Source organism: Hyperolius riggenbachi, chromosome 6 (assembly GCF_040937935.1).
Source record: "Hyperolius riggenbachi isolate aHypRig1 chromosome 6, aHypRig1.pri, whole genome shotgun sequence".
NCBI lineage: Eukaryota > Metazoa > Chordata > Amphibia > Anura > Hyperoliidae > Hyperolius > Hyperolius riggenbachi.
This window is the reverse complement of record NC_090651.1, coordinates 337,454,527-337,526,615: the sequence shown is the minus strand read 5'-3', so window position 1 is coordinate 337,526,615 and position 72,089 is coordinate 337,454,527. Positions and strand designations below refer to the sequence as shown.

At 46.2% G+C, this 72,089-nt stretch overlaps 1 protein-coding gene across 1 annotated transcript; it reads left to right on the top strand.

Moving 5' to 3' along the window:
- Window positions 1–20,369: 20,369 nt before the first annotated feature.
- On the top strand, window positions 20,370–54,640 carry LOC137522948 (phospholipase A2 inhibitor gamma subunit B-like). The gene is made up of 5 exons (XM_068243106.1): window positions 20,370–20,460; window positions 34,172–34,300; window positions 41,003–41,152; window positions 50,725–50,865; window positions 54,341–54,640. Exons 1-5 carry the CDS (start codon window positions 20,406–20,408, stop codon window positions 54,529–54,531), a joined length of 666 nt encoding a protein of 221 aa, XP_068099207.1. The 5' UTR covers window positions 20,370–20,405; the 3' UTR covers window positions 54,532–54,640.
- The last annotated feature ends 17,449 nt before the right edge of the window (window positions 54,641–72,089 follow it).

The following is a 72,089-nucleotide window of genomic DNA, read 5'->3' as shown; positions in this document are numbered from 1 at the left end:
GATGTGGCGATAACAATGTAAAGTTAATGGAGACACAGACCTCCCAGGCAGCTGCAGTAGAGCGGAACCCGAAAAAATGTATCAACTCGGCAGCTTCCTGTGTTTCCGCAAGCCCACCGCCTGCCTAGTTAAGGGAATCTCCGCACTGCTATCGCAACTGTGCACTTTTTTGTGAATTACCACACAGAAGTGTAAAATACTGGCAGCAGTGTTGGAGGGAATGGAGACAAAGATTGTGAACCACAGACTAGTGGTGGCAAAGGTGTGAAGAGAAGTAAATGTCGGAAATATGACGACTCCTATCTAAACTTTGGTTTTACTTCAGTGGAGATCCATCCGGAAGAGCGTCCACAGTGTGTAGTATGTCTCAAAGTTTTGTCTCCAGAGAGCATGATTCCTAGCAAACTGAAATGTCACTTGGAAACAAATCATCCTAATGTGGCTAATAAATCTTCTGAATTTTTTGCAAGAAGATTAAGTGACATACAAGAACAAAAGAAAACATTTTTGAAACAAGCCTCAATACCAAAAAATGCCTTGCTAGCCTCATACAAGGTAGCATATTTAGTGGCAAAGTGTAAAAAGCCCCACACCATTGCAGAGGATCTGATCTTACCAGCTGCTATGGAGATGGTCACACTTATGGCTGGAGAATCTACAGGAAAACTGCTTTCCAAAATACCTTTATCCAACAGTACTATTAGTCGGAGAATTGAATGCATGGCCGAAGATGTCAATGATCAAATTACTGAAAAGATGAAGGGAAAGGAATTTGGATTACAGCTTGATGAGGCAACTGACAGCCACAAAGATGCTCATTTGATCTGCTATGCAAGATTTATTGATGGAGACAAAATCATGGAAGACCTCCTGTTTTGTAAAAGTATTACGGCAGGTATAAAGGGACAAGACTTGTTCAATATTCTGGACACTTTTATGAGTGACAACAACCTGGACTGGACAAAGTGTGTTGGAGTTTGCACGGATGGAGGTCGTTCTATGTCTGGCTGTTATGGAGGCTTACAGGCACTTGTAAGAAATAAAGCTCCTGATGCACTCTGGACCCACTGTGTTTTCCACAGAGAAGTACTTGCCTCAAAGCAACTCAGTCCTCCACTTAACATAGTAATGGAAAATGTCTTGAAAGTTGTAAATTACATTAAAACTCGACCCCAGAAAGCACGTTTTTTCAAAAAAATGTGTGAGGATATGGGATCTGAGCATACATCCTTATTGTACTACTGTAGCTCACGATGGCTCTCTCGTGGCAATGTACTGTCTCATGTTTTTGAATTGCGTCAAGAACTCTACTCCTATCTTGAAGAAGAAGATCATGAGTGTGGCAGACACTTCTTAGATACAGGTTTCTTGGCAAAATTAGCATACTTGTGTGATGTCTTCCAAAAATTGAATGTTTTAAATCTTTCCCTGCAGGGAAAGAACACACACATTCTGAAACTTTCTGAGAAGATATCAGCCTTTAAAAAAAATTAATACTTTGGAGGAGGAAATTAGAAGAAAATGATTGGAAGGACTGTTTCCCATTGATGCATGATTTCATTACATCCAATGACCTATCCTTGGACCATGAACTGAAATGTGTTTTTGAATACCACCTTACACAGCTCAGTAACTGGTTTGAAAAATACTTCCCAGAAGTTTGTAATGGATATGCATGGGTCCAAGACCCATTTCGGAATGAGATTCCATCAAATTTTACTTCTGCCGAACAAGAAAGTTTCATTGAATTGTCCTGTGACATACATTTAAAAGCCAAATTTTCTCACATGGACCTAACTGATTTTTGGATAACAATTGCTAATGAATATCCCCTACTGAGTGCTAAAGCCAAGCACATTTTAATTCCATTTGCAACCTCATATCTATGCGAGGCTGGTTTTTCAGCAGTTGCTGTGATTAAGAGCAAGTATCGTTCAAAACTTGATGTGGAAAAGGAAATGAGGCTGGCTGTATCAAATCTGATTCCAAGGTTTGAAAAGTTGTGCAGTGCCCAACAGGCTCATACTTCTCATTAGGTAAACTAAAGTGGTTTGTTAACATGTCTACCTCTTTGTCTGACAGCCCTTGTTAACATTGTATGTTTTCTATTTATTGTCCAATGCTGTGTAATAGTAATATGTCCGCACTTTATAAATACAATAAATACAATAATTTTACCAAATCGAATTATGTGCAATTTTTATATATATATACTTACTTTTCAAGCCACTGTAACTTATACTAGAACAAATACTAACTGGTGTTAGGTGATAACAGCATTTCGGTATTTGGTTTTGTCAAAGGGTGCCTTGAAAAAATTTCAAAGTCACCAAGGGTGCCCTCACCCGGAAAAGTTTGAGAACCACTGCCTTAGGGCCTGTACACACTGAAAAACGCAGGCAAAAACGCAAGCGCATGCGTTTTTAAAGTGCCTGTAGTTTTAAAAACGCATGCGCTTTTGCCTGCGTTTTTTGTGCGTTTGCGTTTTTCTTGTAATTGCTGATTGGCTAAAGAATCCTTTGTTTTTTTTCTAGTTTACATTTCAACAGGAATCAGGACATTGCAGAGTCTTCTGGGATACTGACTTCTGAAAAAACGCAGGCAAAAACGCAAGCGCATGCGTTTTTAATGCGTTTTTCATGCGCTGCGCTTAAAAAAGCGCAGCAGGCACTGCGTTTGCGTTTTTTTAAAAACGCATCGCACCAGTGTGTACAAGTCATCACGATTTTCATTCTTTTTCAAAAGACCTTGCGTTTTTAAAAACGCATGCGTTTTTAAAAACGCAACGCAAGCGCAGCAGTGTGTACAGGCCCTTAGTGTATTTTGAGCAGTACTTAGGGTCGTTGTCTTGTTGAAAGATCCAGCCCCGGCGCAGCTTTAGCTTTGTCAATGATTCCTGGACATTGGTCTCCAGAATCTGCTGATACTGTGTGGAATCCTTGCGTCCCTCCACTTTGACAAGATTCCCAGCCCCACAGCATGATGTAATCACCACCATATTTTACTGTAGGTAGCAAGTGTTTATCTTGAAATGCTGTGTTCTTTTTTTTCAATGCATAACGGGGCGTTGTTATGCCCAAATAACCCAAAACACTTTTAGTTTCAGCTGTCCACAGCACCTTATTCCAAAATGAAACTGGCTTGTCCAAATGTGCTTTTGTCATGATCGCTGCTGCAGCAGGTATTGCTGGAAGTAGTAGTGCTGCAGCTCAGGCAGTTCTGATCTCTTTCCATGCAAGCTGCATAGCTTTGTCTGCCTTTCCCTGCTGTCAGCTTGTGACTGATTATCATTCACCTGTGTGGGAATCTGCATGTCTGCTCCCATTGGATGACCTCAGTATAAAGATCTGCTTCCTGCAGGACTCCTCGGGTTTTCATAGCTTCAGTTTAAGCCTGTCTTGCTGTCGCTTCAGCCCCCGATCGTGTTTCTTGTTCTAAAGATACTTTGCTGGTCTTTGCATCATATATTGGTTCATTGCCAATATATATGCATACCAGCACGTTTATTATTTTCCTTGTATTCGTGTTACGTTGATACATCAGTGTCGCTGATGTATACGTACACGAACTGTTCATATCCTGTGTTCAGTTAGTCAGTTTTCCAGCACGTTTTGGTAGTTTGCGCGTATCGTGATCACCCGTGCTGAGCTAGTATCCTGCTCCTGGTCCTGTTTGTGGATTGCGTTCATCTCTGCGAGGAGATAACGAATCCTTCTGAATTCTGTCCTGTTACCGTTTGTAGATTGCGTTCATCTCTGCGAAGAGATAGCGAATCCTTCTGAGTCCTGTTCCCTGTATTGCTCCAGTGCTAGTCAGTGTTCCTGCTTATGTCATATATCGGTTCATTGCCGATATATACATATGTTAGTCAGACGTTACAAATAGTTTCATTGATAGCTGTAATTGTAATACGCTAGGAAAACATACTTATTGTATATTTATCTGTGTTACGTTCATCTATCTTGATCCTGCTATTTCCTGACTATCCTGTCCTGTCTTTGTGAGGCACGCCATCGCCGCTTCGCATTGGCTGCCTCATTCCAGTCTGTCTTGTTGTGGACGCTTGCTGTCACTAAGTAGCGGCTAGCTAGCAAGCGTTCATTCTGTCTACCTGTCCTGATCTCCTCAGTTCTGGTTTATGCGCTCAGCGCTACTTTGCGCTGAGACGTTATAGCGAAAGCATTGTTTGTGGCTGTCGGATCTGCACCGGCTCTGTGCGCCACAATCTCCTTTTGGAGTCAGTCCTCCCCTCCACTATACTAGGGATAGCCTGTTTCCTTGTGCTAGTGTGTGTACCTCCTCCACGTCAGCTCATGCTTTGCATGCTGACTGTGGAGAATACACCACCAAGCCTTACAGCTTTAGTATACCTCAAGCGCCTCTGTTTGTACTGTGGGCAGAGAAAAGGCTTTCTCTGCATACAGCATCTCCTTGCGTAAAGTCAGCCGAATGGTTGAACCATGCACAGTGACTCCATCTGCAGTAAGATGATGTTGTAGGTCTTTGGTGTTGGTCTGTCAGTTGACTCTGACTGTTCGTCGCTTCTGTTTATCCCAGATTTTTCTTGGTCTGCCACTTCGAGCCTTAACTTGAACTGAGCTTGTGGTCTTTCATTTTCTCAATATGTTCCTAACTGTGGAAACAGACAGCTGAAATCTCTGAGAAAACTTTCTGTATCCTTCCCCTAAGCCTAAATCATAATGGTGAACAAACTTTGTCTTCAGGTCATTTGAGAGTTGTTTTGAGACCCCCATGTTGCTACTCATTTAAAAGATGAGGGAAAATTACAATTGACCCCCTTAATGTAACGATCGGTGAAGCACAGAGAGGATCTGATTACCATGATCTGCAGTATCACGGGGAATACAGACGTATACCAGATTATAAGTGATCTGCAGTATCACCGATAATCCAATATACTCGCTAACCTCTGTTCACCTGAGTAGAGTGTAGTGTTTTGGTGTAACAGTAACACTTAGAGGACAGGGCCTCAGTACAGCAAGGCGTACTGTACAGATTCCTTCCGCAAACCTGAGCTCTCCAAGACGGGAGGAGTCAGGCTGCCAGCAGGAAGGATATACTGAAAGTAACCCTCTGGCGGAAGGGTCACTAACAGAACGAGGAACCGCCTCCAACAGTAAGGTCAGTTCTCGAGGTCGGACAAGCCAGGTCGTACACACACGGACAGATAAAGTACAAGATCAGGAGGCAAAGGCGGAGTCAAAGTACAGGCAGGGTTCGGCAACGGGGTATCAGATATATCGGGGTACAAAATCAGGAGGCAGAAGCAGAGTCTAGGAACGAGCCGAGGTTCGGCAACAGAGTATCAGAATTATCGAGGTACAAGATCAGAGTTCAGGAGAATGGTCAAGCAGGCAATAGGTCATAACAGATAATCACAATCAAACTAGTACTTTAGCTATCAACAGAATCTAGCTAAGTGTAGGATTACAGCTGCAGCTGGTTCCGGCACACTTGCGGATCTGACTACGGATCTGGGTGCTCCCACATATGTGATCGCAACGCCAGACAAAGAGCAAGTGAACAGCCAGCAGTATATATACACAGGTGTCCCCCCAGCACCTCGCTAAGTGGTGGACCAATGAGGAGTGGAGCTGGAGTCAGCTGACCAGCCGGGTCAGCTGACTCCTTCCTGCGTGACATAAATGTTCTGCCTAAGTGCGCGCGCGCGCGTCACTCTGCAATCTGAGGGACTACGAGTCCCAGCCACAGCAGCCCCGCTCTGCGGCATCTCCGCAGCGGGGGTATGCGCACTAACCGCCGCGTCCAACGCGGCGGTTTTTCCGCGCTCCGCAAGAATCTGCACGGGGCAGCCGCCTCATGCTGGGAGGAGGCGGCTGCCTCTCCGTGTGTGTGGCTGCTATGCGCGGAAAGAGCCGCCGGCCGCTGGCTCATGGCGGCGGCTCTTCCGCGTTTTCTCACACTTAAATACTCTTTCTTATAATTGGATTAATCTGTGTATGTAGGTCAGGGGTCACCGAGCTTACCAAGCCAATTTGAGTAACAATAGTTAGTTTATAAAGGTTTTGGAATCAATAAAATGACAACACTGCCCAAATATCTGCACCTGCCTGTAAATCCAATAAACGGAATTTCATTTCTTAAATATCACTGTGTGTGTCTCCTATATGATATATTTAACTGACATTTTTTATTGTAACAACCAACGATTTATACAGGAAAATCATGCCGATTAACAATGTTGCCCAAACTTTTGCATCCCACTGTTTATACAGTAAATGAACAAGTATAGTACATAAAATCAGGGCACAAAATGTCAATCATAGGACAATGCAGCAGAGTGCGCAAACAAGGTCATGTGCACATCGTTCACCACACCCCTCGCCCAGTTAAATACTCCCTGCTGGACGGGACTTAACGTCACTGGTATTCTCTGGTTACCTGATGTATTTCCGTTCTGTCCTGTGCTGCACCACCGCAGCCTACATGTTTATTTTCTACGTCATGTTTATTTCCGACTTAATTTACTTCAGCTGCTGCATCAGCACAGAAGTCCGATTTGTGATCCGCTGTTGACTTTGCGGCAGCTTGGCGGTGGAGCGTGCCAGTGGCGTAGCTAAGGAGCTGTGGGCCCCGATGCAAGTTTTACAATGGGGCCCCCCAAGCATTCTATACATAACAATTGATACGGCGCACCAAAACCTGCAATGGCAACTACAGTGTCAGAGGTGCAAGAAGGGGATGGGGAGCAGCTTGTTAATGATTACCACTATTCAAAGTATCTATAGAAGTGATTATTACCAGCACAGGAACAATAGAGAGCTAATATTGTAGTTGAGGGAGGGCCATTCGGGGCCCCTCTGGCCCAAGGGCCCCGATGCGGTCGCTACCTCTGCACCCCCTATTGCTACGCCCCTGGAGCGTGCACTTGCAGTACGGTAAGTGAGCTAGGCCCCATGCAATATTGCAAGATAGGTTTGCAAGGCAAGTATAAATGGGGCCTTAGGGTTGGGTTTGTTTTATTTTGGGGGAAAATGTGCTTAGTTTCCTTTAAATGACCCCTCCAGCGAAAAAAAGTAAGCAGGTAACGGGTTTTGGTCTAGTCCATCTATTCATGGGGGATTCTCAGGGTTTCTTTGTATTCAAAAGCATTTCATGAATGGCAGTAACTGCTAAAATAGTAAGAAAACAGCCAGCCTCCCTACTCACTTGCACGCTATTTTGGCAGTTAGACTTAGCAACTGCCATTCATGAAATGCTTTTGAAAACAAAGCTCTGAGAATCTCCTATAAAGAGATGGACTAGTCCGAAACCTGAGTGAGTAGATGAGGCAGGGTTAATTAGAACACCGCTCTCTGCCCAGCGTTTCAACAGGCTCACAAGCGTCCTAATGGACGCGTAGCAAGCCTCGCTATGGAGCAGGAAGTGCTCCATAGCGAGGCTTGCAACGCGTCCAATAGACACTTGTGAGCTTGTTGAAATGCTGGGTGGAGAGTGGCGTTCTGGGCACTGGCGTAACAATAGGGGATGCGACCCCTGCCGTCGCGGGTTGGGGGGCCCGGGGCCCCCCTAAGGGCCCACTCAGGGACTTTTGGGGACAGGAGGGCTCGCAGCCTAAGAGGAGAGTGTGGAAGATTGGTGGGGAGGGGGGAAATCCCCCCCCTCCCTCACCTCGGGCTCTCCTCTCAGCGCTCCCCCTCCTGCAATCAATCATTGGTGGCAGCGGGCAGTGGCAGCGGGCAGCAGCAGCGGCGGTGGCGACGGCAGGCTGAATACATTACCTCTTTCTCGCTGGAGGTGTAACAATTGGTGTCAGCACACAGAGAGAATCTGATTATTGATGATCTGCAGAATCATCAACAATACAGATGTATACCTGATTATGGATGATCTGCAGAATCACCAATAATACAAGTATGACTAACCTCTGGACACCTATAGAAGTGTTAGTGTTTGGTGTAACTGTAGGCTATCTCCCGTGAGGTGGGAGACTCAGGCAGCTCGGCCAGTGACCACCTGAGGGGCAGGTGGCCCACGGCTGTGCAGGAACTATCTCCTAGATAGAGAGAACCTGGCAACCAGTGATACAGTATACTTGGTGATAAGACTGTACTGCAGCTAGGGGACTCCAGAGGAGTAGAGGCCACTGGCTGCTTAGCAGGCCGGACTCTCTGAGGAGCAGGAGTCCAAGTAGCTAACTGACACTTGGTGGAATAGTGTCACATCTGAGACAGACTGACTGAACACTCAAGGGATGAGTGACAGCCTGGAGGGTCGGGCAGGCCAGGTCGGCAACACACGAGCAGATAAGAAACAGAGACAGAAGGCTGATTCGGTAACCAGGTACAGGCAGGGTTTGGCAACAGGTAGGCAGATATGCAGAGGTACCGAATCAGAAAGCAAGAGAGAGGTCTACAGAGCAAATGGTCATAACAGGTATAAAGCAAAATCCGGAACTGGTCTAAAGTATAACACAGTAATGACACAATGATCCTAATCTTGGGTGTGAGGTCCTTGGTCTCAACACCCCGGAACTGGTCTAAAGTATAACACAGTAATGACACAGTGATCCTAATCTTGGGTGTGAGGTCCTTGGTCTCAACACCCCGGAACTGGTCTAAGATATAACAGTAGCGTAATCTGGCTAAGGGTGAATTCCCAGGTCCACCTGGTTCTAACACACTGTGGGATCTGACTGAGGTCTGAGTGCTCACACGTAAGTATTTGCAACGGCAGACAACCAGAGACTGACCAGCAAGATCTATATATACTGCAGCGCACCTCAGCGCCGCCCTGCGCCACTCAGCCAATCAGTAACTGCGCTGGGATCAGCTGATCGACCTGATCAGCTGATCCCTCTCCTACTGGCATAAAGGGCCTGCCATCTAGCACGCGCGCGCGTAGCTTTCCATCTGTGTGCACTAGAAGGCCCTGACAAACCAGACGCATGCTGCTGTGCGGAAACCGCCATTCTGAACGCGGAGACAGCCGCCCCGCTGTCAGACCGTGCAGCGGCATCTCCGCAATTCATTACAGGAGGTCTTCCGTTCTCTAAGAGCAACTTCCTGTTTACACAGGAAGTTGCATGAAGAGATCGGAAGACCTCCAGCGAGAAGGAGGTAATGTATTCAGCCTGCCGCCGCCACCGCCGCTGCTGCTGCCACCAATGATTAATTTGCAGGAGGGGGAGCGCTGAGAGGAGAGCCCAGGTGAGGGGGTGGGGGGGAATTTCCCCCCTCCCCACCGATCTGCCACACTCTCCTCTTAGGCTGCGAGCCCTCCTGCCCCCAAAAGTCCCTGAGCGGGCCCTGGGGGGGGGGGGGTGTTGCAGGGGGGCCTGGGGATTTCTAGGTACGCCCCTGGTTCTGGGTAATTAACCCTGCCGCATCTACCCGCTCAGCTGGAGCAATTAGAGCTAATTTGAATCACGAGTAACCATGGTGGTTACTCTTGTTTATTCCGTGAGAAGCAAGCCTACTCACACAATGCTGTGCTCCTGTGGATATCAGGTGAGATGTCCTTCTCCATGGATATAAGAAATGATCTGTCCTTAGAAGGCATTGGACCTTGATGCTATCTTTTGGTTCATCCTAATTCTTGTAACATTAGTCACTGTGGACATGCCAGATTAACATGTGACATTTCCAAGCCCAGTGTCATCATTGGGGGTTATCTTCTCAGAGGAGGGCAATTCAGTGATAGCTCAGCTAGATAACCAGTACATGCAAGAAATCTGCCAGGCCTGAGGGAGGATTCCTGTATGTCTCTGTAACGATCGGTGAAGCACAGAGAGAATCTGATTACCGGTGATCTGCAGTATCACTGGGAATACAGATATATACCAGATTATATGTGATCTGCAGTATCACCGATAATCCGATATACAAACTAACCTCTGTTCACCTGAGTAGAGTGTAGTGCTTGGTGCAACAGTAACAGTAGAGGTCCAGGCCTCAGTGCAGCAAGGAGTACTGCACAGATTCCTTCCGCAGACCTGAGCTCTCCAAGACGGGAGGAGTCAGACTGACAGTAGGAAGGATATTCTGAAAGTAACCCTCAGGATGAAGGGTCACTAACAGTGCGAGGAACCGCCTCCAACAGCAAGGTCGGTTCTCGAGGTCGGACAAGCCAGGTCGTACACACACGGACAGATAAAGTACAAGATCAGGAGGCAAAGGCAGAGTCAAGGTACAGGCAGAGTTTCGGCAACGGGGTATCAGATAGATCGAGGTACAAAATCAGGAGGCAGGAACAGAGTCTAGAAATGAGCCGGGGTTCGGCAACAGAGTATCAGACATATCGAAGTACAAGATCAGAGTTCAGGAGAGTGGTCAGGCAGATAATAGGTCCTAACAGATAATCACAATCAAATTAGTACTTTAGCTATCAACAGAATCTAGCTAAGTGTAGGATTACAGCTCCAGCTGGTCCCGGCACACTTGCGGATCTAACTACGGATCTGGGTGCTCCCACATATGTGATCGCAATGCCAGACAAAGAGCAAGTGAGCAGCCAGCAGTATATATGCACGGAGGCCTCTCCAGCACCTCCCTAAGTGCTGGACCAATCAGGAGAGGAACCAGGGTCAGCTGACCAACCGCCAGAAAATCTCACCTAGCATTTAAGCACTCAGGTGTCCAGGCTTGCTTCATGCTAAATACACCTGATGCAATTTCTGAGATGTCCGATCTTTCTATCTGACATGCCCGGTGTGCTTCTGTTCGATAATGGGATTGATTTTTCTGAAGTTATCGTGGGAAAATTGATCCAGTTATACAGGTCCTTCTCAAAAAAATTAGCATATTGTGATAAAGTTCACTATTTTCTGTAATGTACTGATAAACATTAGACTTTCATATATTTTAGATTCATTACACACAACTGAAGTAGTTCAAGCCTTTTATTGTTTTAATCCTGATGATTTTGGCATACAGCTCATGAAAACCCAAAATTCCTATCTCAAAAAAATTAGCATATTTCATCCGACCAATAAAAGAAAAGTGTTTATAAAAACAAAAAAAGTCAACCTTCAAATAATTATGTTCAGTTATGCACTCAATACTTGGTCGGGAATCCTTTTGCAGAAATGACTGCTTCAAAATGGCGTGGCATGGAGGCAATCAGCCTGTGGCACTGCTCAGGTGTTATGGAGGCCCAGGATGCTTCAATAGCGGCCTTAAAGAGACTCTGTAACAACAAAAACCTCCCCTGTGGGGTACTCACCTCGGGTGGGGGAAGCCTCCGGATCCTAATGAGGCTTCCCACGCCGTCCTCTGTCCCACGGGGGTCTCGCCGCAGCCCTCCGAACAGCCGGCGACTGTGCCGACTGTCAGTTCAATATTTACCTTTGCTGGCTCCAGCGGGGGCGCTGTGGCGACTTTCGGCACGGAAATAGACGGAAATACCCGATCTCCGTCGGGTCCGCTCTACTGCGCAGGCGCCGGAAACTTGCGCCGGCGCAGTAGAGCAGACCCGACGGCGATCGGGTATTTCCGCCTACTTCGGCGCCGAGAGGCATCAGAGCGCCTGCGCAGGAGCCAGGAAGGTAAATATTGCGTCACCGCTGCACGGAGGGCTACAGCGAGACCCCCGAGGGACGCAGGACGGCGTGGGAAGCCTCATTAGGATCCTGAGGCTTCCCCCACCCGAGGTGAGTACCCCCCAGGGGCCGTTTTGTCGTTACAGTTCCTCTTTAAGGCTCATCCAGAGTGTTGGGTCTTGCGTCTCTCAACTTTCTCTTCACAATATCCCACAGATTCTCTATGGGGTTCAGGTCAGGAGAGTTGGCAGGCCAATTGAGCACAGTAATACCATGGTCAGTAAACCATTTACCAGTGTTTTTGGCACTGTGAGCAGGTGCCAGGTCGTGCTGAAAAATGAAATCTTCATCTCCATAAAGTTTTTCAGCAGATGGAAGCATGAAGTGCTCCAAAATCTCATGATAGCTATCTGCATTGACCCTGCCCTTGATAAAACACAGTGGACCAATACCAGCAGCTGACATGGTACCCCAGACCATCTCTGACTGTGGGTACTTGACACTGGACTTTAGGCATTTTGGCATTTCCCTCCAGACTCTGGCACCTTGATTTCTGAATGACATGCAAACGTTGCTTTCATCCGAAAACAGTACTTTGGACCACTGAGCAACAGTCCAGTGCTGCTTCTCTGTAGCCCAGGTCAGGCTCTTCTGCCACTGTTTCTGGTTCAAAAGTGGCTTGACCTGGGGAATGCGGCACCTGTAGCCCATTTCCTGCACACACTTGTACACGGTGGCTCTGGATGTTTCTACTCCAGACTCAGTCCACTGCTTCTGCAAGTCCCCCAAGGTCTGGAATCGGTCCTTCTCCATAATCTTCCTCAGGGTCCAGTCACCTCTACTCATGGTGCAGCGTTTTCTGCCACACTTTTTCCTTCCCACAGACTTCCCACTGAGGTGTCTTGATTAACGATGATCGGAAAGAGCAAATTCCGTTCCGCCAGAATTCACGGTTTCCGCCAGCGCTGATTTCCGTTGCTATGAAAATTCCGCCGGATTTTTGCGAAATTCCGCGGAATTCTGGATTCCGGCAGAAAAATTAAAATAATTGCAAATGGACCCTTTTTATGCTATATTGTAGCCCATAGACCCTATTGACTGTTCCCTTAACCCTTTTTCTCCTTCTTCCTCCCTGAGGGAGGAGGGTCTCATCTTCCAGGGAATTGTAGGATTTCAGAAGGCAGCTTACATATCTTGGCTGGGAATTGAAGCCAGGTTTAGTGCTCGGTAGGTAGCTCTCTTCACCACTATACCACCACCAACACTACATGCTGAAGCCAGCCTAGCATGTACCATTATGATATATCCAAGAGAAAAATGAGCTTGCTTAGGGATTTGTAGGATGTCAAAAGCCAACTCACATACATTGGCCAGGCCCAGGGATTGAACCCAGGCCCACTGCTCTGTAGGCTGCTATCCTAACCATTATACCACCAACACAACACACTACAATGCTACATGCTGAAGCCAGCCTAGCATGTACCGCTGTGATATATCCAAGAGAAAAATGAGCTTGCTTAGGGATTTGTAGGATGTCAAAAGCCAACTCACATGCATTGGCCAGGCCCAGGGATTGAACCCAAGCCTACCGCTCTGTAGGCTGCTATCCTAACCATTATACCACCAACACAACACACTACAATGCTACATGCTGAAGCCAGCCTAGCATGTACCGCTGTGATATATCCAAGAGAAAAATGAGCTTGCTTAGGGAATTGTAGGATTTCAAAAGCCAGCTTACATACATTGGCTGGGAATCGAACCCAGGTCTAGTGCTTGGTAGGCTGCTATCCTAACCATTATACCACCAACACAACACACTGCAATGCTACATGCTGAAGCCAGCCTAGCATGTACCATTGTGATATATCTATGAGAAAAATGAGCTTGCTTAGGGAATTGTAGGATTTCAAAAGCCAGTTTACATACATTGACTGGGAATCAAACCCAGGCCTGCCGCTTGGTAGGCTGCTATCCTAACCATTATATCACCAACGCTACATGCTGAAACTTCTTGGAGCAGACTTACTTCCTTTCTACAAAAGACACACATACATCCCCATAAAATCATTCAACAGCAACTGCGTGTACAGTCTTTGTGGTACACAGTCTCTGTTGCACAATCAGTTAGTGTGTTTGGCTGTTATCTGCAAGGTTGGTGATTCAAGCCCACCCAGGCATGGCCTTGCCTTTTGTGTTCAACAGTTTTCCAAAGAGAACCCCAGATAGCCACGCATTTCATCTCTCTCTCTCTCTCTCTCTCATAGGGATGGTCACCGCTTTCTGGAGAGAGAGAGGGGGAGAGAGAGAGGGGGAGAGAGAGAGGGGGAGAGAGAGAGAGAGAGAGAGAGAGATCATTTTTCTCTTGAGTATGTCAGAATGGTACATGCTAGACTGGCTTCAGCATGCAGCATTGTAGTGTGTTGTGTTGGTGATATAATGGTTAGGATAGCAGCCTACAGAGCAGTAGGCCTGGGTTCAATGCCTGGCCAATGTATGTGAGTTGGCTTTTGACATCCTACAAATCCCTAAGCAAGCTCTTTTTTCTCTTGGATATATCATAATGGTACATGCTAGGCTGGCTTCAGGATGTAGTGTTGGTGGTGGTATAGTGGTGAAGAGCGCTACCTACCAAGCACTAGACCTGGGTTCAATTCCTGGTCAAGGTATGTAAGCTGGCTTTTGAAATCCTACAATTCCCTGGAAGATGAGACCCTCCTTCCTCCGGGAGGAGGGAGGAAGGGAGCTATTGAGTAGAAATACTTCTTATTAGGTAGAAATCAGTTAGGTGGGGAAAAAACATTTGAATTCCGTGGAATTTTATATTTTTTCGCGGAAATTCCGCCTTAGCGCTATAGCAATTACGTTCCATCGCATCGGAACCAGAATCACCAAATTCTGAAGCGCGGAATCCAGCGACCATCCCTAGCCTTGATACAGCACTCTGGGAACAGCCTATTCATTCAGAAATTTCTTTCTGTGTCTTACCCTCTTGCTTGAGGGTGTCAATGATGGCCTTCTGGACAGCAGTCAGGTCGGCAGTCTTACCCATGATTGCAGTTTTGAGTAATGAACCAGGCTGGGAGTTTTTAAAAGCCTCAGGAATCGTTTGCAGGTGTTAGAGTTAATTAGTTGATTCAGATGATTAGGTTAATAGCTCGTTTAGAGAACCTTTTCATAATATGCTAATTTTTTGAGATAGTAATTTTGGGTTTTCATGAGCTGTATGCCAAAATCATCAATATTAAAACAATAAAAGGCTTGACTAACTTCAGTTGTGTGTAATGAATCTAAAATGTATGAAAGTCTAATGTTTATCAGTACATTACAGAAAATAATGAACTTTATCACAATATGCTAATTTTTTGAGAAGGACCTATAGATCAAGAGCAGTTTGGACAAGTACACATGATACAACGACCCTGTTGTTCAGACATAAAATTGAATAGTGTGTGCCCAGCATAAGGCTCATACACACACTTGACTAAAGACAGCAAGTCAGCTGATAAGGACTGCCACAGCTGAGAATCAAGCGTGTGCACAGCAGCCGACTGCCAGTCTCCAAGCGATCCGCTCATCAAATAAACTCACCTGATCAGCGGCCAATTTTTTGAAGACTCCACTCCTTTGCCCACCGAGTGACATCAAACGCGCCCTTTGTCATCCCCCACATCCCCCCTCCCCCTCCCCGTATTGCTACAGTATGCATCGTCATCTACACAGAGTGGTGGACGAGAGACATCATGCAAAGGGTGTGATAAGAGGAGAGAACAATGCTCTTAGGCTAATCACACACCAGGACGTTGCGTTTAGGGGACGTTATAGGGCACATAACGTGCCCCTAACGCAACGCTAGTGTTGGGCGAACAGTGTTCGCCACTGTTCGGGTTCTGCAGAACATCACCCTGTTCGGGTGATGTTCGAGTTCGGCCGAACACCTGATGGTGTTCGGCCAAACCGTTCGGGTTCGCCCGAACTACTAAATGCCCGGCCGAACAGGGCCAAACAGGGCCCCTGTTCGGCCGAACAGGGCTCTGTTCGGCCGAATACCGCCCCCCTATGGGGTCGCAGGCATAAGGTGGGAGCATGCCCCGATCGCGGGGGGGGAGGGGGGTCGGAAATTCCCCCCACCCCCTCCGCTAGCACTCCCCCCTCTGCCCGCTTCCCCATAAAAAAGTTGGCGTAAAGTTAAATATTACCGGTGGTGGCTGCTGCAGTGGCTGGCTGGCAGTGGTGTGAATGAGGAGGAGGAGTCCGAGTATGACGCGTTGAGGCCAGGCAGCGGGCGGTTCAGCGGTAGTACCCTTGTGGTACTTTCGCCCTTTCTCTGACCTCACCTCCTCTACGTGATGACGCATACGAGGGTACGCGTCACGCGTACCATCGTATGCGTCATCACGTAGAGGACGTGAGGTCAGAGAAAGGGCGGAAGTACCACAAGGGTACTACCGCTGAACCGCCCGCTGCCTGGCCTCAATGCGTCATACTCGGACTCCTCCTCCTAGTCCTCACTCACACCACTGCCAGCCAGCCACTGCAGCAGCCACCACGGGTAATATTTAACTTTACGCCAACTTTTTTATGGGGAAGCGGGCAGAGGGGGGAGCGCTAGCGGAGGGGGTGGGGGGAATTTCCGACCCCCCCCCCCCCCCCCCGCGATCGGGGCATGCTCCCCCCTTATGCCTGCGACCCCATAGGGGGGCCGTATTGCGGCATGTTCGGGTCCCCATTGACTTGCATTGAGTTCGGGGTTCGGGCCGAACATGCCGAACATCTGGCCCATGTTCGGCCTGTTCGGCCCGAACCCGAACATCCAGGTGTTCGCCCATCACTACGCAACGCCTGGTGCTCTCTGGTGTGGACGTCGGAGTGAGCCGCGTTGTGCAGCTCACTCTGGCGTCCGTGATGCCGTGATGCGTACTCTTGGACGTATGCGGCATCACGTGGTCCCGTCCGGCCAATCGCCGCACAGAGCGGCCGCTCCAGGAAGTAAACACTGGACGTCACTGAGTGCAGTGAATATTAATTAGCCATGTGCCCGGCCGCTCTCCCCTCCTCCCCAACATGACTGAGCATGTGCAAACAGTCTAACGCGGCTTAGCCGTGTAGAACGCACAGTGTAACGCAACGTGGACAGTGTGAACAGCCCACTTGTGTTACATTGCTGTGCGTCGGGGGAGCGTTACAGGCTGCACTAACGTGCGCCTGTAACGTCCCTGTGTGCAAGAAGCCTCAGACAACACTGAGTCAAATTGATCCGCTGGACTGATCGCTGGCAGAGGTGTCGGAGGGCATTGGGGGCCACAGTACACATTCAAAATGTGTGTGATGTGTTTTATCTATTGTGTGTGTGAGGGGGGCATTGTGTAACTGTACATGGAATCTTTAATCCTTGCATACTACTCAAGAAAAGCATTTTTTTTCCAAGTAATACAACTGAAATGGCAAGAGTGAAGGAGCGATGATGGCCCATGGAATTGCAGTGCATTGAGTAGTGAGCAATTGAGGTTCAATCGATGCTCAACACAGATTTCCGTTTAAATCTACCAAGATTGAGTTTGCTGCTCACCGCAGCTCCGCTATCCCGGGATCCCCTCTATTGCAGATGCCAACTTCGCCAGGTCGGCATCTTCTGTGCCTGCATGCGGCCTCGTCGCTCCCAATCGGCCTGGAGCACCTGCGCACAATGCTCCAAGCCACGTGATCGCGATCGGTGCAACCAAGGGCTCACGCAGGAGAAGAAGATGCCGACCTGGCGAGAGTGGCATCGGCAACGGAGGGGATCCCGGGACAGCGGAGCTGCGGTTAAGGAACAGGTAGGCTGCCAGGGGATGGGGGAAGTCCCAGGTAAGTAGATCTTGTGTTTTTTTTCCCTTTTTGCTCCCCCAGGACCGCCTAACACCAATCGGCATCAACGCCTTGGAGCTAAAGACGGCACACGGAGGTCTATAGGATCGCTTCCAGGACGCTGGAAGCAATTTTTGAAATGCTGTTTTAACATTTTGGAAACGTGAGTGTGATATCACATTTTTTAAACTATTAAAAGTCTTTTATTGCGCTATGGAAGCGTATGTTTAGTTTTTAAGGGAGATATCTCTGCCGGGGAGTGGATTAAGGATTTGGCTGGTCCCAGATGCAACCACATGCGATAGTGCTGTTTGTGACTGAGCAGACACAGAGTTTGGTGAGTGCGATCTAAAGGGGCACCTGGGTGGCCCAAGCTAAATGAACCATTCACGGTGTGGTGGAGCGATTTTAAGGGTTGCACACTACCAGTGAGGTGGAGGTTTATATATAATTGGAAGATCTGCACCATCACTGTGTTTTTTACTGTTTGAGGAAACGTTCATCAACAAGCGGTGAGGGCGAATGGAGAAGCTGTGAGGAGGATTTATGGATTATGATACATGCGCTCTGAGCTGTTTGTGATTGAGCAGCACCTTTATCTGGTGAGCGGTTGGCATTATTATTTTAGGTGCTTTTATTAATCTCTATGAGATGAAGGTGAAGGTGCAATTGAGTTAAGGCATACTACGCTATTATGGCAATTTTTTGTGTTTATATCTCCCTGAGGTAATCACGAAACTGCAACGGAGCCTGGAATCACTAACTGGATTGGAACATTTTAATACTGCCTGACATCACAGATTGGTAGATTGAGAACAATCTTATGGAACCGTATTGAGCGCATACACTCTTTTGGTATTTCAACAATTTGTCAGGCTGTGCAATATTTACCTTTCCCTGTTCCAGCGGGGCGCTGTGGTGCAAGAGACTTGCGCCTGCGCAGAAGAGCAGACCCGAATAGGATCGGCTACTTCCGCCTATTTCCGAGCCGACAGCCGCTACTGCACTTGCGCTGGAGCCGGGAAGGTAAATATTTGCATCCCCGCTGTATAATGGGCTGCAGAGAGACCACCTTGGGACTGGGGAGGACGAGGGAAGCCTCGATAGGATCCAGAGGTTTCCCCCTACCGAGGGGAGTTCCCCCCAGAGGATTTTTTTAATGTTACAGATCCGCTTTAAGTGGTTAAAGGAACAATTTGTATCGATCGGACATTCTGCAAGATGTAGGGCTGATATGCTCAATAGGGTGCACGGCGGTAATGGCGTATAATATTGGGACGAGCGACGAATTCCAACCCCCTTCCCCCTGTGCCTTGTGCATGCATATAATGCCTATCAGTGTCCACTGCTGGCTCCACCCTCTGTCCACATATACGTGCCACATGTGGTTGCTGGCTATTTGTGGCGTGACAGTTAAAAATGGCGCACAGAGCCAGGGGGATTAAAAGGACACGGCATAGACTTACATTATATGACGCTATTTAGCATTATAAGTGTTAAAAAATGGCGCAGGCAGTGTTCAAAAATGCAGAAGGCAGAGGGGGTCTGGGGGAAGAGAGGCAGCGGGACACTGGAGGGCATAGGCATCGGTGGAGGATGTGTGTAATATGCATACATTACCTTGTCCTGGGCTGCCGATCGCTCCTTACCTCCGCTCCTTCACTTCCTAGTTTGTTTGCTGTAGTCCTGTTGCTGGCCAATCACCATGTGGTTTCAGTCTCCGCATGGTGATTGGCTGGCTTCAGGACTACAGCAAACAAATGGAAGAAGTGAAGGAGCGGAGGGAAGGAACGATCGCCGGCCCGGGACAAGGTAATATATGCCTATTACACACATCCTCCACCTATGCCCTCCAGTGTCCCGCTGCCTCTCTCCCCCAACACCCGCTGCCTATACTAGCAGCCCCCTGCATTTTTTCATGGCGCACCGCTCTGCAATAAATGTATCATAAAACGCTATTTATCGTTTTAATGTATTTACATTAAAGCGGTAAATAGCATTTTATTATACATTTATCGGCAGAACTGTGCGCCATTTTTCTCCCTGCGCCATTTTCAGATGGACCCATTTGTGGATGTGTGTGTGTGTGATGTCACACATGCACCCACGGTACGCCGGCAACCATATGGGATGCATGTATGTGGATGGAGTCGGCAGCAGACTGACAGGTAAAGTATAATGCATGGGGCACCGGGGACACATTATAGGGGACAGGGTCATGGTGGCGAGGCAGCGGATGCAGTTTGTCACAAGGCCGATTTCTGAGAGATTTCTTGCTGAATTTAAGGTCCGTTCACATCTAAAACCGCAAAACGCTGATGATTGCTGCCGGCATGTTGCGGCAGTGGTTTTCCCGCAATCAACGCGGAAAAATCACTGGACACTGCGGCGGTTTTGAAGCGATCGCGATTAGCGGTGCTATGCATGCTAATTGCGATCGCTAATCGTGAATCGCCAGCAAACTGCTGCATGTAACACGTTTGCGGTTAACGCTAACAGCAAACACGGCAGTGAGAACACTGCCATGTGTTACATGTCGTAGCGGTTTTTAAAAAACCGCTAGCGGTTTGCCTTGAGCAGGAATCGTGCGATTCCCGCTCAAGTAAGAATGGGCCCTTAATCAGGAATTGGCCTGCGGTATATGGTCAGGCAACAGATCTCTCTGATCAGTTTCGATTTGCCCATACATTGTACGATGTGTGGATACCTTTACCTTATGGTCACCTTAAATTTCTAAATTTTGTAAAAATACAAACCATGGAAAAAAAAAAAAAAAAAAAAAACACTTCTTTACAGGAATGCTAATGCTTCAGGAAAGCCTGAAAGAGACACAAAACTGAACAATGCTTGGTGACCTTCCCAGGTGAAACATTAGCCATGCATCATTAGTGACAGGAATTTCAAGGATCCACTTTCAGATTTTTATGAACCACACCCAGAAAGGACATCTGTGTGTATATATATCGGGGGTTTCACTTCATTTTCCCACACAAGACTCCACACAACTTCCACCAAGCTTGATAGACTGCAAGATTTCATGATGTTGTTTTCTTTTGGGACTCTCCTTGTGGTGTTTTCTTTAGCTGGATCTGGTAAGCATTGTTTTTTTTATTATTATTATTACTAGATCAAAGTGTGCCCTTTTAAAAACAGGTGCTAGGCCTTGGCTGTGACCTCCGTCCACAACGGCCGCGCTTACACGGCACGCTGCAACGCGGGCATCGCTGAACATGCGCAAATCCCCCCGTCCCACTCCCCTGCTCCCGTCCTCTGCTGTCCCAAGTACATGCATGCGCTTGGCCAAATGCAAGGACACAGGAGGACGCAGGGACACGGGTTATATTGTATAGAATCTTTATTATTATTACTGTATATGTATGTATTTTAGAAATCCTTAATGTAAAAACTGCCAAAATATCCCACATCAGCATATATCATTTTTACTGAACACTTTATTGTTGCTGATATTGTTGTTGTTTTAGTCACATCAGACTTGCTTTAGAAAAAAAAAAACAAAAAAAAAAACAAAGGCTTGTGTGAATAGAAAGTGGAAAGTAAATTCCATAACTAGAGCTGGATGGTGGTTTGCATAGATAGATGCAAACAATGTATGCATAGAATAGTAGTGTGTAAAATATATAACCCTCTCTGGGGTGTAACATCAGTGCCCCAGTTCCCCCAGCAAGATTCTTGTGGTGCCACCTGCACAGAACCCAGGGCCCCTTCCCCTTCATGCAGAGGAACATAGGGAATTGGGAGCCCATGCTGTCTCTGGTCTCCTCTTCTTGCCTAGAAGCCCTATGCTCTATTCTAACATCTTCCGCCTACTGATTACGGCATGCACTGGACGCAGGAGGACATCAGCATAGTGCGCAGAGCACACAGCAAGAAGAGGAGACCAGAAACGGCATGGGCTTGGAAAATGGAACAGGGCTACCTGCACTACTCTGAACTAATGCGGGGGGGAGGGGGGAGGAATCAGTGAACTAGAGGAGTAGGCAGCTAAAATGGCAGAAAGCAGGTCAAAATTATTCATGGGAAACAGTTTTGTTTGATGTGGAAGTTTTTTGTAACGTTAAGTGAAAATAGTCACGAGTCTCTCAGGTCTTTTAATGAGTAATCTAAGGCCTGGAATCCACTAGAGCATTTTTTTTGTTTGGAGGGCTTTAAATCGCAAACTATTTCCCTAAACGCTCTGCCAATGTAAATGGATGGGACAGATTCCACTAGAACGATTGCGATTAAGCAAATTGCAATCGCAGGACATGCAGCATTTTTGGGAGCGTTTCCATGAATTGTATTGGAGCAGGGAAATCACTCCCAAAATCGCTTGCAAAACGCCATCACAAATCGCTAGCGACTACGATAGCGTTTGACGTTTTCTAGTGGGTTCCAGCCAGGCCTAAAAGTATTTTTATGGAATTGATAGAGCAATGATACTGCGGCCAGTCCTTTATTGGAAATGTATCCTGAATTTGGGAAAATTAATAAGCTTATTCCTCGTGAGTTATATAGACGGGGGGGGGGGGGATGCATAATGGGGTAATACTTGCAGAGGCTTTTCAGAAGAGTAGAGCAGTTGTATTTGAAAAGCCCAGAGTTTGAGACACTCAATTCCAAGACCTCTTTGTAATTAGAAGTCTCTGCTTCAGAGTTTTATGCTGGGAATACATGGTGCGTTTCCGCGGCACGATTACGCTGCAAGATCGATTCTCCACGGGCGATTCTCTTATCTTCTGTTTGTTTTCCTTATCTTTTTCTATTGTCACCCATGCAGTATCGACTGCGGAATCAGTGGCGTAGCTAAGGAGCTATGGGCCCCCGGTGCAAGTTTTACATGGGGCCCCCTAACCCTAAGCACTCTGCGCATTACAATTGATATGGCATACCAAAACCTGCCAAGGACAACCACACTGTCAGAGTTGCAAGAAGGGGATGGGGAATAGTGTGTTAAGGATTACTACTATTAAAAGCATCTATAGAAGTGATTATTACCAGCACAGGACCAATAGAGAGCTAATACTGTGATAGAGGGTGGACCCTTCGGGGCCCCTCTGGCCCAAGGGCCCCGATGCGGTCGCTACCTCTGCAACCCCTATTGCTACGCCACTGTGCGGAATCGATCAGGCAGGTGATCAGACATGTCAGAAATGATCAATCGAGCTATCTAAATGGCTCAATCGAGTATTTCCAGCATTAGGTATTGGCTTCATTTTTTTTTGTATGTGGAGGACTGTGTACATTCACACGGCCGTTGACGAGCAGTTCAGCCACAAAGTCGTTTTAGCATTGAAAATTGCATTTTCGATTTTGAGAACATTTTCCCCAGCATACATTGTATTTGCACAATATGGCAAAGATTGGCAGAAACACAAAAGATTGTTATTTGTACTGCAAAAATGCAAAAATCCTTAGCTTTACCGTGAAAATCATTTATTTTTAGTGCACAAATTTGTGAAAATTGCAAAAATCCCACAATTATTACAAAAAGATTTTTTGATGGCATTTTCAGTCGAAAAGTCAAATTTAGCATTATTTTTGCAAAAAATGAATGCACAAGGAATATCAGCATTTTTCTCATCGCTGTTCAGTGCTTATTTTACTTAGACTCAGGCTCTATCCCATTACAAACCTTAAGGCTAGAAACCCACTAGGAGAGCTTTTCTGAGCGCTTTGTGATTTGAAAAGCTCTAGCTAATGTAATGCTATGGGTGTGATCCCACTTGAGTGATGTGATTTTATAAAAATCCCCCATAGCATTGCATTACCAAGAGCTTTTTCAAATCACTCACGCTTACAAAGCGCTCCCAGTGGGTTTCTGGCCTAACTGCCCATTCCCACTGGGGACTGCAAAATGCCAGCGATTAACGTCAGTGTTCTGCCTCTGCAATTTTTTTCCAATTTGTGCATATTTTTCATTGTACAGTTTCGCGGTTTTTGAGCAATCACAACTTGTAATTTTTTAGTATTGCAATCGTGATTGCTCTGAAATCATGGAAAAAAAATGCTGCATGCACCGCGTTTGCGTGTACCGCCATTGGCGAATTGCCAGCGATCGCGGCAGTGAGATCACTGCCATATACTTCTAGTTACGCTGGCGCTTTTAAAGGCGATAGCGATCGCCTGCGATTCAGTGATTCGTGGTAAACGCCCATGAATCAACCCAGTGTGAATGGGCCCTAACAGAGATGAGATGTTGTAATGTCTGATGATTGGTAGGGAGAAGCCCCCTCTGTCTAGTGGAGTCTAGAATCTAAAAATCCTGGGTTGTCTCTCACACTAAATACATACCTCCCAACTTTTTAAAATAAGAAAGAGGGACACTTAAAGGACTTACGAGGCGAATAAGCCAACAAAAGGTAAATACCTATGCTGCTTTATGACCCTTGGGGAACGCCATCCGCATCCCCCTTGTCCTCAGTTTCCCCACTAAAGATGGCCGCCAGGTCCGGCTGCGGCTGCGCAGCGCTATGTCCTCCCCCCCCCCCCCCGCTTCGACCTCTTTACCGGAAGTCTCGCGTGTCAAATAGAAACGCCGCGGAATGAAAGGGGGGATGCAGATGGCGTCCCCCAAGGGTCATAAGGCAGGATATGTATTTACCTTTTTTTTGCTTATTCGACTCGTAAGTCCTTTAAGCCACGCCCCCGATCACATCCCGCCACACCCCTAGTCATGCATACCATAAAGATTTCATAAGAAAAATATGTTGTTTTATAATTCAACCCATACTGGTCCTTTCTATCCTGGTTAATTTTCCTTCATATTAACATTTTAAAATGAGTAATATATCAAATTAAAGGATGGCAATAAAGTTTAGAGTCAATCAAATATATATATGGATAAAGTCCTGAAAGAGGGACAAATGAGGAGGAAAGAGGGACAGAGGGACAGGGCTCCCAAAGAGGGACAGTTGGGAGCTATGCTAAATACATTATAATAAACCACAATGGGTCAGGCAGAGATCACTGCTTTTAAATAAAATATCAAGTGATTTAAAGGAATTTACATTTTAAAGGAATAAAATAATTTATACAAAAGCACTTTGCTAGTTATACATAGTATCAGAGATCAGGGATCTGATAATGGATCATAGGGGGAACAAACCTTTCATAGTGATATTTGGGGTTTAAAGGAATTAGAATTCTAAAGCAGTTGTGTCACAGGAGCCCTAGTGGCTGACCGCACTTAGCCTTCTAAACGGTGCCAGCGCACAGATCGTGCGAACTCTGGTCGCAGTCAATGCGCAGGAACCGTTAAGAATTAGCCGCAGACACACCAGAAGGGAGCCTGTGAGATACGGGTGATTACAACTTCACCCACTGGTTCAGAGTAAACTGCCACCACCGCGGTTACCATGGGACCGTGGAGCCCACTAACTGACTGACTAGTCCTGCGAATAAAACGGTTAAACACACTGTATTCTGTCTAGCCAACAACAAACAAACAGTAGCGTATCTTCAGAGACCCGGGATCAGTTCTGTGTGTGCTGATAAGCAGGGTAGCGGACAGTGAATGACTTGGAGAAAGTCGTATATTCACGCAATATAAATAATTAATATATACAGACAATTATTAAAATCACAATTATTAAGACAGTAATAGCCAGTATAAAAATAAAAGAAGGGAGAAGAATACTTAGTTCCTGGAAAGATGTCCTTTTTGTGGGAAAAACAGAGTTCTGGGTTTCAATCAAAGTTCAGAGTTCAGACCAGGTGGATGCCAGCATATCAAGCTGGCACCTGATGAGTTCAAGATGTTTTCAGGGTGGAGGACACTGAGTTTGGCTCCTCTGCCATTCTTATGCCCCTGATTCAGTAGGAGGGAGTGAGGGCGGGGCCACACACCCCCTTAGAACATGAGATGAGTCCTCCCCTTGTCCTGGAGACCAGAAATCGTGCCTTAACCATATATGGGCTCTATCTCACAGAACCGTACAGGTCAGGGCAGATTTACTAATATTTTCAGGTCTGTCTCGATTTGCCCAGCGCCCTGATACCAGACATTAGGGGTGGGACCCCTGTGGTATCATCAGGGCACTTTCAAACTGCCTAACTGGCAGTCCTTACCTCAGAATGTTCTGAAACTTCCTCAGAACCAGCATCGGGACACATGCTACACTTCCCCCACGTTTGGCGAAGCTGCCATCTCAGGAACCCCAGAAATATGACAGATCTGGGAAGTTATGGATTATGCTATGAGACTCAGGTTTATTCAGGATGTGTTCTAGCTGCTAACAGCTGACTTCCCTTTGATCTTTACCAGTGAGCAAGGTGTCAAGACCTCCCGGAGATTTGTAGCCTGCCTGGCTGCACCTAGGCATCCTGATCACCCTTTGGTGAATTAACATCTACATGAGATCAGCTAGGTGTCACCTGGTTCCCAGAACAGAAAGGGAAATTGTGCCTTTCACAGGGAAGATGTTCAAGCTAATTAACACCTCCCCCCCCCCAGGCTTCCACTCAGCTAAGACAGATCCCCCAGCTGTTCCTAGGCAGAGGGATACTACACATCAAATCTTGGTTCTATTGATCTGAAGCGCAATCGATGCAGGGAATCGAGTGCGATCGTTCTTTTCTTCACGGGCGGTTCCAGGACGCGCCTGCGGCCCCGCAACCGTCCGTGACAAGTTGATAGGACACTTAATTGTATTTGTGACCAGTGCAGTATGACCAATTTATGTTTAGATTGATGTCTGTAAATACCAAAAAAAGCTTGCAAAATGGGTTTTCCAGGAAGGGTGTTTACATGTCAGCACAGCAATCCTTCTCACCCAGATTCCTGCTAGACACAGCTAAAGGGAGAGTGATTCTTATCATTCTCTGCCTCTCCCTCCCCCTCCTCCATGCCTGCAGTGTTTGATCAGCAAACAGACTTCATTGTGAAGAGTGATAAGGTGGCCATAATGCTAGGTAGATACACACCATACAATTTTCTGGCAGATTTACCTGCTAGATCGATTATTGTCAACATGTCGATCTGGATCTCAATTGATTTTCTGATAGATTTCCATCCACTTCTATTAAAATCGATCGAAATTCAGATTGGACATGTTGTAAATCGATCTGGCGGGTAAATCTTCCAGAAACTTGTATGGTGTGTACTTAGCATTAGGGATGCCCATTCAGATTCCGCGGAATTGAAATTTCCGCATTTCCATCAGACAGCCGCATTTGGAAAACCGAACTTGAAAATCTGAATTTCGCAGAAATCTGATTTACCACTTCTCTCCTCTGAAATGTTAGCCCAATCTAAGAACTCTGGGCCCGTTTCCACTAGCGCGAATTCGCATGCAGACAACGCATGCGGATTCGCATAGGCAATACAAGTGGATGGGACTGTATCCACTTGTCAGTTTTCATTTGCGTTTTTCTGTGCAGGATTTTTCTGCACGGTAGACCCCGCAGAATTCGCCTGCGTGTGGAATGCAGGCGAATCGCAGGCAATGTATTTAATAGGGAAATCGCTTGCATTTTCCCCATGCGTTTTTTGCCGCGAATTCACATGCAAATTCGCATAGGTACCAATGTAAATCCACACAGGCAGTGACATGGTTAAATTCGCATATATCCTCACCTATGCAAAATCGCGGCAAAAAACGCATGCGGAATCGATTTCGTCAGCGGTGGAATCCAGGCGATTCCGCACCGCAATAGTGGAAACGAGCCCAGAAACATTAGACCAATCAGAGAATGCAGGTTTTTCTGTGACCGACAGCCTACTGGGCCAATCAAAGTGCAGGAATCTCGTCCTTTGAGGCCACTGGACCTGCCAGGCTCAGGGCAGGTTCAGTGGAGCGCTCGTTAAGTTTAACTGTCTGCATAGTGTGCGCTGGAGATTATAACACTTGCTGCTGTCATTAAGCTGCGCTGCTGCTGTATTAACACAGCTTAGTGAATGAAACCCATGGTATTTTTTTTTCTTTTGTTTTCATTGGTTGGTGATTACATCCCAAATCTTTTCCGCCAAAAAGCCCTACAATTTGGACTGAAATATACTTTTAACTGTAGAGATTGGCACAAGCACCCTATTACCTGGTGAGGAGCTACAAATATAAGCTGTAGGCTGGATTCATGTCAGGAAGTGAAGGGACCGATGTCAGGAAGTGAAAAAACGAATTGTTGTGCAAAAAACTGCTAGCGCGCAGGTAAGAGCCGGGAGGTGCTGAAAAAAAATCACGCACAAAATTGCTAACCGATAGCGTCAGCGATTGCGATTTATGATGTGAACAAGGCCTAAGTGAGGCTCTCCAAAGCTCATTTGCTGTGGCCAAATACGAATTGCATGGAAGTGTATTGAAAAAAATATGCCTCCGCACATGCCCACCGCAATGCAAACCCGTTTATAATAGCTGCGGCGGCGCCATTGCTTTACACGACTTCCGGTCAACGCACGTCACCGAGGATGTTGACCCATAACGCGCTGATGCTTTTGTGTCAGATTGGATGCATCCCATAGACTTTCATTGCTTTAGCATTACCCTTAAAGGGTAACTCAATGCAATGAAAAAGCACCAGTGTGAAAGGGGCCTGAGGGTTGCTGAGCCTGAGTCTAGTGTTCCTCTACTATTTGCACTGCAGCCGTCTCTGAGATTTGCTAAATCACACTTTTTTTATTAGGAGCTTTTTTTTCCACTTTTCCTTGTTTCCAACTTTCCTTGGCAATGACCTAAGGCCTCTGGGGCGGGGCAGGAAAAAAGGGCACATGCGGCAAATGGACTAAGTGGCCGCTGTCAGGAACTGGCTTACGGCACACCTGCGTATACGGTTCCCGACTGCGGGTTTGAGCAGATCAAGCGGGGAGCAGCCTTATTCGAGCTACAAACAAGGCTGTGACCCCTCAAAAGCTCCTTACTGCCACCACCAGCGGTTTGCTAGACACGTCCACTCGGCTGTAGGGTGTTCAGCACGCAATCCGCATTTTCGTATTCGAGTCAGCTTTGCGCTTTAGGCCGAATACGGGAATGCCACGCACACACACGCACAGTTGCAATCTTACACTGTAGTGAAGCAAAACCACTAACAGTCATTCTGAACGATACTGTTAGCTACTCTGCTGTCGAGCTACTCGCACTGGCGTTTTCGTGCGTTGGGTCAGCTGCACGCTTTAGGCCAACGTATGACAAACGCCCCCACACACAATGCAGTTACAATCTCATACGGTAGGGTTACTCAAACGTACAATTAGGCATGGATTTATACATAGTTGCACTTCAATCTCTTCTAGGCTATGAGTGTTGGTTTAGTACAGCAGAAGTCAAACTTATTTAAATAACGATTTAATATTCCAGGAAAACATGGAACAACAATGCAGAACTTAATATATACAAAAGATGTACAAAAAAACAAAGTAAAAAAGTTACAAAGATAAAAGTTACAAAAATACACACAAGGATATTTGCATGAAATAAAAATGGGATATAACGTTACCGCGTAGGTTAGAACGTGGTTTGGCGGGAGTACGCCGTTCCGATTCGCTCGAGATCACTCTAGCTATGTGCTACCTCCAAGAGATGATTCTTTCTAGGCATCTGGCTCTGCTTTTTATACTGTGAGATACGCCCGGAGGCTGCAACTTCCTTGGGGAGGGGAGGAACTAGTTTTAAAAGTGTATTTTGCAGCAGATCAAAGGTGGAGACTTGACTGGTCTTGGCATACTAAGCAATTTCCTGGCCAGAGGCAGTTTCTTGCCCCAAGCCTAACGCAATTTCCCCGTTTATGACATTACGGTCTGCCGAGCCACTTGTCACATCTGGGCTAGGTGTGACATGTGAATTTCAAGGTTTTTCCTGTCTCAGTTTTCAGGTCATCAAAAAGGACTTTCCCCAGGCCTGGTTACCATTGATTAAGGCTTCCTCAACCTTCCAGCAGGCCTGTCATATGTAAATGTCAAACATTCCTGTCCACTTTGAACTAGGCAGACTCACTTAGTCGGATATTGTTTTGACCAACAGGCAGCCGTCTACATTAATACAAAAGATCAAAGCAATGCCCCACATTGGCAGGGTGGCAGACAAAAGGGAACCTAATTACCTGTTTCTGGCTGTCCAGAGGAACTGTATGCTAATGTCGGTCTATTGACACACACACTCAATCACATTAACCGTTTCCTGGGGCCAGGTGGCACCTTCAAGAGCCAGACTAGCTTTTAGCAGACATAGTAGACAGAAAAATGACAGAAATATGTTCCTGTATTCCCTTAACATCATCAGCACCCCTATATATCACCACAGGCGCCGTCATAGGCGCCAATACAAAAGAGCGGTCTTTGGACACCAGAGCGGAAATTTGGGCACCTAATATAGCAGGTATCGCGGGCGCCAAAATGCCGCTATCCTGCAGCACCTGATATTTTATCCCTAGTTATCTATTTGAGAAAAGGTAAATATTTCTAGTGGTACAGGGGATATTGGCTACTTCTTGGGTAAAAATGAATTGCTCTACGACCACCTTACGCTGATGGACGGTCGCAAAGTGGCTCCCCTAGGATCGCATAACGTCAATTGGCATCAAGTCCTGGGGGCGGAGATTAGCAGGGAATATGCGCGATCGTTCCCTGCTGAGACACAGAACATAGCTCCGTGATTAGCCTGCCAGCCCACAAACGTGGCTGACAGGCTGTTAGGGGGAAAAAAGCTGTTTATTTGCATGTACAGTGCTGCGATCTACTGCAGGGCTGTATGGAGGGAACTCTGTCACTGAGCTGTCCCCTCGAGTGGCTCACAATCTAATCCCTATCATAGGCTGATGCCTATGAATGATAGGCAATCATTGTGATTGGATCTCGGGGAGAGAGAGGGAAAAAAATAGACATTTTTATTTATATCTATCTATCTATCTCCTACTAATATTATAAACTAGCTGATTGCCCGGCGTTGCCCGGGTATGTAATTGGCTAGTGTTAGCTCTGTCCACTTTTGCTAATCCTAACACACAATTACTCAATAATGACCTAGTTTGTGAGCTTTGCGGTCTTTGGCATCGATAATTGGCATTGAAATGAAATAAATCTAATTGGCTGTGGCTCCACTCCTTTGAAAATCTATAGGTGAATTTTGATTAGCTTTTGTAGGCTCCACCCACTTTTCTGAATATTTATCCCAGTCACCCAGTGACCAACTGTGCAAAGTTTAAGAACCCTGCCATTGACAGACAGTGTAAGAATGGCTGCAGTTTACATTCTGGCAGTGAAATTTGTATTTTTCTCCACCCACTGATGTCCTAATGTTTCCGGGTATGTATTTGGCTGCTGTTGGCTGTGGCCACTTTTTCTAACCCTAACACACAATTGTCAATAGTCAATGACCAAGTTTGTGAGATTTGTGGTCTTTGGCATGAATAAGTTACATTGAAATGAAACACATCTGATTCGCTGTTTGTGGCCCCACCCCTTTTCTAAATATGTAACCCCAGTCACCCCATGATCAAATGTACCAGGTTTGAGGCTTGTGCCATTAACAGTGCAAAAATGGCAGCAATTAAATATTTGCCTTGAAAATCAATAGGTGAATTGTGATTGTTTTTTGTAGGCTCCACCCACTTTTCTGAATATTAATCCCAGTCACCCAGTGACCAACTGTGCAAAGTTTTAGAACCCTACAATTAATAGTGTAAGAATGGCTGCAGTTTACATTTTCCCAGTGAAATTTGTGTTTGTCTCCGCCCACTGAAGACTCGGTATTGCCCAGGTATGTATTTGGTTGGTGCTGGCTCCGCCCACTTTTTCTAACCCTAACACAAAATTACTTAAGGACCAAGTTTGTGAGCTTTGCGGTCTTTGGCATCAATAATTTGCATTGAAATAAAATAAATCTGACAGTGGCTCCACCTCTTTTCTGAATTTGAACCCCAATCACCCAATGGCCAACGGTACCAGGTACAGGTGATTAACAGTGCAAGAATGGCATCAATTAAATATTCCCCTTGAAAATCAATAGGTGAATTTTGATTGGCATTTATAGGCTCCAACCACTTTTCTGAATATTAATCTCAGTCACCCAGTGACCAACTGTGCAAAGTTTGAGAACCCTACCATTAATAGTGTAAGAATTGCTGCAGTTTACATTTTCTCAGTGAAATTTGTATTTGCCTCCGCCTACTGATGACCCAGCATTGCCCGATTATGTATTTGACTGGTGTTGGCTGCGCCCACTTTTCCTAACCCTAACACACAATTACTCAATGACCAAGTTTGTGAGCATTGTGGTCTTTGGCATCAATAACCTGCATTAAAATGAAACAAATCAGATTGGCTGTTTGGGGCTCCACCCCCTTATATAAATTTAAACCCCAGTCAGGCAATGATCAACTGTACCAGGTTTGAGGCTTGTGCCATTAACAGTGCAAGAATGGCAGCAATGAAATATTCCCCTGAAAAATCAATAGGTCATTTTTTATTGTTTTTTGTAGGCTCCACCCACTTTTAAGAATATTAACCCCAACCACCCAGTAACCAACTGTGCAAAGTTTGAGAACCCTACCATTAACAGTGTAAGAATGGCTGCTGTTTACATTTTCCCAGTAAAATTTGTATTTGTCTCCGCCCACTTATGACCCTGTGTTGCCCGCTTATGTATTTGGCTGGTGTTGGCTGTGCCCACTTTCCTGACCCTAACACACAATTAATCAATTACTCAATTACCAAGTTTGTGAGCTTTGCAGTGTGTAGCAACAATAATTTGCATTGGAATGAAACAAATCTGATTGGCTATTTGTGGCTCCACCCCCTTTCTGAAATTGAACCCCAGTCACCCAATGATCAACTATACCAGGTTTAAAGCTTGTGCCATTAACAGTGCAAGAATGGTAGAAATGTAAATATTCCCCTTAAAAATCAATAGGTGAATTTTGATTGGCTTTTATAGGCTCCAACCACTTTTCTGAATAATAATCCTAGTCACCCAACGACCAACTGTGCAAAGTTTGAGAACCCTACCATTAACAGTGTAAGAAAAACAAAAGTTTGCTTTCTTAAAACAGAAAGAATTTGCGATAATTCAGGTTGGAGTGAGCTTGATATGTCTCCCAGAGCATCACTGCTGAATATATGCAAATTAACCATTCTACCCTTAGAAGCTAAACACACCTCCAGTGTAACAGTGTAAAAATGGCTGCAGTTTACATTTTCCAGTGAAATTTGTATTTGTCTCTTTTTGGTTATGGGAATAAAAAACTATCCTATACTTTATTCCAGGTAATGTACTATGTGTGTGCCAAATTTCATTCAAATCCGTTCAGCCGTTTTTGCGTGATCGAGTAACAAACATCCAAATATCCAAACATCCGAACTTTCCCATTTATTATATTAGTAGGATGGGAAAGTTTGGATGTTTGTTAGTTACTCGATCACGCAAAAATGGCTGAACGGATTTGAATGAAATTTGGCACACACATAGTACATTACCTGGAATAAAGTATAGGATACTTTTTATTCCCATAACCAAAAAGTGGGCGGAGACAAATGCAAATTTCACTGGGAAATGTAAACTGCAGCCATTCTTACACTGTTAATGGTAGGGTTCTCAAACTTTGCACAGTTGGTCACTGGGTGACTGGGATTAATATTCAGAAAAGTGAGTGGAGCCTACAAATGCCAATCAAAATTCACCTATTGATTTTCAAGGGGAATATTTCATTGATGTCATTCTTGCGCTCTTAATGGCACAAGCCTCCGCGGATCAGTGAATAATGGCGCACAGCGCCTATGCATAAAAATGGCCCTGCATTAAAAAGATACGCTTATCGCTATTTATCGTTAGTACTGCATAATAATGGCGCACAGGGAAAAAAAGAAGAAAAACAGCGCACACTAACGTTATTTATCAATAGTGGCACACACTAACGTTATTTATCAATAGCACCCTACATAAGCCAAACTGCAGACGTTATTTAACTGCAAAACGGTGAATGTATTTAATGTAGCACTGTCAAGGTTAGGGTTAGGCACCATCAGGGGGGTGGTTAGGGTTAGGCACCACCAGGGGGGTGGTTAGAGTTAGGCACCACCAGGGGGGTCTTAGGGTTAGGCACCACCAAGGGGGTCTTAGGGTTAGGCACCACCAGGGGGGTCTTAGGGTTAGGCACCACCAGGGGAGTCTTAGGGTTAGACACCACCAGGGGGGTCTTAGGGTTTTGGCACCACCGGGGGTGTCTTAGGGTTAGGCACCACCAGGGGGGTGTTAGGGTTAGGCACCACCAGGGGGGGTTTAGGGATAGGTACAGAGAGGGTTCTGCGTGTTAACGCTAAATAACAATAAGCCTTAACGTTAAATAGCGGCAAACGGATTAGCGGCAACACTGTGCGCTATTATTCGCAGGCGCCATTTTCAGATGGATCCAGCCTCCGATCTGGTACAGTTGGTCATTGGGTGACTGGGGTTCAAATTCAGAAAAGCGGGTGAAGCCACAAACAGCCAATCAGATTTGTTTCATTTCAATGCAAATCATTGATGCCAAACACCATAAAGCTCACAAACTAGGTCATTGAGTAATTGTGTGTTAGGATTAGAAAAAGTGGGCAGAACCAACACTAGCCAAATACATACCCGGGCAACGTGTGTGTATGTGTGTGCATGTGCGCATGTGTGTGCATGTGTGTGTGTTCAAAACCAACAGAAAGCCCTGTTGGTGGTCAGAAAAGGAGGTAATATTCATTTGGCAGGTAAGTTGTGCTAGAAACTACTAGAAAATGTATATTTATATGTGACATTGTGAGAACATAGTATATTTTTATAAGAAATACACAGATTACATAGAACCCATGCTTATTACACTGATGGCGAGTCCATTTTCTTTTTCTGTCTTTAGGCCACTCATTATCTTGCTTGACGTGCAGACCTAATGCAATGGATCAAGCACAAACATCATGTGCAGGAACGAGTGAAGTTTGTCCTTCTGGCAATGTGTGTGGGGCTACGTACACCCAAATCTCCGCAGGTACGTTTCTCATTAAAGAATTTAAAACTGAAGTTTGCCCCTGCATAGGGAATAGGATATTAGACACTCTCATAAGCAGCCAGCGGGCGATGAGCAGAAACTATGCCAGTGCGAATTTACACATCGTAGTCTGCATCTACGCATCATAGTTCGCAGGTGAAGTTTCAAAACTATGCTTACGAATTTACATGTAGCGAAGTACCGCTATGCGTAGCTTACGCCCACTATGCGTAGTTAACATGTGTATTGCGTAGTGAACTACGAATGCGTTACTCGTGTCTAATTTTCCGCGTGCAATTGTATACTTACAAATCTACACATCAGAAAGGGGAATGTACGCATAGAAGAGTCACCAGTGTAGGCATTTAAAAAAAAATGAATGCGTAAAATTTTCTGGATACGGGCATAAGCATCCGCAAACACTACGTTTCGCACTACGCGTAATTGCGTATTTTAACGCGTAGTCTATGAAATGCATACGATGCGAATATTTGATTTCGCAGCCGTAGTTTGGCAAAGCGTAATTGCATAAAACTACGCGTAGTTCCAGCTTAGCGAAGTTGGCTGACTACGACCATCCCTGTTAGCAACAAAACAACCTGGCTGATGGATTGGAATGTTCTACCAATACACAAAACAGAGAATTTGGCACGTGGGCCTTGGCTAAAAAAACACAGCCACTAAAACAGAGATACTTGAAAGATAGAATGGAGAAAGACCAAAAGACCACTGCAGTGAAGTCAGGACCGGTTCGCCCATGATGCCAAGTGAAGCGACTTCCTCAGGCGGCAGAAGTCTGGGGGCAGCACCTGGCAGAAACAGGAAGTAAAGAAAGTGCCTGACCAATACAGGGGCCAATGGTACTTGGCTATCCTATACTGGGGGCAACTGTACCTAGCTACCTATAATGGGGTCACCTATACCTGCCTAACTACAGTGAGGGTGTTTTTGTGGGGGGTCCACTGCAGCTATAATGTGCGGTGCAAATTGTCGGGTGTTATGTAATCATTCCAATTTGGAGGGGGGCGGGGGGTGCATCCTCACAAGTTGGCCTCAGGCAGCAACGAGTCAGGAACTGGCCCTGAGTGTAGTTAATATTTAGCAAGTTTCAGAATGTGAACAATGAAAAGATACTCACAAAGGTGGGTTGCCACAAAGACATCCACTGCACCAAGCAGGTGGCAGAATAAACTAGACCCCACTCGGATTAAGAAGTGGTATAGGAAATTTGGGGAGACACCCCTCCTCCAAGGGTGGACAACAGATATTGATACAATCGAAAGAACAGAGGTGACAATTATAAAATATATTATAAACAGTTTAAAAGGAGGTACCGGTGGACTTGCCCCTAAAGCAGACAAAAACTCCATTATGTGATGCGTTTTGTGGGAACAAAAGTCTGCTTCCTCAGGCAATATAGGCGTGTCTGAAATGGGCTCTCTATGCATATTGGAGTTTTTGTTTGAATAAAGCTTTTTACTTTGAATGAGACCGTTTGTGTCCTTTCTTGGAGGTAAGTCCACTGCTACCTCCTTATTGTAACGATTGTGGAATCGTATTCGCGGTCAGCGCACCAGACGTCCGCTGACGCGGCGGATTTCCTCCACAAGCGTATATTTGAGGACACCCAGGCTAGGTGCTATGCACCCGCAGAGGGCAATTCCCTCCGGCAGATGGCGCTGTGGAGTGCAGGCGAACACAGTCGCTGCACAGCCACAGATGCCAGACGGGAATTGTACAGATCCAGGACAAGGTACGATCAGGCAGGGCTGGATAGCCCACAAGAAACAGAGCAAAGGGACAGAACCAATGTGTGTCCACCAAACTATTCGCCACCCAGCGACGGTGAACACACAACGGCGGAAACGAAGTGGGAATGCAATCGCAGGAATGGCGATTGTCGACAGAGACACAAGACTGAGCAAAACAGGGCACGAGGGTAGCAAAGGCACAGCAAATAATACAATAAGGAGATACGGAAAATAAACGCTAGCTAACCGCGAACACCGCACTCATTCACAACAGTGCATGCGGTTATGCGCGGTCTCCACGTGATAAGCACAATAGAGACAAGCACGCCTAACTAACCATTAACAGACAAACATGAAACAGGCTGCGAGCGCTTGCTTAACGGTTACCTCACCGAGCCTCCAGCAAGCGTAGCAGACAAGACAGACACACGAAAACAGGGACAAACAAGAGATAGGATCCACAGCACTAGCGAAAAGTGGCTAGCGCGATCCAGGTACAGAGTAGCAGAACAGAAGGATCCCCAGCGCTAGCGAAAAGTGGCTAGCGCGATCCCAGAAGACAGAACAGAAGGATCCCCAGCGCTAGCGAAAAGTAGCTAGCGCGATCCCAGGAGACAGAACAGAAGGATCCCCAGCGCTAGCGAAAAGTGGCTAGCGCGATCCCAGAAGACAGAACAGAAGGATCCCCAGCGCTAGCGAAAAGTGGCTAGCGCGATCCCAGAAGACAGAACAGAAGGATCCCCAGCGCTAGCGAAAAGTGGCTAGCGCGATCCCAGAAGACAGAACAGAAGGATCCCCAGCGCTAGCGAAAAGTAGCTAGCGCGATCCCAGGAGACAGAACAGAAGAGATAGCTGGTAGCAACCGCTGCACCAGCTATACTCCAAGAACAGAGATCAAAACCATTTCCTGTCGACCACCTTTGGGACAGGACAATGGCAACAGAACAAACAAACAGACAATACAACCTGACTGGGCTAGAAGGGGAGCCTAAAGCAACCCCCAGGAATTAACTATACTAGATAGCAACGGCTGACACTCCAGCAGTGTCCATCAGGAACAGACCATGGAAGGGAAATGACCAGCAAAGCCTTCTGGGAAACATAAAGCTCTTATAGTGCCAGTCATCAAAGAAGGCAGGTAGGGGATTTGCATAACGAATGTATGCAAATTCCCCAGCAAGAGAACAGACCAGAACTTGCAATGGAAAGACAGGTCTCTGTTCCAGAGTCCTGCAGCATGCAAACCTAAACAATGGTCAAAAGGCTGCCTGCCTACGCAGGCAGCTGAGCGGATTCTCACACTTATAAACAGTTTTAAATATATTTAATACTTATTGGCCCGTCTGTTCTTTCTATTATATCACTAAAACAGATGGTTGGTTTTACATAGATGTATTTACAGTGCATTTTATTCTGAGGCAAACATACCTTTTACATGTACATATGTGTTTTGTAAATGTATTCACATTATACTGCCCCTTTAAGGACTCAGAAACAATAACAGAATCCCTCAGGGTACTAGTGATATCATTTTAGAAAATGCCACAAATATGCTGAAATACGCTTACTCTTGAGCTTTTGTTCCTATAGATATGTATGGGAATGCGCCTCTGGTCAGTATTTCATTATATAAGAAGCAGTGTAAGTGACTTGCTTTCTATGTAGCTGTCAATGTCGCTCAGTAAGACTGAGGCTGGGAACACACTTAGCAAAAAATGCTAGCGTTGCGTAAAACGTAGTGTTTTAGCATGCAATTTTAGTCAATAGGCCGCATCAAAAAACGCATATGCATTTTGTATGCATTTTATAATATGCAATTTAACATGCTGGTTTTGTTGCATATTTTTCATAAACTCACATAATGAAAGTCAATGGTGATACAATGTAATGCGTTTTGCATGTGTTTTTCATGTGTTTTTATATGTGTTTAACAAACATTTTCTGATGTATTTCTGTTCCTGTTGTCTTCCGAGTGATTTGCATAAAACGCAATAGGAAAACGCATACAAAATGCATGTTTTGTATATGCGAACTACAAACACGTTAAAAACGTATGTGCGGAAACAAATGCATAGAAAACACAATACAAATGCACAAACGCATATGCATTAAACACAATGTTTCCTGCACTGCTAAGTGTGCACCCGCCACCCAGCCTAAAGGCTCATACACACATCAGACTATAGTCTTTTGAAAATGAAAGATCACAGACCAATCTTACCACCCTTCATGTAGTATGAGAGCCATACCTTCACAGTCTTTTCTATGGAGCTGAACTCCCCATCAGAAAAAAATCTTTGCAAGATGCTGCACACACAGATGCTGTACAGACACAAAAGATCAGTATCTGCAAAAGATCTGTTCCTGCCAAAAATCCATTCCTGCAAATTGCAATGATAGTCTATGAGATCTGCAGATCATCATACACACATGATTTAACTGACATTCATCTGCAGACCAAGCAATCATCCGCAGATCTGAAAATCCATCCTGGTGGATCTGATCTGCAGATGAATGTCAGTTAAATCATGTGTGTGCGATGATCTGCAGATCTCATAGACTATCATTGCAAATTGCAGGAATGGATTTTTAGCAGTAACAGATCTTTTGCAGATACTGATCTTTTGTGTCTGTACAGCATCTGTGTGTGCAGCATCTTGCAAAGATTTTTTTCTGATATGGAGTTCAGCTCAATAGAAAAGACTGTGTAAAGTATGGCTCTCATACTACATGAAGGGTGGTAAGATTGGTCTGTGATCTTTCATTTTCCAAAGACTATAGTCTGATGTGTGTATGCACCTTTAGGCCCAGTGCACCCCAAAACCACTAGCAGATCCGCAATATGCTAGCGGTTTTGGGAGCTGATTTCAGAGCGATTCTAGGCATGTTTAGAGAGGTTATCTAAACATACCTAGCGGTTTTGGGAGCGTTTTTGTGTAGCAGATTACAAATACTGTTACAGTAAAAGCTGTTACTGAACAGCTTCTGTAACAAAAACGCCTGGCAAACCGCTCTGAAGTAGCGTTTTTCAGAGCGGTTTGCGTTTTTCCTATACTTTACATTGAGGACGAAGCGCTTCAGAAAACCACAAACGTGCAGCAGGAGGCACGTTTGCGGCTGGGCAAAAACCTCAAACCGCCGGTGTGCACCATCCCATTGCAATACATTAGCCAAGGGTTTTTACAGGCGGATGCGGCCGGTGGATCGCTCCAAAAACCGCTCGGGGTGCACTAGCCCTTACACTCGTTAGATTAGCAGCAGATAGATCATCAGATAGATTTCTGATCTATCTGATGTCTTTAGGAACATTTTTTACTAGGAACATATTTCCAATAGATTTCAGTTTGAAATCTATTGGAAATCGATCTGATGGCATTTTTTTGCCATCAGATTTCCATTAGGGCCAATGCAAAATGATAAGCAATCTCAACAGATCGGCCTAGATTTTCCAGCCTGCCAGATCTATTGAAATCGATTGAAATCGGTCGATTGGTCAACCGATTTGCAATCGACCAATCGATCGATTTTGATCGATCGATTGATTTTGATCGATCGGCCAAAAATCGGCTGAGTGTATGGGCCCCCTTTAATGTTGTTAATCTGACAGCTCTGACCTCTTTCTGACGGGGTTTGAACTATTCCATCTCTTTATGAGGGATTTTTGGGTTTAAAGCTTTAAGATCAAATAAAAACAAAAAATAAAAACAAACTTTAAGATCAAATACTAAGAACTTTGCCATCTAAATAGGAATTTATTCATTTAAGGCTTGTTCACATCTAAAATCGAAATAGCTGACGCCAGCAATTTTCTTTTTTTTCTTTTTTTTGCTCGTTTTTCTCCCCTCCTGTCGCTTACCTGCGCACTTTGATTTCGTGTACAGTGCTTTTTCACAGCGATTTATTTATTTTTTTACTTTCTAACACAAGTCAGGAAGTGATCTCTTTCACCCGGAAATGAATAAATACAATTTATTTATTCACAAAAGCGCTGGGGAAATTGCTTTACAAAGCGCTTTTTCAAGTGCGTTGCGATTTCCCAATACCTTCCATTGAGGCAAATTGCCCTTAAAATGGTGCAGGCAGCGCTTTGCTGAGCGAATCGGAAACAGAAACAAACCGCTCAGATGTGAACACTCTCATAAGGAATCATTGTACAACCGCTTTTAGGGCGCTTTTGAAAATCGCCGGTGCTTAAAGGGGTGAACAAGCCCTTAGAGTAGATTGTACCTTAGGACAAATGTACCTCTGCATGCTGCTACGTTGTTTTTTTTAATCAAATCAAAAATCTGATTGTATAGAAAAAATCGGAATCGCATTAGGCCTTATACACGTGTACTTTTGTATATTACATTTAAAAGTTTACACCGCTCTATGAAAGGGAATCTGAAGTGAAAATAAACTTTTTTTGGGCAGGCAGGAGGTGCCCTCGCCGCCGCTCTGCAGGCTCCCGGTGGTCTCAGGTGGCCGACCCGACCTGGCTAGGCCGGCTGCCAGGTCGGGCTCTTCTGCGCTCCAACGACGGGCTCTTCTGCGTCCCACGTGGGCGCACTGACGTCATCGGACGTCCTCTGGGCTGTACTGCGCAGGCGCAGAACTACTGTGCGGAGGACGTTCGATGACGTCAGCGTGCCCCCGTGAGGCGCAGATTGGAGCGCAGAAGAGCCCGACATGGCAGTCGGCCTGGCCAGGTCGGGTCGGCCACCGTAGACCACCGGGAGCTTGCAGAGCGGCGGCGAGGGCACCTCCTGCCTGCCACGGGCTGGAGGAAGCCCCAGGTAAGTGGATATGTATTTTTTATTTTTTTCAACCCCTTCCTGAACCTTCTCTTTAATTATGCATACTATATACAATTCATTCTATAACTTTTTTTTTTTTTTTTTTGCTTCAGTGTCACTTTGTCTTACCTTGAACAATGTTCCTTTTCAGAATAACGACATTTACTTTCTCATAGGTGGAGAGGTTTCTACATCATATGAGATTAAATGTATGTCCCAGCCCGAGTGCTTTCTGAATGGCAGCATAACTTCGCTTGCAGGAAGCAAGACAAAGCTAGCATCAGCATGCTGCAACACTGACAACTGCATCCCAACGCTGCCTCCAAGTAAGTGAGCTACACCGTTCCTCTCTACCTGTTACTTTTTCCTTTTTCATTAAAATACAGAATATCCAGCTGGACTGACAGAGACCCAAAAGCACAAGGAGTTTATGTGGCAGACCAGGGCAGGGCAAAGTTTGTGCATTCTTAAAGTGAACCAGAGACGAAGCACCCTCATGTAGTTTAACATTAGAGAAAACACCTACCCTGCTCTGTGTCATCTTTCCTTCACTGCTCAGCCTGCTTGTTACCAGCACTGATGAAATCCCCAACTGAGCATTCAGTCTGGCTTTGCTCAGGAATCATGACACACCATCAGGACGTGCCAGTGTGTAATATGCTGACGCATCCTGAGGACGTCTCACCTGACGCCCGGTTGCCATGGAAACCTGACACAGCGAGTAGTGAGTGATAACCCTTGGTTTCCTTCCGTTCGCTACTCTGCTGGGTGAGAGGGAGGGACTGAGTAAAAGAATGAGGCTGCCCGCTGGCAGGCAGGATTTGCTGCACACGTCTGCGGGCCGTAGTCTGCCCAGTGCTATGGTAGACTAAGGCTGCTTTCACAGTGGGACACTACAGGTGCACGTTAGAGCAGCCTGTAACGCAGCCCAACTCACAGTAATGAAAAATCAATGGGCTGTTCACAGTGCCCATGTTGCGTTACAGTGTAACGCTGCATGTTGAATGAAAATGCAGCATGCTGTGCGTTATATGCGGCTTTAGCCGCGTTGGACTGTTTGCACATGCTCAGTGATGTGTATTGTGAGTAGCCACGTGGGTAATTAATATTCACTGCACTGTGCCGACGTCACTGGCGGGACCACGTGATGTGGAGTGTTCCGATAGCGTGGTCTCCAGTCTTTTGCCGCATGCGCCGTTTTCGTCCGATAGTATGCGTCAAAAAGTATGCATCACGGACGCATCAAAAGACGCATAACGCAGCTCTATATAATGTCCAACTTCAAAGTTCACATGCGTTGCATTAGGGGCACGTTATGCGACCTTAACGTCGCCTCTAACGCAACGTCTTAGTGGGAAAGAGCCCTAAAAGGTATCAGAAAGCGCCTCCACTGAAAGTATTGCAGAGTAGCATATCCTCCTTCAAACAGAAGGTTATTCCATGCAGAGAATGATGTATCACCCACATGGCAACCTAGGCAAATGCTTAGGACCTGGATGGTGACCAGAGGGATGGCTGTCATCTCCTTTTAGTTCCTGTCTGTACTTTACCTTACCAAAAAGGCCAGGTGATAAGCGCAAGGAGGCAATTTGGCTACTTTGTCTGGGGCCACATTTTGCATAAGGCTGCTGTGAGGAAACGCGGAAAAGCCGCCGCGTGTACTGATAGCAATGCGGCTGGCTCCACGTCCAGTGCGGCGGTTTGCACGCGGAAGCGTGTGTCTGGTAGCAGGGCAGAACGCGGAAAAGCCGCCGCATGCAGCAACTGTAAGGCGGCTGGTTTCGCATCCAGCACGGCGGTTTGCACGCGGCAGCGTGTGTCTGGTGTGGCTGAGTCTGTTAGTGCACCTGGATGGAGAACTACACGCGCGAGCCAGAAGTCAGGACCTTTATACCAGCAGGAGATGGGTCAGCTGATCAGGACGATCAGCTGATTCCTGCTGGACTCCTGATTGGCTGAGTGGCTCGGGCGGGGCGGGCAGAGTCCAGCAACTATATATACAGCTTGCTTGCCAGTTGCTGGTTGTCTGCCATTGCGAACACTTATGTGGAAGCACTCAGACCTTAGTGAGATCCAACAGTGTGTTAGAACCAGGAGGACCTGGGAATTCACTCTGAGCCAGATTACCTTTGTTTATCATTGTATTGTTATTCAGACTAGTTCCACGGTGTAGAGACCACGGACCTCACACCAAGACTAGGGAACTGTATTATCATTTGTGTTATACTCCAGACTAGTCCCAGGGTGCTGAGACCACGGACCTCGCACCCAAGACTAGGGAACTGTGTTATCATTTGTGTTATACTCCAGACTAGTTCCAGGGTGCTGAGACCACGGACCTCGCACCCAAGACTAGGGAACTGTGTTATCATTTGTGTTATACTCCAGACCTGCTTGTGACGCCCATCTTCCAGGGGTCACTAGCCACCGGGTCTGCTCGTTATTCAGTCTGACTCCGCCCCTTGGGGAGTCTCAGGCTGCTGGAGGGTTCCTGTACTCTCAAACAGCAGTATTGCTCATACTGCCTGCTATCACCTGTTTACAGGTGCGTTACTCAAAGTATTACTGTTACACCAAACACTCACATACCCTAGGTGTCCAGAGGTTAGCAATATATCTGTATTATCGGTGATTCTGAAGATCATCAATAATCGGGTATATATCTGCATTCTTGGTGATACTGCAGATCACCAATAATCAGATTCTCTCTGCGTGCCGACACCAATCGTTACAGCTGCATTTCCACTGGGATGCCACATCCGCTTCAGAAACGGGCGTGGCATTAGAGTTGAGCTGAAATTTTCGTAATTTCGCATTACTATAATTACGCATGCGAAATTTGCGATTACGATGCGAAATTAGCGTAGCGAAATTGCCATTAAAATCGTAATTGAAAATACCGTAAGCGTAATTTTCAACGCGAAATTTCGCGTTTCGTTCATGCCGTAATTTCGCATTAAACGCTACCGTAATTTCGCGTTAAACCGTAACGCTCCGTATAATATAAAAAAGCCGCCGACTTTAAGGGTTAATAGCAAAGCCCCCTTAAATGCTAAGAGCCTCAAATTTGGAGAATATATTAAGGAGATCAGGAGGAATAAGAGGAAAAAATTTTTTTTCAAAAAGACCTTATAGTTTTTGAGAAAATCGATGTTAAAGTTTCAAAGTAAAAATGTATACATTTAAAAACCCGCCGACTTTAACGGTTAATAGCAAAGCCTGCTTAAAGTTTAGGAACACCAAATTCCTAGGGTATATTAAGGGGATCAGTGGGAATAAGGGGAAAATTTTTTTTTTCAAAAAGACCTTATAGTTTTTGAGAAAATCGATTTTTAAGTTTCAAGGGCAAAAATGTCTTTTAAATGCGGAAAATGTCAGTTTTTTTTTGCACAGGTAACAATAGTGTATTATTTTCATAGATTCCCCCAAGTGGGAAGAGTTTTACTTACTTCGTTCTGAGTGTGGGAAATATAAAAAAAAAACGACGTGGGGTCCCCCCTCCCAGACCTCTTTAACCCCTTGTCCCCCATGCAGGCTGGGATAGCCAGAATGCGGAGCACCGGCCGCGTGGGGCTCCGCACCCTGACTATACCAGCCCGCATGGTCCATAGATTGGGGGGTCTCGGAAGGGGAGGGGCAGCCAAGCTTTCCCCTCCCCCTCCGAGCCCTTGTCCAATCCAAGGACAAGGGGCTCTTCTCCACCTCCGATGGGCGGTGGAGGTGGAGGCCGCGATTTCCTGGGTGGGGGGTTCATGGTGGAATCTGGGAGTCCCCTTTAAAAAGGGGTCCCCCAGATGCCCACCCCCCCTCCCAGGAGAAATGAGTATAGAGGTACTTGTACCCCTTACCCATTTCCTTTAAGAGTTAAAAGTAAATAAACACACAAACACATAGAAAAAGTATTTTAATTGAACAAAAAACATAACCACGAAAAAAGTCCTTTAATATTCTTAATTAACCATTAATACTTACCTGTCCCTTTAAATAAATGATCCCACGCAATATCCTCGGAAATGTTCTATCAGTTACAATGTAACAAAGTTATTACAATGTAACAACTTTGTTACATTGTAACTACGCCGCACCCGACGTCACTCACCGCCGCCGCCGCCGCCACTTCTGCGCTGCAGGACCCGACAGAGCTCTGAGCTATAGCTCAGAGCTCTCGAAAGCATCTTTGTATTTGGGCTCCAAGGAGCCCCATTGGTCCTTAGCAGACCAATGGGGTTCCTTCTGATTTGAAGGAACCCCATTGGTCTGCTAAGGACCAATGGGGCTCCTTGGAGCCCAAATACAAAGATGCTTCTCAGAGCTCTGAGCTATATAGCTCAGAGCTCTGTCGGGTCCGTGCAGGACGCTAAGTCCCCGCCGGCTCCGCTGCCCTCCCCGCCTCTCCCACATGTCACCCACATGTCACCCACATGTGGGTGACATGTGGGTGACAGATGTGGGCGGGGTGGACAGCGGGAGCTGCGGGGACTTAGCGTCCTGCACGGACGCGTATGCGGCGGCTGAGCGGCGAGTGGCGTCGGGTGCGGCGTAGTTACAATGTAACAAAGTTGTTACATTGTAATAACTTTGTTACATTGTAACTGATAGAACATTTCCGAGGATATTGCGAGGGATAATTTATTTAAAGGGACAGGTAAGTATTAATGGTTAATTAAGAATATTAAAGGACTTTTTTCGTGGTTATGTTTTTTGTTCAATTAAAATACTTTTTCTAAGTGTCTGTGTGTTTATTTACTTTAACTCTTAAAGGAAATGGGTATGGGGTACAAGTACCTCTATACTCATTTCTCCTGGGAGGGGGGGTGGGCATCTGGGGGACCCCTTTTTAAAGGGGACTCCCAGATTCCACCATGAACCTCCCCCCCCAGGAAATCGCGGCCTCCACCTCCACCGCCCATCGGAGGTGGAGAAGAGCCCCTTGTCCTTGGATTGGACAAGGGCTCGGAGGGGGAGGGGAAAGCTTGGCTGCCCCTCCCCTTCCGAGACCCCCCAATCCATGGACCATGCGGGCTGGTATAGTCAGGGTGCGGAGCCCCACGCGGCCGGTGCTCCGCATTCTGGCTATCCCAGCCTGCATGGGGGACAAGGGGTTAAAGAGGTCTGGGAGGGGGGACCCCACGTCGTTTTTTTTTTATATTTCCCACACTCAGAACGAAGTAAGTAAAACTCTTCCCACTTGGGGGAATCTATGAAAATAATACACTATTGTTACCTGTGCAAAAAAACCTGTCATTTTCCGCATTTAAAAGACATTTTCGCCCTTGAAACTTAAAAATCGATTTTCTCAAAAACTATAAGGTCTTTTTGAAAAAAATGTTTTCCTCTTATTCCCACTGATCCCCTTAATATACCCTGGGAATTTGGTGTTCCTAAACTTTAAGCAGGCTTTGCTATTAACCGTTAAAGTCGGCGGGTTTTTAAATGTTTACATTTTTCCTTTGAAACTTTAACATCGATTTTCTCAAAAACTATAAGGTCTTTTTGAAAAAAAAATTTTTCCTCTTATTCCTCCTGATCTCCTTAATATATTCTCCAAGTTTGAGGCTCTTAGCATTTAAGGGGGCTTTGCTATTAACCCTTAAAGTCGGCGGCTTTATTATATTATACGGAGCGTTACGGTTTAACGCGAAATTACGGTAGCGTTTAATGCGAAATTACGGCATGATACGACTGTAATGCGAAAATTACGCGAAAATTACGCTTATGCGAAATTTCGCGAAATCCTTCTTCATTACGATTGTGTACTTACGGCCATAATCGTAATTACACTAATTACGCGAAATTTCGCAAAATCGTAATTAGGTCATTACGCTCATCTCTACGTGGCATCCTTGCTGATGTGAATTTGCATCCGTAACACTTTGCCGTGCATGTCTATGGGGATACAGAGGCATGCAGCGGAAAACTGCAGCATGCATCATTTTTTCTTCCTCTGCACCCAACATTATCCTAGTAGGAGATATCTTTTAGATGTAACTCCACCCTCCCAGTGATGCCTAAACTAGACTATTTAGGGCTCTTTTCCATTAGGATAGTGATGCGAATGCAGCTACCTAGCCGCAGCATTTCCGCTGCCCTCCACGTCACTTCCGCATTGGGGGATTTGGAAGCGTATGGAGGGGACGCCGGGCTGTGCGAGAATCTGCAGCATGATGGAAACTGTTCAGTCGCCGTGCATTGGTTTCAGGACACCTGCGGTGCAATGCTGCTACATGGATCTAATGGAAAAAAAGCCCTAAGTTATGCAGCTTTCTGCTCTAGAGCATTCTGGGAGACGAGGGTCCATATACAATTTACTTTTTCTTCTAATTTTTCTCCTAGGTGATATTTTTTAACATTCCACTAAAATGCCTTTAAAGAGAACCTAAAGTCAAAAAAAAAAAATGAGATGAACTCACCTCGGGCTTCCCTCAGCCCCCTGCAGACGATCGGTGCCCTCGCAGCTTCGCTCCGATGTCCCAGGACCCGCTAGCGAACACTTCCGGTTTCGCCGTTGGCCGCAATAGCAGCATAGGGGGCGATATACAGGCTGGGAACGCGAACAATCACTCGCGTTCCCATGCCTGTCGGCCGGTGACGGCGAAACCGGAAGTCGTCGCCGGCGGGTCCAGAGGCATCGGAGCGGAGCTGCGAGGGCACCGATCGTCTGCAGGGGGCTGAGGGAAGCCCCAGGTGAGTTCATCTCGTTTTTTTTTTTTTACTTTAGGTTCTCTTTAAGCCATCAGAAAGCGAGAAAATACTCAAAATAATTTTGATATTCCGTTTTCATCTACTTTTTGGTACTTTGTTGAATAGTGCTCGAAAGTTATTTTAAATTGAAATTGAATTAAAAATTATCTCCTAGGAGAAAACTCAGGTGAAAAAGTGAATTGCAGGTGTTGTTTCTGCTCCCTTTGGGAAGACACATCAAACATTCCACAGAGATATACTGTACCTCGCCTGCAGTTACGATATCACCAGCTGTTATAACTATAAGGATGTAAGTCAGGATGAGGAAAGGCTATATACAATGGGCAAACAAATTAAATCATTGCTAAAGTAATATTGTAAAAAATAAGCAATTGATGACATTATATTCAATAAAGTAAACAAGATAATGAATTGTATGTGTAGTACAGATAATATGTAGAACATTAGTAGCAAAAACAAGAGGCACATGCAGTTTTCCGGTACAGGAAGAGTTAAAAAAAAAAAACTTGAGTTATTATCTATGCAAAAGAGCCTCTCTGAGCTAGTGGATCAAGTTGAACTCAATCCTGTTTTCTAAAGAGCTAAAACAGCCAAACAGTGAGAGACAGCTTGAGATTAGTGTTGGGCGAACACCTGGATGTTCGGGTTCGGGTCCGTTCGCCGAACATGGGCCAGATGTTCGGCATGTTCGGCCCGAACCCCGAACTCCCCAAACATCCCGCTTTTGGGGGCCCTATGGGGTCGCAGGCATAAGGGGGGAGCATGGTCGGAAATTCCCCCCACCCCCTCCGCTAGCGCTCCCCCCTCTGCCCGCTTCCCCATAAAAAAGTTTGATGAAAGTACCGGTGGCTGGCCTGGCAGTAGAGTGAGTGAGGAGGAGGAGTCCGGAGAGTGATGCGTTGAGGCCGGGCAGCGGGCGGTTCAGCGTTGTACCCTTGTGGTACTTCCGTCCTTTCTCTGACCTCACGTCCTCTACGTGATGACGCATACGAGGGAACGCGTGATGCGTACCCTCGTATGCAGAGGACGTGAGGTCAGAGAAAGGGCGGAAGTACCACAAGGGTACTACCGCTGAACCGCCCGCTGCCCGGCCTCAACGCGTCACTCTCCGGACTCCTCCTCCTCACTCACTCTACTGCCAGGCCAGCCACCGGTACTTTCATCAAACTTTTTTATGGGGAAGCGGGCAGAGGGGGGAGCGCTAGCGGAGGGGGTGGGGGGAATTTCCGACCCCCCCCCCCCGCGACCGGGGCATGCTCCCCCCTTATGCCTGCGACCCCATAGGGGGGCAGTATTCGGCCGAACAGGGCCCTGTTCAGCCTGTTCGGCTGGGCATTAAGCTGTTCGGGCGAACCCGAACTAAAAAGGCCGAACACCTCATGGTGAACAGGGTGAACAGGGTGATGTTCTGCAGAACCCGAACAGTGGCGAACACTGTTCGCCCAACACTACTTGAGATAAGGTTTTACTGCAGGAAAGTTCATAGGGTCATTACTTCAGCTTTACAGCTTAAAATACAGAGTGTGGAATCTAAACTGCAACTGTGATAGTCTAATGCAGGGGTCTCAAACTCAATTTACCTGGGGGCCGCAGGAGGCAAAGTCAGGATGAGGCTGGGCCGCATAAGGGATTTCACAAAAAAAGTCCTCAAATGTCATTAGTAACAGTTTTAATTATTTCTTCTGAACATGAAGTGTCCTACCTTATAGTTCGCTTCAGTGCTCCCATTACAAGTAATCCGCCGTGTCCCCTCCACAAAACGAGGCCTGCAGAGCCCCCAAATCGCCTGGGGGGCAATCCGCCAGCATTTCCTGGAAGGGGCAGAGTTTCAGCTTCAGCTCTGCCCCTCCTGACGTCAATCGCTGCGGATCGCCGCCTCTGCCCGCTCCTCTCACTCTTCCTTCACAGAGAGTGGCAGGGAGAAGCGGCAATCCATGCGCCGATTGACGTCAGGAGGGGCAGAGCTACAGCTGGAAGCTCTGCCCCTCAGCGCAGTCGTGGATGTTTGCCCGGGGGATTTGGGGGCTCTGCAGCCCTCGTTTAGTGGCGAGGATGCGGCGGATTACTTGGGAGCACTGAAGCGAACTATAAGGTAAAATAGTTCGCTTCAGTGTCTCTTTTGCTTTTGCCGGCGCGGGCCACAAAATATTGTACCGAGGGCCGCAAATGGCCCGCAGGCCGCGAGTTTGAGACCCCTGGTCTAATGCAATGTTTTAATTAAAGATATACAACTAAAAAAAACCGGATTCTTTTCTTTGCTACTAATGTTAATGTTATTATCCACACTACACATACAATTCATCATCTCATAAAGTTATTTTCGATTCATATTTGCTTTAATCATTTTATTTATTTATTCAGCAGGTTCTTAACCACTTGTGTACCAGCAGTCTTTGGCCCCTTAAAGACCAGAGACTGCTGGTACCAAAAAACAGGGCTCCCAATCCTGTGATCAATGTGAACCAAGGAGATTGGCTCACTGTGATCAGAGTTGGGAGCCAATGAAATTAGCCAGGACCGGGCCAAGGCAGAGGCGAGAGAGGCTCCAGCCTCAGGGCACAGTGTAGGAGGGGGCGCACAACTCACTCAGCTATCATTCCCCTATTGTGTTTGAAGCAGAGAGAAATAAGAAAAGGAGATACGTGGCAGTGACTGCAAGCCAGATAACTAGAGATTAAGGTGTTGGAAGAATTGAGGGCCCTGGGGCACCTATTAATTCAAAAGCAATCTGTCTGTTCCAGCTTGGGTGACACTGGGAGGGATGAACTTTGGTGTCTCAGCCTTGGATGCTGGAGGACCTTGTCAAAGTTTTGAAATCAGCTCCTGACCGGCGCACAGAGCTCTGCTGTCATAGCGACATTGATATCGGTACTAGCAGAAGGTCCGTGCTGTGCAGTGATTGAAAACTACGCCCTGGCAGGGATAACAGGTGACAAACAGGGCATAGATTTCAATTACCATGGTCTGGAAATGGTTGAATGCTACACTACAGCTAACTACAATGTAACTGCATAGCCGTGACAAACACAAGATACTGCACTAAGCCATAAATATACTATAATAAATCTATTCTCATTCGTGCTGGAGGCATGAAGTACAAAGCCTACCTTCCTGTCTTACATCCCAGTGGCATGCTTACTAAACTAAATATGTAACTTAATCATATTTTATCACTTTATTTTTTTTTCTCTCTTAGTTTCAACAGACAGCTCAAAACCCAATGGGGTGGTGTGCCGGGCCTGTGTGTCTGCTAGCTCTACTTGGTGCTATACGTCAGATACCGTTCAGTGCACAGGAGAAGAGAAAATGTGTCTTCTTCAGTCTACAACAATTACAGGTAAACATATTAGCTTAAAGCGGTATAAAACCCTGACATATTATTCAATAAAAACATGTTTTTCTACTTTTTATATGCCATACAGTTAGCATATTTGCTTTTGTGCATAAGTAGTATTACTCATTTAGAAATTATACATTCCTAAAGTACACTTATTTTACTCTGAGGGCCCGTTTCCACTGGACCGCTCCGAATCCGCAGAGTTTCCCCGCAGGCAAATCGCGCGGGGAAACTCTGCCATAGGAAACTATGCCGCCGCCGGCCGAATCGCTTACCCTAGCGATTCGGCCGACACTGGCCCTCGATTTCGCGCGGGAGGCTGCGAATCCCATAGCCGTGCATGGCACGGCTTCTGGGATTCCCTGCGATCCCGCACACCCGGATGTGGCGCCGAGCGTCTCACTGACGCATGCGGCAACAAGTGGAAACGGGCCCTGAGAGCTTATTTTGCATTTCATACATAACTGCTTTATTCATCTTCTAACTTAAAGAGAACCTGTACTGAGAAAAAAATATTTAAAATAAACACATGAGGTAACTTCAAATGAACATTACATAGTTACCTTGCCATCAGTTCCTCTCAGAAGCTCACCATTTTCTTCTGACCATAATCCCTTCCAGTTCTGACAATATGTTGTCAGATCTGAAATATATCAGTTGCTGTCAGTAAAATATCAGTTGCTGTCAGTTATAGCTGAGAGGAAAACTGATGTACCAGGTAATGTCCATGTTTCCCTATGGCTCAGGTGGGCGATGTTACAGTTTAACTGTGTGCTGACCAGAAAGCTGTTATGGGTAATGGCCATTTTCAAAATGGAGGACGGAAAATTCCCTTGATCACAGTGAACACACAGGACGCGGGACAGGAGAAAGACACTGAGGAGTAGACTACATGGAAGGTAAGTATGACTTGTGTATGCTTATTTTGACTTAATTTTCAGTTCAGGTTTTCTTTAATCAGGAAGCATCACAAAGCATTTATGCTTGTCTCATTGTCTTTGTGAGACCCAGCGGTGTGAGAGAAGGCTTTGTTTACATTCCTCACTTGATACAATTAAACATAAGATAACATTATAACAAGTTCGGAAGCGGGAAGCTTAACCCTTTGAATGCAGTTCTAGTAAAAAAAAAATGCTGGTTGTATATAATACGCTGTAAATAATCTATTAGAGCAAAGTAGAAATGCTGGGTTTCATTACGCTTTAAATTGAAATGGGTCATAATGTTAGCTAAACTATCTATTTCAGAGTCCCTGGACTGATCTTTAAATGGTAATCCTACTTTCACAATGAGGTTGTTGTTGACATAGAATATAGATAACAACAAATAATCATAATCCTTGAAATAACCTATTTGGATGATGCCTGAAAGATGTATGTAGTGTTACTACAAGGACAAATTTCATGGACTGTTACATATTGAAGGTTGGGTGCAGGGGTGTAACAATAGACCCTGCAAGGGATGCAGCTGCAGGGGGGGCCAAAAGCCACAGGGGGCCCCGTCCTGAGAGACTGACAACTAAGGGCAAGGAAAGAAAAAACTTTCTGCTCTCTGCACAATTGTTCTAATGACTACATCTGCTCAGCCACTGATAAGGAATCATAACAAAGTTTTGCAGACAAAGATTTGGAGACAGCTCCTATTCAGTGTTCAGCAGGATCATGTGTACAGCGCTGTTCTACCCCCAACCTTTCTACCCCTCCCCCTCCCCAAGTGCTGTGGGAGGGGGTCCCATCCAAAGTTTTGCAGGGGGGCCCAGTAATTTCTAGTTACGCCCCTGTTTGGGTGGTGGCCAGGAGAGAAGTCTGACTGCTCTGGCTTAAAAATGAGTGTAAAGTTGTCTTTGAGGTGGCTACCGAAAGAGGGACAGTTGGCAGCTATGAAATATTAGTGGGCGGTGGATCGGAGAAGGCTCTGGATCATGCAGAAGCTTGCCTCTACTAAAGTAAACATTTGATTATTTTTCCCCTTAGGCTTCTTTCACATAACGTGTGCACAAACACGTTATCATGCATGCGTTATGACCTGTGGCATGAAGTTGGGAACCGGCGGTGCGACACTGATCAGCTGCAGTAGTTCTAATTGACCCGACGAGAAAACACCACGGCTGGACGATACAAAGCTCCCAGATGTGTTACAATGTAACGCACTGGAACACTTTGTCCAGTGGCTTAGTAATAGGGGGTGCAGAAGTACCCACCGCATTGGGGCCCTTGGACTAGGGGGGCCCCCAAGGGACCCTCCTTCAAAAACAGTATTAGCTTTTTATTGGTCCTGTGCTGATAATATCCACTTCTATGGTTGATTTGAATAGTAGGGGAATAGTAGTAATCATTAACACACAGTTTCCCATCCCCTTCTTGCACCTCTGACACTGTGGTTGTTCTTGGTTAGTTTTAGTGTTGCATATCAATTGTTATGTATAGAGAGCTTGGGAGGCCCCAATGCAAAACTTGCACTGGGGCCCACAGCTTCTTAGCTATGCCACTGGCTTTGTCTAACGTAAAAGTTAACATGAAAGTCAAATAAATAGATCACATCCTAGGAGCGATACATCAAAATAGACGGATCAACTCTGGGGCTTGATACACTAAACTGTGATAACTCAGTTATCACGTGTTAAGGTTTTGCACGTGCAAACGTGTGTGCTAAGTAGTTTGCACGTGCAAAGCCATTTGCGTGCTAAGTTTTAGCGTGTGAATGGCATTACGTGTCGCGCGCTAAGTGCGGTATGCCATTGAAGTCAATGTCGCTTTGCCGCTTAGTAGATAGAGTTTGGTAAGTAAATTATGAATGGTGCTTACATTAACATGTGCGGTACTGTAATGCGGCGCGCGCAAAAGTCTTACGTGCGTCGCATAATGAAATATATTTCAGTAATAATTCAAGATATACATTCCGCTCGGGTAATCTGCAGTGACTTTGCATGCTAAGTATCATTATCACGTGAAGTCACTGCAGATCATGATACTTTGCACACGGAGCGTTTGCACGCAAACCTTTACGCACGCAAACCTTTATGCACATGTAAAGCAGCTTTTCACTGCCGTGTTAAGTGTTAGCATGGCTTTGTGAATAGAGCCCCTAGTGTGAACAGGGCCGGTTCTAGTAACAAAAATTAACCCCAGGGCCCCCAATAGACACCCCCCAAACAAAAATCGGCAGTAGGGACCCTTTGTTGCAGCCAAATTTCCACCCAAGGCTCCTGAGGCAGGGGCTCATACCACCTGGCTCAGCTGAAGACTCTGCAGGGGCACCGGGGAACAACAGTTAATTTAGGGGGAGACACCTTGGGGGCCCCTACAGGCTCTGGGGCCCTGGGGCAATTGCCCCCTTTGCCTCTATGGTAGCGCCGGCCCTGAGTGTGAAAGAGCCCTACGGTTTTACTTTAAAATATTTGTTAAAAGATATAAATAAAAATTGAAAATTCTCTTTCTCTCACTCCTTCTCTTTCTTTCCTTTGCTTTTTTAATAGGAGCTATGAAACTATCTGTAGCGCTGCGTGGATGTTCCACAAAAAGTCTCTGTGATATCGGCACTCAGTCTACTGACGTTGGTGAAATATCTACTAAAGTTAGCTTCACGTGTACCAGTGGAAGCCCAGCTCTCCTCCACTCCTATCTCCCGGCCTTGATGAGTCTTCTGTTGATGAAACTCTTGTTCTAAAACATTTGAAAGAAAATATATCGACAGAACTGAAGGCCTGCAACTGAAAAAAATAATAGAATGCTTTTTTTTAATTTTTTACATTTTCAGATAAGTCATTTAACTACTTGAGGACCACAGTCTTTTCGCCCCTTAAAGGGAAGGTTCAGGGACTGTTTAAAAAAAATAAAAATCCGCATCCACTTACCTGGGCCTTCCTCCAGCCCGTGGCAGGCAGGAGGTGCCCTCGGCACCGCTCCGCAGGCTGCCGGTGGTCTCCGGTGGCCGACCCGACCTGGCCAGGCCGGCGGCCAGGTCGGGCTCCTTCCGCGTTCCAAAATGCGCCTCACGGCGGCGCGCTGACGTCATCGGACGTCCTCCGGGCTTTACTGCGCAGGCTCAGAACTACTGAGCCTGCGCAGTAAAGCCCGGAGGACGTCCGATGACGTCAGCGCGCCGCCGTGAGGCGCATTTTGGAACGCGGAAGGAGCCCGACCTGGCCGCCGGCCTGGCCAGGTCGGGTCGGCCCCCGGAGACCACCGGCAGCCTGCGGAGCGATGCCGAGGGCACCTCCTGCCTGCCACGGGCTGGAGGAAGCCCCAGGTAAGTGGATGCGGATTTTTATTTTTTTTAAAAAGTCCCTTAACCTTCCCTTTAAGGACCAGAGCCTTTTTCTCCATTCAGACCACTGCAGCTTTCACGGTTTATTGCTCGGTCATACAACCTACCACCTAAAGGAATTTTACCTCCTTTCACTAATACAGCTTTCTTTTGGTGCTATTTGATTGCTGCTGCGAGTTTTACTTTTTATTATATTCATCAAAAAAGACATGAATTTTGTCAAAAAAATGACTTTTTTAACTTTCTGTGCTGACATTTTTCAAATAAAGTAAAATTTCCTATACATTTGAGCGCGAAAGTTATTCTGCTACATGTCTTTGATAAAAAAAAAACCATTCAGTGTATATTTATTGGATTGGGTAAAAGTGATAGCGTTAACAAACTATGGTGCCAAAAGTGAATTTTCCCATTTTCAAGCATCTCTGACTTTTCTGCGCACCTGTCAGGTTTCATGAGGGGCTAAAATTCCAGGATGGTACAAATACCCCCCAAATGACCCCATTTTGGAAAGAAGACATCCCAAAGTATTCAGTGAAAGGCATGGTGAGTTCATAGAAGATTTTATTTTTTGTCACAAGTTAGCGGAAAATGACACTTTGTGACAAAAGAAAAAAAAAAAATTTCCATTTCTTCTAACTTGCGACAAAAAAAAATGAAATCTGCCACGGACTCACTATGCTCCTCTCTGAATACCTTGAAGTGTTTACTTTCCAAAATGGGGTCATTTGTGGGGTGTGTTCACTGTCCTGGCATTTTGGGGGGTGCCTAATTGTAAGCACCCCTGTAAAGCCTAAAGATGCTCATTGGACTTTGGGCCCCTTAGCGCAGTTAGGCTGCAAAAAAGTGCCACACATGTGGTATTGCCGTACTCAGGAGAAGTAGTATAATGTGTTTTGGGGTGTATTTTTACACATACCCATGCTGAGTGGGAGAAATATCTCCGTAAATGACAATTTTTTTATTTTTTTACACACAATTGTCTATTTATAGAGATATTTCTCCCACTCAGCATGGGTATGTGGAAAAATATACCCCAAAACACATTATACTACTTCTCCTGAGTACGGCGATACCACATGTGTGGCACTTTTTTGCACCCTAACTGCGCTAAGGGGCCCAAAGTCCAATGAGTACCTTTAGGATTTCACAGGTCATTTTGAGAAATTTCGTTTCAAGACTACTCCTCACGGTTTAGGGCCCCTAAAATGCCAGGACAGTATAGGAACCCCACAAATTACCCCATTTTAGAAAGAAGACACCCCAAGGTATTCCGTTAGGAGTATGGTGAGTTCATAGAAGATTTTTTTTTTTTGTCACAAGTTAGCGGAAATTGATTTTAATTGTTTTTTTTCACAAAGTGTCATTTTCCGCTAACTTGTGACAAAAAAAAAATCTTCTATGAACTCACCATACTCCTAACGGAATACCTTGGGGTGTCTTCATTCTAAAATGGGGTCATTTGTGGGGTTCCTATACTGCCCTGGCATTTTAGGGGCCCTAAACCGTGAGTAGTCTTGAAACCAAATGTCGCAAAATGACCTGTGAAATCCTAAAGGTACTCATTGGACTTTGGGCCCCTTAGCGCACTTAGGATGCAAAAAAGTGCCACACATGTGGTACCGCCGTACTCAGGAGAAGTAGTATAATGTGTTTTGGGGTGTATTTTTACACATACAGATGCTGGGTGGGAGAAATATCTCTGTAAATGACAATTATTTGATTTTTTTTACACACAATTGTCCATTTACAGAGAGATTTCTCCCACCCAGCATGGGTATGTATAAAAATACACCCCAAAACACATTATACTACTTCTTCTGAGTACGGCGATACCACATGTGCGACACTTTTTTGCAGCCTAGGTGCGTTAAGGGGCCTAACGTCCTATTCACAGGTCATTTTAAGGCATTTGGATTCTAGACTACTCCTCACGGTTTAGGGCCCCTAAAATGCCAGGGCAGTATAGGAACCCCACAAGTGACCCCATTTTAGAAAGAAGACACCCCAGGGGGTCTGAGGGCAACTTGAGCGTGTGGTCGGGTGATTGGGTGCCCGCAAGGGGCAGATTAGGGTCTAATCTGATGGGTAACAGTGACAGGTGGTGATAGGGGGTGATTGATGGGTAATTAGTGGGTGTTTAGAGGAGAGAAGAGATGTAAATACTGCACTTGGGAGGTGATCTGATGTTGGATCTGCGGGCGATCTATTGGTGTGGGTGGGTGATCAGATTGCCCGCAAGGGGCAGGTTAGGGGCTGATTGATGGGTGGCAGTGACAGGGGGTGATTGACAGGTGATTGACAGGTGATCAGGCGGGATAGATGCATACAGTACACGGGGGGGGGGGGGTCTGGGGAGAATCTGAGGGGTGGGGTGTGATCAGGAGGGAGTAGGGGGCAGATTAGGGACTAAAAAAAAAAATAGCGTTGACAGATAGTGACAGGGAGTGATTGATGGGTGATTAGGGGGGTGACTGGGTGCAAACAGTGGTCTGGGGGGTGGGCAGGGGGGGGTCTGAGGGGTGCTGTGGGCGATCAGGGGGCAGGGGGGGGAAATCAGTGTGCTTGGGTGCAGACTAGGGTGGCTGCAGCCTGCCCTGGTGGTCCCACGGACACTGGGACCACCAGGGCAGGAGGCAGCCAGTATAATAGGCTTTGTATACATTACAAAGCCTATTATACAAAGTACATGCGGCGATCCGGGTGCTAGTAACCCGCCGGCGGTTCCGAACGGCCGGCGGGTTACAGCGAATGGGGGGCGGAGCCAGTCCCCGGCGGCTGATCGCGTCACGAATGACGCGATCGCCGCATAGCAACGCCCGCAGCCGCCCCTGCCGATGGGCGTATTGCGGTCATTTGGGCCCGGACTTTGCCGCCGCCCATCGGCTGGGGGCGGTCCTTAAGTGGTTAAAGGGAATCTGAAGTGAAAATAAACTTATGAGATAATGGCCTCAATTCACTAAGATCATGCTGGAGATAATAAGGCAAGAGAAAACTTACCTCCACACAGTAAGAGAGTTATCTTATCTCTTCACTCCTTAAGTTACCTCTCCTGAAGTTAATTTACCTCCTCTGTAGTTAATTCACCTCCTCTGTAGTTATTTTCACACGCAGTTAATAAACAGCCTGTCTTTAACTCTGGAGTTATTTTAAGGATTGAAGAGTTAATTTAAAGACAGAAGAGTTAAAGAGAACCCGAGGTGGGTTTGAAGAATATTATCTGCATACAGAGGCTGGATCTGCCTATACAGCACAGCCTCTGTTGCTATCCCAAACCCCCCTAAGGTCCCCCTGCACTCTGCAATCCCTCATAAATTACAGCCACACTGCTGACAAACAGCTTGTCAGAGCTGGCTGTGTTTATCTCTATAGTGTCAGTCTGCTGCTCTCCCCGCCTCCTGCAGAACTCCAGTCCCCGCCTGCATCCCTTCCCTCCCTGCTGATTGGAGGGAAGGGACGGGGGCTGGGACCGGAGCTATGCAGGAGGCGGGGGAGCAGCTGAGACTGACACTACAGATGTAAACACAGCCTCACAGCACGGCTGGGATTTATGAGGGATTGCAGAGTGCAGGGGGACCTTAGTGGGGTTTGGGATAGCAACAGAGGCTGGGCTGTACAGGCAGATCCAGCCTCTGTATGCAGATAACATTCTTTAAACACACCTCGGGTTCTCTTTAACTTTGTTTGCCTGACGTAAAATGTTTCCTGAATACGACATGCCTTATCACCATGGTAACCACTCTAGAAACGTTATTAAAGACAGGAGATAAGCTTAGTGAATTGAGGCCAATGAATTGTATGCGTAGTACAGCCAAGAAAGAGAACATTAGTAGCACAGATATGACTCTCATATTGTTTTCATTACAGAAAAAGTTAAGAAACTTCTGTTGTTGTTTATGCAAAGAGCTTCTCTGAGCTCTCCGACACAAACTTGGGTCAGCTGTAGTGCTATTTTCTGAAGCACTTCAAAGAAACAGTGACAGGTAGCTTCAGATACAGTTTTTACTGCAGGGAAGTTTAAAGGGTCATTAGCTCTGCCCTGTTTCATAGTTTAAAATACAGTGTGGTTTGTAAAGTTCAAATATGATAGAAAGATGCAATGCTATAAAAAAAAAGCTATATACCTGCAAATACATGATACTCTTTTCTTTGCTGCTAATGTTTTATTAATTATCCGTACTACACATACAATTCATTATATCATAAGGTTTTTTTTTGTTTTTTTGTATTTCAATGTCACTTTAAGAAGGCAATGTGGCTGCACAGGATAAACCACTTAAAGTGTCTAACGTAATCAGAACTGATTCTTTAACCACTTGAGGACCCACCCTTTACCCCCCCTTAAGGACCAGCGCTGTTTTAGCTGATCTGTGCTGGGTGGGCTGTGCAGCCCCCAGCACAGATCAGGGTGCAGGCAGAGCGATCAGATCGCCCCCCTTTTTTCCCCACTAGGGGGATGATGTGCTGGGGGGGTCTGATCGCTCCTGCCTGATGGGTGTTGCGGGGGGGGGGGCACCTCAAAGCCCCCCTCCGCGGCGAGATTCCCCCCTCCCTCTCCTCCCTGTCCCCCCTGGCGATCTGGGCTGCACAGGACGCTATCCGTCCTGTGCAGCCAGTGACAGGCTGTCCTCTGTCACATGGCGGCGATCCCCGGCCGCTGATTGGCCGGGGATCGCCGATCTGCCTTACGGCGCTGCTGCGCAGCAGCGCCGTACAATGTAAACAAAGATAATTATTTCCGCTTGTGTTTACATTTAGCCTGCGAGCCGCGATCGGCGGCCTGCAGGCTATTCACGGAGCCCCCCGCCGTGAACTGGTCCTGCAGCTGCCACTTTGCCGACGCGCGGTATGAGTGCACGGTCGGAAAGTGGTTAAGGGCTTGTTCATATCTAAAATCAAAATCGCCAGCGAAGTCTCCAGGCACTCCACTGTGAGCTGTGTTTTTTTTTTAAAGTGCTTTTCTAAGGGCTCTTTCACATTAGGGCAGATTTTCTGCGTTTCAACGCAAAGGATAAAGTTTGCGTTACCCAAGGTGAAATGAAAGTCCATAGACTTTCATTTTAGCTTTCACATATAACGCAGCCTTTTTGTGCGTTGCTTTACACTGCACCCAGGCGCAGTTTTTTGGCCTACGCTAGCTTTATGCGTTACAATGTTAGTCAATGTAAAACGCACACTATGCCCGTTTTTAATCCGTTAACGCAGGCAATCAGTCCCAGAATGCAACAGAGGAACAATGTAGAAAGTTGAAAACTAAAAGAAAAAAAAATTACCTGCGTTTTCCTATGTCCTGTAACGCATTGAAAACGGATTAAAAACGCACACTCACTGCAGTGCAACGCATATCAAAACGCATTAAAACGCATACAACAAAACGTATGCTTTGAGCGTTCTCCAACGCAAGCTCTGATGTGAAAGAGCCCTAAGCGCTTTTGCAGAGCGATTTTATTATTTTTATTCACTCCCTGACGCAAGTCAGGAAGTGAACTCTTTTTGAAACGGAAAATAATATACAATGTATTTATTCTTAAAAGCGCGAACGCAATCGCTGCACAAAGCGATTTTGTGAGTTTTGCATTCTCCTATACCTTCCATTGAGGCAAAAGCGCCTCAAAAATGGTACAGGCATCGCTTTGCTGAGCGGATCAGAAACAAACAAACAAAATTTAGGGAAAAGTTAAATCTTCATGATGTCAGTTTTATATTTTTTCAGTTGTGTACTGCATACGTTTTTACCTAATAAAGTTTATAAAATACAAACTTTCTTCACTCTTTTTTTTTATTTTATTGTTATGGATGCAATATTTGGACTAGAGTTGCCATTGCCAATACATATCACCTAGAGATTACACTCAGAAAGCAAAATCCTTGAACATCGTTTGTGCTTGTTATTTGCAAGTAGAGTGTGTACCTAAATAAAAATGGACCTGAACTCTTGCACAGGACAGAAGGAAAACATAAATAAATGCACCCTGTAGGTATTTAGAGAGTTAAGCCTGTCTAATCCCCCATGTGTGTCTAATCACAAATTGTAATTTGATCTCTGCCCTAGTCCCCTGTGTCAGGTGACTACCACGACACATAAGCGAATTTGAAAGCACAGGATATTAACAATATGTCTGCTTCCATGTTAGCATGAAGTAGAAAAAAACCCTGCAGATTTATTGTATCAGCTGTACCAAAGAAATGTTTTTTCTGTAAAGGTTATTATTCTATTGCTTATCTTTTAGCAGAGAGGAAGTTCTGAGTTCAGGTCCACTTTAAAAATAAAAAAGAGCCTTCTATGCCTTTAGGAGGAGAAATGGGGGGGGGGGGGGGAGGCATGGGATTAAATACTTACCAATTCTGGCATCATCTCTCCAGGTAAGTGGTCGCTTCACCCCCTCATTTTCCGAGGGTGGGGCAAACCTGCGCTGTAAAATGGGTGTTGCCATGGACCAGGATGTGGGTGTGGTCATAAGTAGAGTCAAATTTACAGTGATGTGAAAAACTATTTGCTTCCTGATTTCTTATTCTTTTGCATGTTTGTCACACTTAAATGTTTCTGCTCATCAAAAAACGTTAACTATTAGTCAAAGATAACATAATTGAACACAAAATGCAGTAGTCGTCACTTCTACATTGAAGTGTTTGCATCCTGCGGGTAGCGTGCGCCTTGCTCTGCCTCTCCGGTGGCTTTGATCTGAAGTCTGTGATTAGAGTAGGTGGCAGGGACAGAGAGGAAGTGGCGGCAGCTGGTGACGGGGCAGGCAGCAGGGGAAGGGGGGAGGGGACACCTGACCCCTCTTGCCCTATGCTGCAGACGCCCATGGCGCCATGCACACCTCTTCTTCCTACTATGTCAGCCGGAGGACCTGTAGACCAGACAGGAGCTGCACTTGCAAATAAGTGAACACCAGATACACTGTAGTAAATGAGTAAGTGTTGTGCTATATGTGGCAAGTAGTGTGCTTTCTCTGATGACAAACATTCCATAATTGTTCATAGCAAGTCATGATCAACAAAAGAGATGGCCCGAACTGTTCGCCGGCGAACAGTATTCTGCTAACTTCCACTGTTCGCATTCATGGCGAACAGCAAACATTTGGCGTTTTCGACCCGCCCCCTATACATCATCATTGAGCTAAACTTTGACCCCTTACCTCACAGTCAGCAGACACATGGCAGCCAATCCGCTAACACCCCTTCCTGGACCCCCCACCCCTATCAAAAGCAGTTTCGGTGGGCATATTGGATTAATTCTCTGCTGGCTGCTGACTGTTAGTGAGAGCAGGGTCAGACTTGCAGATACAGTGGGATGCGAAAGTTTGGGCAACATTGTTAATTGTCATGATTTTCCTGTATAAATCGTTGGTTGTTACGATAAAATATGTCAGTTAAATATATCATATACGAGACACACACAGTGATATCTGAGAAGTGAAATGAAGTAAAATGTTTTGGATTTACAGAAAGTGTTCAATAATTGTTTAAATAAAATTAGGCAGGTGCATAAATTTGGGCACTGTTGTCATTTTATTGATTCCAAAACCTTTAGAACGAATAATTGGAACTAAAATTGGCTTGGTAAGCTCAGTGACCCCTGACTTACATACACAGGTGAATCCAATTATAAGAAGAGTATTTAAGGGGGGTTCAGTTGTAAGTTTCCCTCCTCTTTTAAATTTCTCTGAACAGTAGCAACATGGGGGTCTCAAAACAACTCTCAAATGACCTGAAGACAAAGATTGTTCACCATCATGGTTTAGGGGAAGGATACAAAAAGCTGTCTGTTTCCACAGTTAGGAACATATTGAGGAAATGGAAGACCAAAGGCTCAGTTCAACTTAAAGGGACTCTGAGCAGTCCCCCAAAATAAAAAATTGCACTTACCTTGGGCCTCCTCCGGCCCACCGTAGGCCACGAGGTCCCCCGGCGTCATCCTGGCTCCTGCCGGTATCTCTCCGGCGGCTCCTGTTACCGGCGACACCTGGGTCGGGTGTCGGGCAGGCTCTTCCTGGTCCCGGCTCTTCCTAGGCTTTGACTTCGCTCGTCATCACGCCGTCCGCTATGAGTCATAACAACGGCCAGCGTGACAGTCCTGATGACACATAGCGGCGGCGTGATGACGAGCGGAGTCAAAGACCAGGAAGAGCCGCCGGAGGGATACGAGCAGGAGCCAGGATGACGGCGGGGGACCTCGCTGCCTACGGTGGGCCGGAGGAGGGCCAAGTTAAGTGACATTTTTGATTTTAGGGGACTGCTCAGAGTCCCTTTAACCACTTGAGGACCCACCCTTTACCCCCCTTTAAGGACCCGCGCTGTTTGTTGGGATCTGTGCTGGGTGGGCTCTGCAGCCCCCAGCACAGATCAGGGTGCACGCAGAGCGATCAGATCGCCCCCCCTTTTTCCCCCCTATGGGGATGATGTGCAGGGGGTGTCTGATCGCTCCTGCCTGCAGGCATGTTGCGGGGGGGGCACCTCAAAGCCCCCCTCCGCGGCGAAATTCCACCCCTCCCTCTCCTACCTTTCCCCCCTGGTGATCCGGGCTGCACAGGACGCTATCCGTCCTGTGCAGCCAGTGACAGGATGTCCCCTGTCACATGGCGGCAATCCCCGGCCGCTGATTGGCCGGGGATCGCCGATCTGCCTTACGGCGCTGCTGCACAGCAGCGCCGTACAATGTAAACAAAGCGGATTATTTCCGCTTGTGTTTACATTTAGCCTGCAAGCCGCCATCGGCGGCCCGCAGGCTATTCACGGAGCCCCCCGCCGTGAATTGACAGGAAGCAGCCGCTCGCGCGAGCGGCTGCTTCCTGATTAATCGGCCTGCAGCTGTCCTGCAGCTGCCACTTTGCCGACGCACGGTATAAGCGTGCGGTCGGCAAGTGGTTAAGGCTCAAAGTGACAGACCAATGAAATCTCAGATAAACAGAAGCGACAAATGGTGAGAACAGTCAGAGTCAACCCACAGACCAGCACCAAACACCTAAAACATCATTTTGCTGCAGATGGAGTCACTGTGCACTCACCCACGGATCCCCTACCCCCGGCCCCTATAAAAACTCCACAGCGTCAGCCATGTTCTCAGTCTGCTGATGCTGCTATAGGAAGAGGAAGGGAAAGACGTTGTTGGAGCTAGGGAAAGCGTTAGTTAGGCTCTTGTTAGCTTGCTCCTCGCTGAATTTTGTTGCTGAAAGCACCCCACAAAAGCTCTTTTGAGAACTAATAGTCTTCTGATGTGTTTTTGTGTGTGTGTGTGTGTGTGTGTGTGTGTGTGTGTGTGTGTGTGTGTGTGTGTGTGTGTGTGTGTGTGTGTGTGTGTGTGTGTGTGTGTGTGTGTGTGTGTGTGACACACACTGCATAGATACAGCCCAGTCTGTCACAGCTGGGCCTAGTTGCTGTAGTGTGCCAGGCCCAGCACACTGTATTGCCATTGCATATTTTTCCACTGTATTTGTGATTTAACTTACTAAAGCACAGCTCTCTTTGTGGGTGACACTGCGTAGATACAGCCCACAGACAGTTGCCAGCTGGAATTTCTAGTTCCACCACTGGCAGCACACTTTATTATACCAGTGCATACCTTCCCACTGTATTTGTGTGACAGCACACTCTATTATACCAGTGCATACCTTCCCATTGTATCTGTGTGACTGTAATGGATAGCGGAGATACTGCCGCAACAGCAAGCGGCATGGCGGCTATCTCCGCGTCGCAGCCGGCGGTTTCCGACGCACAGTTACATGCTGGTACTTTGCCTGGTCCTTCTATCGCTCATAGACTAAGGGCTACGCGCGCGCGTGCCGAGCGAAAGGACCTTTATGCATCTAGAAGGGGAGTAAGCTGATCACTCGGTCAGCTGACTCCAGCTATGCTCAGGATTGGCTGAGTGACTGAGGCGGCGCTATGGAGCGCGTTTAGTATATATAGGACCTGCCTGTCAGTTGCTCTGCGTCTGCTGTTGCAAATTCTACGTGTTAGCACTCAGACCTAGTCAGATCCCAAAGTGTGCTAGAACCAGCAGGAGCTGGGGATCCACACTTAGCCAGATTCTGTTGATAGCTTAAAGTACTAATTGAATTGTATTATTTGTTATGACCTTCTGCTAGCTTGACTATTCTTCTGCTCACTGATTCTGTACCTTTGCCTATCTGATATAGTTGCCGACTCTGCCTGAATTACTACTCTGATTTAGCTTCCTGTCTCTGTACCGTCTCTCTCTGCCTGTTGCCAAACCTGCTTGTCTGACCCTCCTGTCCTCGCCAGTGGGTTAGTCACTGGTGAGGGATCCTCTGCTAGTATCACCTGATCCTCAGGTGATCAGTAGCTTCAGCACAGTCTGAATCACCTGCTCCTCAGGTGGTCAGTAGCTGCAGTACAGTCTGAATCACCTGCTCCTCAGGTGATCGGTACCTTCAGTACAGTATGAATCACCTGCTCCTCAGGTGGTCAGTAGCTGCAGTACAGTCTTAATCACCTGTTCCTCAGGTGAATAGTCACTACAATATTATCTCCGCTGGTAGTAGTGGCTTCAGCATAGTCTGAATCACCCGCTCCTCGGGTGATCAGTACACTTGTTCAGTATATTTCTACCCGCTCCTCGGGAGATCTATTACACTACTGTCTACATTTCCAGCTTGCTGGAGTTGGGTCTCATCTGTTATATTGAGATACTCCCCTCTCCCAGCTCCTCTGGGAGAACAAGTAGCTCTATCATTACTGTTGCACCAAGCACCTATCATTACATTGGTTGTCCTGGTTCTGGCTATACTAGTATTATTGGTGATTCTGCAGATCACACATAATCAGGTATAGCATCTGTATTATTGGTGATACTGCAGATCACCAATAATCAGAGAAATCTGTCCTCACTGACACCAATCGTTACAGTGACAGAATGAATTTATGCTGGCTACAAAGCCTGTCACTGTCTGAACAGAAACAGGGCATGCTGAGAGAGATGCCACAAGCTACAGCTTCCATCAATCCATACTATCCTGATGTGGCGGGTCAGAATGAATGAATTGGCCCCACACAACAAAGCCTGTCATTGAACGGGAACAGCGCATGATTTACATTGTAGTACTTCTGAACGGCCATCACTACACAAACATTGCCGCCGAGAGGACTAACATTTTATGTCCTCCTGAGTGTGTAAGCTAATGACAACCCTTTGCGGCTTTTTGCGGCGGTGCGTTAAACAGTGAGTTTGTTCTGTCAGTGTGAAGCAGCAAACTACTTACACTACCTGATCCATGTATACACACACAAGATGTTTTAAAGTACTTTATGCCTCCAATTTAGGAATGCAATGTGATTTCTGCCCTTTAGGGATTATAACCCTGCTCTGCGTCAAATACGTAATTTTCCGAGGGACTTTTGGCATGTATCTCACTCTGAAATGCCCCCCTTCAGGTGTTAGACACCTTGAAACATCTTTTCCATCACTTTAAATAAACACCCCTATGTTTTTCAAACACCAAACTTGACAATACAAATCCCAAAAAAACAAATTGCTTTTTCCAGCATTGAAAGACATGAATGACTGAATTGAAGGCTTTTTTTCTGAAGTTTCCATTGATGGATTAGGTGAACTTAAAACGTTCCCATTGTTCAAATCCTTGAAACCGAAATTGTCTGATTATTACCCCAAACTACTAGTTTATCAAGTTTGATCTTGACCACAGTAAAGTTACTGCTTCTAATGACAGGGAGTTAAGTCCCACTGTTCTAACACCTTGCTCAAAGTCTGAAGCAATTTAAAAAAAAAAAAAAAAAAAACTAGGTGCACACTTAGCAGAAATGCTAGCGTTACGGAAAACACTGCGTTTTTGCCTCTAATGGAAGTCTACGGGCCACAGGAAAAAACACATATAAAACACCAAGTGCATTTTTTAAAAATGCTGGTTTTGTTGCATAGTATGCAAAAACGCATCAAAAATGCACATAATGAAAGTCAATGGAAACGCTATGGTATGCGTTTTTCATGCGTTTTACACGCATTTTTATATGCGTTTTTTAATTGTTTTTTTCGATGTATTTCCGCTTCCTGTTGTCTTCCGAGTTATTTGCATAAAACGCTCTTGAAAACGAATGAAAAATGCATAAATGTTTTGTATATGTGAAATGCAAGTGCATTAAAATGCTCGCAAAACGCTTGAAAAACGCATCTGCGGTAAAAAAAAAACAGCAAATGCACCAAAAACGCTGTAAAAACGCACACAAAACCCCCCACACATGACATAAAACGCAACCTATCACGTTATGTTATGTGTGCACCTACCCATACTCACCAAAGGAGAGGGAAGGCTCTGGGTCCAATATACAGCCTTCCCGCTCTCCTCATCCTTGTTACCCGCAGGCTCCTCCGTGTGGAAGGGGTCATCAGGCTATCTAAACTTGAGGAGGGGAGAAGGGTCATCTGGCTGTCTACAATAGAGGGAAGAGTCAACGGGCTACTTATAATGGAGGGAGTGGGAAGGGTTATCTGGATACCTAAACTGGAAGGGTAGAGGGGACATCTGGTTACCTATGCTGAAGGGGGGCGGCTACTGACAGTGGCTTTGGGTGGTAAAGAGTACAAATCTGGCTTTATTTAGTTAGATTTGGTTGGGGCTGGCATCCTTCGGGCTACTAGACTCTCTCCAGCGGAGCAGTGCTTTTCAGTGCAGGAGATTTGGGAGCAGCCAGCGCCACCATAGACTAGAATAGGAATCACTTGTATAGCGGTGCTCAGTGAGTAACGTCGGCGCCTTCAGAAGACGGAGCTGAAGTTGCTTTTAAAACACAATAATTCGCCCTCCAGCAACAGCTGGAAGCCGAATTATATCATTCCCCCACTATCTATGGTGGCCTGGAGGGGAATAGTAATTAACACGGCCGGGACTTGTGCAGAAGCAGGATCAGCCATATACCGGCTGTGTCCTGCGCCCAAGTCTACCGGTGCTGATTTCATATGTATGCCTCTCCAGGCCCTAAGCAACTGCCTGGCATTGTCTTATGGTGGATCCGGCTGTGCCAGGAGTGGTGGCAACTGTATCGAGGACACAGGAGGCTTCCTTCTTTTTTAGTAAATATTTGTTTTCATACCCAATGTTCAAGTGGGTTTCTCCCTAAACAATACACATTGCCTGGCTATCCTGCTGATCCTCTACCCATAATACTTTTAGTATAGACCCTGAACAAGCATGCAGCAGCAGATCGGGGGTTGGACTGAAGTTTGATTGGATTTGTTGCATGCTTGTTTCAGGTGTGTGATTCAGACACTATTGATGCATTAAAAAGATCAACTGAGCTGCCAGGCGACTGCTGTCGTTAGAAAAGAAATAAATATGGCAGCCTCCATTTTCCTCTCACATCAGATGTCCTTCAAGAAAAAAAGAAAGAGATGTTATTTAACCTTCTGGGCGATACAATAATATCGCCAGGGGGCGGCGCAGCACATTTTTTTTAAATTATTATTTTTTTGTAATCATGTAGCTAGCCTAGCGCTAGCTACATGATAGCCGCTGTGCAGCGGCATCCCCCCACCCCCTCCGATCACCTCCGGCAATCAAAGCGAACAGGAAATCCCGTTCAGAGCGGCGGCGATCGGTATATACACGCAGCTAGCAAAGTGCTCGGCTGCGTGCAACAAAAATAAATTATGCAAATCGACCCACCAGGGCCTGAGAAATCCTCTGTGGCGGCTTACCCCGAGCTCAGCTCGGGATTATCCCCCAGAGGGTTAACTGCACTAACAGCTTTGAAAATAAACTGTAAGTAAACTGTAAGGCCCGGTTCACACTTGCGGTTTTGCAAAAACCGCACCGGATGTCCGGACCGCACCGGAGCCGGATCGGACCTGAACCGTACGGTTCCTGTCCGGATCCGGTCCGGTTGCATACGGTTTCCGTGCGGTATGAACACGGTTGCGGTCCGGATCCGGATTCTTAAAGAGATAACAACCTGTATAAAAACAAAAAAAAATGTTGGGGTCTGGGAGGTCAGCAGAAGGGGGACCTGTGGAATCAGGCCCTCCGCTGTTTAGCACTCACCTCCACCTCCAACATGCTGCCAACATCTCCAGCTCGTGCTGCTCCACTCCAAAATGGTTGCCCATGTGTCCCCGATACAATATCGCCGCAACAATCCTCATAGGAAGTGGGGTAGAACATCCGGATTTTTTGCCAGTGTGTTGTGCGCTCTCCGGTTCTCATTGGTTTCCATTGGCCGGATGGTGCAGTCCGGCTCCGCCCCGGATACGGCTGCCGGAGGAGCCGGACCAAAAAATAGCGCATGTTGGAACGGACACCGGAGTCCGGATCCGGTCCGGCTCCGGTCCGGACGAAACGGACACATGTGAACCCTGGCATAGACTTACATTGCTATGCCGTGCGTCCGTTTCGTCCGGCCAGCATGCGGTGCGGCTCCGGCACGGCTATTCCGGATAGCCACCGCTAATGTGAACCGGGCCTTAGGGTGGCCACACACCATTCAATTAAAAGATCCAATTTTTCACCAATTCGATAATTGTGATCGGTTGTCCCAAAAAATCGAGAACTTTTCTTTATTTTCGACCGATAAATCCAATTGAATTTCCATTTTTTTTTTCGATTTTTGGAGACTGGACATGTTGGAAATTTCAGACCAACTTTATCAAGAATGGTATGGTGTGTGATGGATTCTCATTTTCTTGATGTACAGTTCCAAACAATTTTTTTCTCAGCTTTTAATTATTTCATTCATGATTAGTGAAAAATTGAACATAGGTGTGTGTGGTACATTGGTCAGATTTTTGAATTGTTACAATACTCAACTTAATTCCCCATCGATTAGTACGCCAAGGCTGCGCACAAGGTTGTAGCTGTTTATGTCTGAATTCCCAATCCTAATTGGTGTTGCTGTAGGATAGATCTGTTTTGATGGCGAGCGCTGGCTTTGGACAAAAAGGACCTCAGTTTTGTCAGCATTCAGTTTCAACCAGTTATCATTCATCCATGCCTGTAACCAGTGGCGGCGCTACACTGGGGCTTACCCAGGCGTAAGCCCCAGCTGACAAGCTGTCAGCCCCCCGAAAAGCCCCCTCCCCCCACCGCATGGCCAGATTTCAGGCAGGCCAACAAAGGCCATAACCTAGGGTGACTGAAAATCTACACTAAGCAAGGGGCGGATGGAGGGCAGCAGGCTGGCACTTTTATAGCAGTCGGACGAGCGCCGACCATGGTATTATGGCTGTGCCTATGTTCCACTCTGAGTCTGCAGTGCACACATTAGGAAATCATGCAACTTCTCACTGCGCAGACCAGAGTAGCTGCACAGAAAGATGTCCTGGTAGGCACAGCGCGTGATGCTGGATGTGTGGTCTGCCGAGTGGTTCGGCCCCACTCCCTCTGTAGGAGATTTATGCTGATGGCCACTTGTTAGTAGATGAATGAATGCAGCTGAGCTGACAGGTTAGTGTGCTGCCTTCACTCCAAGGAATCAAAAGTAGAACAGGAACACTTTAGCGCAGACCCTTCACTCCTGATCTCTGCACAGCATGGCAGATCTATCTTGTGTCATTCATATAGAGCTGCTATCAATAGGGACCTGGGAGTAGTCGAGAAAGTAAAGAATGCTAATGGACATTGCAGTCAGAAAGCTGCAATTTAGATAAGGTGACTTGCCTGGATGTAGGCTGCTGCTGAATGCTGTGTCCTGATTGCCTGTAATATGATGGGCTACACCACTCCATAGTAAGGCCAGATCGATCATCAAATAGATCCTTCTCTTATTGATTCTGACCCGAGAAGGATATGTCCTGCACACAGACTTCCAGTAGATTTCAGCATCAAATCTATTGGAAATCGTCCTTGCGCTGTCGCCACCTGCAGGGCCCCCCTAAGTGTAAAGTGTACCCCCGTGCCTGTGACCATATTTTAATGTCTCACCTCTCTGCTGTGCACCCAGCCCATATGAGCAAGACTTTGTCGCCATTCTTGATTGATCCGTTTGGCCAGAAATTGAATAAAAGCATACATGTTTCTGCATTGATTCTCCTCCACTTCAATAAACTTCAATCGGTTCATAATATAGAGTGATGTATGGGAACTCTTACCCATATGCTTATAGATTGCCATCCAATATGGCAAAACAATCAATTCCAGTGTGTACTAGGAATCAATTCCTCCCATACACTGCACATCGATTTTCAATAGATTCCACCAGGGAATCTACTGAAAATCAATCAAAACACAGTTTTGCACTGTTGAATTATGTACAAAAATATGATTCGCTGATGGACAGCTGATTTGCTGATGGACAGCTATGCGCCTGGCTACATATTCTGGGGACACTGGCTGTCTGTCATTATGTGCATTAACTGGTAAAATGCTGTCTCTCATTACATGCCTTTACTGGTGAAAGGCTGTCTGTCATAACATTCATTTACTGGTGAAAAGCTGTCTCTTATGTGCATTTACTGGTGAAACGCTGTCTCTCATTATGTGCATTTACTGGTGAAAGGCTGTCTCTCATTACGTGCATTTACTGGTGAAAGGCTGTCTCTCATTACATGCATTTACTGAGGAAAAGCTGTCTGTCATTATGTGCATTTACTGGTGAAACGCTGTCTCTCATTACGTGGATTTACTGGATTTACTGGTGAAACGCTGACTCTCATTACGTGCATTTACTGGTGAAACTATGTCTCATTACGTGCATGTACTGGGGAAACGCTGTCTCTCATTACGTGCATTTACTTCATTTTTTTTTATGTAACTACATTAGCTGGTATAAGTACATTACAGTTAGCCCGCCCACATGATGTCATGACCACGCCCATTTTTCACTGCTGCGCAGCAAATTTCCCCTGTCAGACCCGCCTGCCAGCCATTGTGCCCCTTTTGAGCCCCCCCAAAAATCTGTAGCTGGAGCCACCGCTGCCTGTAACTCAGCTAAGCAAGAGTTTATTTTTGGAGTAGGGTCTGTTCCACCAGGTTTGAAGGACAGGTATAGCT

Bases quoted from the DNA above. Each gene is read 5' to 3' on its own strand.
- LOC137522948 (XM_068243106.1), top strand. From the start codon at position 20,406: ATGATGTTGTTTTCTTTTGGGACTCTCCTTGTGGTGTTTTCTTTAGCT. The intron at 20,461-34,171 runs GTAAGCATTGTT...TTCTGTCTTTAG, and splicing joins GTTTTCTTTAGCTGGATCTG to GCCACTCATTATCTTGCTTG. The intron at 50,866-54,340 runs GTAAACATATTA...CTTTTTTAATAG, and splicing joins TCAGTCTACAACAATTACAG to GAGCTATGAAACTATCTGTA.